Source organism: Alligator mississippiensis, chromosome 7 (genome assembly GCF_030867095.1).
Source record: "Alligator mississippiensis isolate rAllMis1 chromosome 7, rAllMis1, whole genome shotgun sequence".
NCBI lineage: Eukaryota > Metazoa > Chordata > Crocodylia > Alligatoridae > Alligator > Alligator mississippiensis.
Window position 1 is genome coordinate 13,922,691 of NC_081830.1, and position 71,777 is coordinate 13,994,467.

General features: G+C 46.5%; 2 protein-coding genes, 1 long non-coding RNA gene and 1 pseudogene across 3 annotated transcripts; 2 read left to right on the forward strand and 2 right to left on the reverse strand.

Annotated features, from left to right (window-relative positions):
* Window positions 1–24,339: 24,339 nt before the first annotated feature.
* On the reverse strand, window positions 24,340–29,795 carry LOC132251375 (uncharacterized). Its single transcript, XR_009463345.1, has 2 exons — window positions 27,246–29,795; window positions 24,340–27,111 (listed from the first exon to the last, which is right to left on the reverse strand). It is a non-coding gene; the product is annotated as an uncharacterized LOC132251375 (long non-coding RNA).
* Window positions 29,796–36,376: 6,581 nt separating this feature from the next.
* Window positions 36,377–39,463, reverse strand: LOC132251374 (olfactory receptor 226-like; annotated as a pseudogene).
* Window positions 39,464–50,042: 10,579 nt separating this feature from the next.
* LOC132251775 (olfactory receptor 6F1-like) lies at window positions 50,043–50,963 on the forward strand. Its single transcript, XM_059731703.1, has one exon. The coding sequence runs from the start codon at window positions 50,043–50,045 to the stop codon at window positions 50,961–50,963; it is 921 nt and encodes a 306-aa protein (XP_059587686.1).
* A 3,603-nt stretch (window positions 50,964–54,566) lies between these two features.
* LOC106738676 (olfactory receptor 6F1-like) lies at window positions 54,567–58,770 on the forward strand. Its single transcript, XM_059731704.1, has 3 exons — window positions 54,567–54,686; window positions 57,717–58,622; window positions 58,744–58,770. The coding sequence occupies exons 1-3, from the start codon at window positions 54,567–54,569 to the stop codon at window positions 58,768–58,770; spliced, it is 1,053 nt and encodes a 350-aa protein (XP_059587687.1).
* The last annotated feature ends 13,007 nt before the right edge of the window (window positions 58,771–71,777 follow it).

A 71,777-nucleotide genomic window follows, 5' to 3' on the forward strand; every position in this document is an offset into this window, starting at 1 on the left:
AAAGAGACTTGGGGGTCATCATTGACCACAAGATGAACATGAGCCTGCAGTGCGATGCTGCGGCTAGTAAAGTGACCAAAATGCTGGATTGCATCCATAGATGCTTCTCAAGCAAATCCCGGGACGTCATTCTCCCCTTGTACTCTGCCTTAGTAAGGCCGTAGCTGGAGTACTGAGTCCAGTTTTGGGCTCCACAATTCAAAAAGGATGTGGAGAAGCTTGAGAGAGTCCAGAGAAGAGCCACGCGCATGATCAGAGGTCAGGGAAGCAGACCCTACGATGACAGGCTGAGAGCCCTGGGGCTCTTTTGCCTGGGAAAGCGCAGGCTCAGGGGTGATCTGATGGCCACCTATAAGTTTATCAGGGGTGACCACCAGTATCTGGGGGAAGGTTTGTTCACCAGAGCGCCCCAAGGGATGACAAGATCAAATGGCCACAAACTACTACAAGACCGTTTCAGACTGGACATAAGGAAGAATTTCTTTCCTGTCCGAGCCCCCAAGGTCTGGAACAGCCTGCCACTGGAGGTGGTTCAAGTGCCTTCATTGAACACCTTCAAGATGAAACTGGATGCTTATCTTGCTGGGATCCTATGACCCCAGCTGACTTCCTGCCCTTTGAGCGGGGGGCTGGACTCGATGATCTTCCGAGGTCCCTTCCAGCCCTAATATCTATGAAATCTATGAAGTTAGAGAAAAGGCTGTGGGAATTGGGCTTATTTAGTGTGAAGAAGAGAAGACCAAGTAGGTGTTTAATAGCAGCCTTCAACTCCCTCAAGGGCGGTTACAAAGAGTATGGAGCCAAATTGTTCTCAGTGGGGGCAGATGATCAAACAAGGAGCAATGGTCTCAAGTTGCAGCAAGGGAAGTTTAGGCTCAATATTAGGAAAAACTCTCCCATGAGGAGAGTAATAAAGCACTGGAACAGATTACCCAGAGAGGTTTGGGAACACCCACCCATGGATGTTTTAAGACCTAGCCAGACAAAGCCTTGGGTGAGATGACCTAGTTGAGGATGGTCCTGCTTTGAGCAGAGGGCTGAACAAGATGATCTCTGGAGGTCCCTTCCAACCCTAATTTTCTATGATTCTATTAGTCATAGGTTTAGAGCAGAGTTAGCTACAGGTAAAACATCTCTCAGAGCTTTACAACACTACTTCGCTCATATAATAATAGAATTAGGGTTCAAACAGACCTCAAGAGGCTATCCACCCCAACTGGAGCATATCAACCGTGGCTTTTTCGATGCCAGTCTTAAAAACCTTTAAGGATGGAGATTTTACAACCTCACTCCCTTTCAGCTCTGTGCAGGAGTTCCCTTTGCTTCTTTGCTTCAAGCACCTTGCTAAAACTAGCTTCAAATCGCACAACAGGATGAGTTCCTGTCAGTCAAAACAATCCAATTCATTACTTTCAAAATTGCCCTTTTTGGATTTCAATTCTGGGCACTTTCCTAGACTGCCAGAAGTATTTTATGTGAGCTGAAATATTTCTTTTTCTTTTGGAAAATCTTGTTCTCTGGGGAATGATGGAAAATGTTGACTATTCTTCTTTATTTGAAATAACAACACAGTTCATATTTTGCAGGATCTCCCATGGGATAGCAGTCCCAATTTCCTTGCAGTTATAGAGTACTGGATTGTGGTCTCTGCTTAGAAAGGATGTAGAAGGAAACTCGGTAAAGCCACACTGTTGGCTGTATTGGAGTTCTTAGTATAGGCTGCTTGTTGGAAAGGTGAAAGGAGCCGCTACGTGTCATGGAAACACTGAGGGACTGGAAGCTTGAACATAATTTGGGATTACCATAGTTAAACCTGAGGATGTTGGAAGGTGAATTAACTATCTACAGCTTCCCTATAGTGAAATACAAAGACAACCAAAACCCAGCGTCACTACAGTCATGACGTGCACAGGAGCCCAAGTGTGTAGACGCTTACAAGAAATCATTTCCATCCCTTTGGCATTGTGTGGAGGAAAACCATTAGCTCCCTTGCAAAACCCATACAGGAAAGCATGACTGAATGTCCCAGTACGTGCGTAATCACTGACACCTACTAGCTAAAAGCCATTATCACTCTCCTTTCAAACCTACTCATACCCTCTTTCCAGATCCCAAATAATCAAACCTCAAGAAAACTTTTTAACCCAGAAGAGAGAAAGATCCAGTGATATTCTCCACCAGGGATTAAAGGGGATATAGGAGGTATGTAAAAAATGTTGCAATAGTGCAGTAACAAATGACACCATCAGCATCAAAGATAAAATTCAATAGATACAAAGACATTAGCTAGGGCAGAGCAGCATCTTAGAGACCAACTACTTCAGGGAGACACAAGATAAAAACTAGATACAGAGGCTATTTAAAACTAAAGAAAGACAATGGACGTTGGTTCAATTAATCCGTATTAATAACACAGTTGATTGATTCTATAAAAATGTTCGGTAAAACCAGTCACTGGAGAATAACTGATACCTTCTGAATAAACCACTTCCATCTCATCAGTTTCCACAGTGCTGCTTTGATGTCCTTGTTTCTCATGCTGTAGATGACCGGATTCATCATTGGTGGGATCATGGAATAGAGAACAGACAGCATGAGGTCCAGAGCTGATGGGGACCCAGATGTGGGCTTCATATGGGCAACCATCCCAGTGCTACCCAGCAAGGCAACAACAAAGAGGTGGGGAAGACAGGTGGAAACTGCTTTATGCCGGCCCTGCTCAGAGGGGATTCTCAGTGCAGTAGTGAATATCTGAATATAAGACACAAATATAAAACCAATGCAACCAGCACTTAAACATGCATTAGAGATAATAATCTGAATTCCACTAGTAAACACCTCTGAGAAAGAGATCCTAAGGAGCTGGGGGACTTCACAGAAGAACTGGTTGACGATGTTGGAGTGGCAGAAGGGCAGCCTAAAGGTGTTACCCGTGTGCAGGGCAGAGAACAGAAGAGCAGCGCTCCAGGCCGCGGCTGCCATTTGCAGACAAGCTCTCCTGTTCATCACTGTCGCATAGTGCAGTGGTTTGCAGATGGCGATGTATCGGTCGTAAGCCATGATGGTGAGGATGGCGAGGTCTGCTGAAATGAAATAGTGGAATAAAAAAATTTGGGTGACACACCCAGAATAGGAAATCAGCCTGGTGTTCAGCATGGCATTGGCCATGGATTTGGGAACAATGACAGAGATGGATCCGATGTCGAGGATGGACAGATTGAGGAGGAAGAAGTACATCGGGGTGTGGAGGTAGCAGTCAAAGGCTATGAGCGTGATAACAAGAAGATTGCCAATCAGGGCTGCCAGGTATATTATTAGAAAAGTGGCCAAGTGGAAGAGCTGCAATCCCAGGGCATCGGAGAACCCCAGGAGCAGGAACTCATTCACAGCGGTGCAATTGGACATCTTCATCCACATTGCATTTTGGGATGCCTGTGGAGGGAAAGGGAACGACTGTGTCAGGACAAGAGGAAGTAGGAGAAAAAACACAATTGTCCTGGCCACAATTCTCCATGACTTGATTGTTTTAGAGGTCCACCTGATTTTCAGTTGAAATGGAGTTTTCTGATAGAAAACAGGTTATCTAAAGTGACAATATTTTTCAAAATACATTTAAATTTTTTTTTTAGATAATTGTGGCATTTCATTGAAAAAGTGGAAAGGAAAGGTATTTTATCAGAGCTTTTGCCGACACCCTGTCACTGCCACTCACTAATGCTCATACATTTCCCACGTCTGTGAAAGCGGAGAAGTTGTCATTGCACGATCACACTGGCATAAACTGCTCCATCTCCTTTCTAGTCCAAGGGGCCATGTCAGTTCACATCCAGTGCAGGTCCATTGCAAGTCCATGTGATGTGGGGAAAGGGAATAATTATAACCCCAGATCCTATCATTCCATGAATGTTGGTGCCTGAATCTTACCCATAGGCAGCTGAGCATGATATTATGAAGTCATAAAGGTCATCCCATAGTATTTCCATTTTCCTAGGGACATAGAGTTTAAGATGCTGGCTGTGTCCAGGCTCTAAGTCACCTGGGAAGATTGCAATCAAATGGCTGGCAGGAGGTGCACAAGGCTGTGTGTTCAAACTGGCTTCAAGTCTCAGAAATATATATATGCATGGGCTTTCAACAGCCCTGCATGGTCCCTACATTTTGTAAGTCATGTATGTCAAAGATATTTGAACTTTTCTTTGTCTGTTCTGTCTGAAAATCTTCAGTGGCCAGCAAACTAGATGACTCTTGGTACTTCAGGGGTTACTGATAAAGGGGGAGACATGCTAGCAGGGCAGCTCCAAGCCCAGGGCAGGTTGCGATGCACAGGGCAGGTCTGCCTGCCATGCTGCCGACCTGTGGTCATGGCTATTTCCCCCCTCCACAAAGGCAGTACCTTGGGCTGCCTCCCTGCTTCCCCACTCACTTACATTAGTGTAGGAATGGTAAACATTTCAGGACAGAAATATGTCATTCTTCATTAAATACCTATATGTGTACTTTTTATGACAAGTGTAGATATTTTATTAAATGGAGAATAAAGTTCGGAAAGAACTTTAAATATAATTCATTATATTTTTTCTAAAAGATCCTCTCTATTAAAACCCAAACATTATGGAATTGAATATATTACTTACTTCACTCATTTTAATGGTTTTGTCTTCAGTTTCCTACATTTAATCCTTCAATGCCAGGGCAGCTTGATTGATGACTATCTACTCTTCCCTCCCGTCTCTTGTCCCCCCATCACTGTGCTATCTAGATGCCAGGGGTGCAGGTTTCTCAGGGTCGTGCACTCCTCGCTGTGCAGGAGAACTGAGAGGAGTTGACCCAAAACAATGAGTCCCTGAAGAAGAGCTGGGCGTTCAGCTATCTTGGAGCTTTACTGCAATGAAGGGACTGAAGTCGCAGTCAGTGAGTTGTCTATGTATATGTTGGGAGGTCTTGTGGGATTGTTTCCCTAGAGCCCTGCACAGCTCCGAAGCAGAGCCCATGGGCAAACACGCTAGATTCACAGATATTGAATCCAGAAGGACTGTCCATAGTCTCCCATTGGACCTACTGCTGACTACCTGTCAGAGGATCTCGCTGTGGCTTGTAACAGGCTGCATCTATCATGGGGCCGATGTTTCTAGGCTTTGCTAGTAGCAAAGTGGGGATGAGGGGAATTTTTTTTCCCTCTTGGTGCTAAGGGTGTGAGGGTCCCCATCTCCCTACAACCCTGCCTTCTTCAGCAGCCCTGGGTGTTGACTGCAGCCCAGGCTAAAGAGTTTTTCCTTTCAGCCAATGGACCTGCCATTCACCACATTTGGGGACAGGGAGGAAGTTTATTGCAGAATCCAATGGGTAGAGACTTGTGGGTGATGAGGGTCCTTTCTCTGTAATGGGATGAGAGTGCTGTCTTCTTGGTATATCCTGAATGTATTTAAAAGCACTTTCAGAAGCAGGAGGCTGACAGCCTTCATTTCCTTCTTTTACCTATGGCAAATTATGGTAGTTTTAGTGAAAGTGGGCAATATACCTTGTAGTGGTGTGACAGGGTGTCTGCATAATTTTAGAACCAGTTAAAACAAGGTTTCATATGGGATAGCTTGGATAGGTAAAATGCTGCCTTCAGCAGGGGCCTGAACCTCCCGAGCTGCTTCCAGTCCTACTTTTGTATTAGTCTGTGATTTATCACACTTCCCTTGTACATGGGACCATCTCCTGGTCAGTTCCCAATTTGGACTCTAAAATGAACACCATCTTGATCCCCAGGGAAGTCTTAGTCAGAGTCCTGACTGCTCTTTCTTCCTAAGTACTGCAATGGAGGACAGCACACATGGCCAGGAGGGTGCAGGAGTAGAAAGAGAGGGACCAGTGACATGGTAGCATGTGGTAGACGAGGAGATGAGGCTGATGCATACTGACCTTAGCTTGGGGGAAAAGTGGTATAATATCCATATACATTTTAAGATTGGAGATCTGAAGAAATGGGGGCAAGGGCCAGAGGGAAGAAGGACAAAGGGGAGTAGAGACAGGGAGAAGAGAGACAATCCAAAACCCCAGTAAAGTAGGTTCAGATTAGGTATCAGGAGCACATCTTCACTGATGGACCAGTGGGGCAGTGGACTAGACTGATTAAGGTGTTGTGCAATCTGCATCATTGGAGGTATTCACAGGGATGGAAAAGTATTGGTCAGGCATGATCTAGAAATAGCTACATCCATGTTCGTCTCTGGTTATTTCCAATTCCTCTGGTTTTTGCTGGTTGCTGCATGGGATCAAGAAGCATTTTGTTTCCCCCTCCTTTTCCTACATGAGTCATGGGGGGTTTACTACCTTTAGAAGCAGTGGTTGTTGGCTGAGATCAAGGTTGGGGGTTTTGAATGACATGCCGAAGCTCCTGCTCAAACTAAAGCCCCAAAATCATGAGCTAGAAAGTCTTGCCCCACCACTCTGGGTCAGACAAATCCCTATACCTGCAGTCATAGAAAGACTATGTCCAATTGGATCATGCCAACCATGGAGTTGTCTAGCCCACTCTTAAGAACTTACTAGGAAGGAGCGTCTACCACCTGTCTGCCTTCCAGTTCTACACAGCCTTCTTGCATCTGTTTCTTGTATTAAAAGCACATTGCCCAACCTAACTTCATATTGCCCAACGCTATGAGTCCCTATCAGTCAAGATAAACTAATTCATTACTTTCAAAATTCCGGTTTGGGTATCAATTCTGGACAGTTACCAAAACTCTCAGAAGTAATTAACTTGAGCTGATAATTTTCTTTTTTTTTTTTTTTTCTTTTGGAAACTGCTGTTCTCTGGGGAATTCTGGGAAATGTGTTTTACTTTCAAAAGAGAAAGCATAATCAACATTTCATACCTTGCTGGATCTTCCAAGGAATCAAAGTCCCAATTTCAATACGGATGTGCAGTAACAGACTGTGGTCTCTACTCAGTTTCCTTTTACGTCCAATCTAAACAAGGCCACACTATCTGCATTATTGGAGCTCTTGACATAGGCCACTTGTTGGAAAGGTGATAGTATCTGCTACCAGTCATGCAAGGATTTAGTGGATAGCAACATGTATGTCATTAGGGTTTGACGTAGTTTAATAAGCTGCCAAAATCCCCAGGTTTAATTCTCTACAGTTTCCCTATAACAGAATACAAGAACAACCAAAATCCAGCAACACTACACTCATGACATGCACAGGAGCTGTAGTGTGTACTCGCTTACAAGAAATCATTTCCATCTCTTCAGTGCTGTGTGGAGGAAAACCCTCAGCTCCATTGCAAAACATGGACAGGAAAGCATGGAAAGCAGGAAAGCCCCAGCACCCGAGTAATGACTGACACCCACTATCTAAATTCCATTATTACTCCCTTTTAAAGATTCTCATACCCACCTTCCAGATCTGAAATAATCAAACCTCAAGAAAACTTGTTAACCCAGAAGAGAGAAAGATCCAGTGATATTCTCGACTGGGGAATCTTACAAATATTTAAGGTATGTACAAGCTGTTGTAATAGTGCAGTAACAAATGGCAATGTCAGCATCAAAGATGAAATGCCACAGATACAAAAAGATTAGCTGGAGAGAGTGGTATCTTAGAGACAACTAGTTCGGTGACAAGTGGGTTTAGAATTAGATAGAAAGGTTATTTAAAAAGGTGTAAACATAAAGAAACACAACTGGCATTAGTTAACTAAATCTGTATGAATAACACAGTTGATTGTTTCTATAAAAAAGTCCCTAATTGACACTGGTGGAGTTAATAGGTACTAAAACAGATCAGTTTCTATAAAAAATGTTCACTGAAACCAGAGTCACTGGACAATAACTGACATCTTCGTCACAATAAACCACTTCCATCTCACCAGTTTCCACAGTGCTGCTTTGATGTCCTTGTTTCTCATGCTGTAGATGACCAGATTCATCACTGGTGGGATCATGGAATAGAGAACAGACAGCATGAGGTCCAGAGCTGATGGGGACCCAGATGTGGGCTTCATATGGGCAATCATCCCAGTGCTTCCCAGCAAGGCAACGACAAAGAGGTGGGGAAGACAGGTGGAAACTGCTTTATGCCGGCCCTGCTCAGAGGGGATTCTCAGTACAGTAGTGAATATCTGAATATAAGACACAAATATAAATCCAATGCAACCAGCACTTAAACATGCATTAGAGATAATAATCTGAATTCCACTAGTAAACACCTCTGAGAAAGAGATCCTAAGGAGCTGGGGGACTTCACAGAAGAACTAGTTGATGATGTTGGAGTGGCAGAAGGGCAGCCTAAAGGTGTTCCCCGTGTGCAGGGCAGAGAACAGAAGAGCAGCGCTCCAGGCCGCGGCTGCCATTTGCAGACAAGCTCTCCTGTTCATCACTGTCGCATAGTGCAGTGGTTTGCAGATGGCGATGTATCGGTCGTAAGCCATGATGGTGAGGATGGCGAGGTCTGCTGAAATGAAATAGTGGAATAAAAAAACTTGGGTGACACACCCAGAATAGGAAATCAGCCTGGTGTTCAGTATGGCATTGGCCATGGATTTGGGAACAATGACAGAGATGGATCCGATGTCGAGGATGGACAGATTGAGGAGGAAGAAGTACATCGGGGTGTGGAGGTAGCAGTCAAAGGCTATGAGCGTGATAACAAGGAGATTGCCAATCAGGGCTGCCAGGTATATTGTTAGAAAAGTGGCCAAGTGCAAGATGTGCAATCCCAGGGCATCGGAGAACCCCGGAAGCAGGAACTCATTCACAGCGGTGCAATTGGACATCCCGAGTGACAGGGAGTTTTGGTTCTGCTCAGGCTGCAGCATCTCTTACAGTCTGTAAATGTGGCCTTCTGTTTCCCCAGACTTTCCATGGAGGCCCTGGCATGTGCCATTTCAAAGAGCATTAGGAAAAGAGTGGCAGCGTCCCTCTGCAAAGAGAGAACTTGGCCACTCCTTGAAAGCCTGCAGACGAACCATGAAGGGATGTGCCAGCTGGCCAGGTATGAAAGGCAGGTTGCATTGCATCCGTGCTCTAGGCAGTGGGAAGAGCGGTGTGTCAACAGATAAAGTGATCCCCTCCAGATTATTGTACCAAAAATGGGTTAAGTGTCACAACCATCTGCGACTGGTGATGTGGTGGCAGAGTGTGTCCGCAATCTAACCCTCCATGTGAGCAGCGCGTGATCACCTGCGGCCTAGCCAACCAAAAACCACCTAACGGGCATGGCTGGCTGTCCAGCATGTCCATGTGTTCCAGAACTTACCATCAGGGGAGCTTTTGGATTGGCTAAACATTTTATATAGGGGACCACACACCTTGGTGCGGGGTCCCCGGGCTCCGACTCTCGAGACAGACCGATCACCTGTCTTGGGGCCTGGTCAGACCCCTAGGTCACCAGCAGAAGCTGCTCTGGTTGTTCCAAGCGCCATAGCTTACTGCCTCGCTTCACCCGCCACCTGTCGCTTGTCTTGCCGTTGTATATAGTTTATCATCTGTATTGTTCTCCAAGTTATATCACCTACCAAGTGTTCAACTGTTCTGTAAGTAAACTTCAAGTTCTATTTCACCCTCTCATTGCCTCCGGTATACATCTCTCTCTCGCACCTGGCATACCCGAGCGTGTCTGGGTTGGTGTCACCACCCGGTGCCCCACTCAGGACGCGACTGCAGCCGTTTTCCCACACATCTTGCGGAGAACGCGCCCCACATGGTGACGAGGATGGGATCCGGGGAAGACAGAATAGAGGGAATTAGTCAAATACTGCCCATGGCGCAGTGAGAGGCACCAAACCTCTGATTCAGATGAATTGCGGGCACATATTGCCTAACATCAGGCAGGAGGGAGGACTGAGAATTTGATTGCTGGCTACTTCTCACTCTGGGGAGAAGAGGGAGCTGGGAAGGAGTGGGCCGCCCAACTAAGCCCCAGCTCTTTTGGATATGTGGTGAGCAGGAGAAGGGTCGTGTACTGACCCGCAGGACAAGACAAAAACACTGTCCCTGGCCCGAGTAAAAGCAAAGGGCACAGACACTCTGCATCCCGCCCAGGAGTTTGCCCGATGCATTCAATATGTATGGGAAGGTGAGGAAAGAACACCCTCGGACCAGTTCCAGTTCAACTGTCCGACTCTGGTGCCCCAGTCGCACGGCCACGAGCTACTTGCTTGGCTCCGAGAAAACCTGGAGATGGAGGGCCGCACTGCGACCACATGTTTAGGACCAAGGTGGAACAAGGAAATGATGCAGGTCCACCTCCGTCCTACGGGGAGGGGGCATCGGGTGAAACGCTGTATCCACCTTATCCATCAGATACAGTAATGACTTCAGCAGCCGCTTGTCCACTTAAACATCAAAAGCCAAAGCATTTTCAGTTCAATTCACAAAGACAGCCACAGCTGTTGCCTCAAAGAACACCACAAGAGAAAAAGATGCTTGGATTTCTTTTACAGCGAACAACACTCACCAAGCAACAGTTGCGCGCTCTGGGGGACACAGGCCAACAACAACTGGTGCAAAAATTAGAATTCACATATATACAGAGACGAAAAGACGAATAGCCGCTGCCGATCGGGCCGACAGCGATGACCTCGGACCCGACCCCTAAATCTGCGCTTATGTACCCGGCTCGTCGTTTATAATCCCATTAATCTAGCAGTACAACATAAAGTCCCTTTCTGCAATATGGAAAAAAGTTTCTAAAAACCACAACAATCACCAAAAAGAAGACTATAAAGAATCAATCATCGAAAACCACTCAAGAATGAATATTATAAGTTCCACCCATCTATATGGCGAGACATGGCAAATCTTCTTCGACGTCTGAGAAGGTGAAAGTACAAAAAAGGTTTAGAGAGTGAGAAGAAAGAAGATGATGATGGCAGGGGGCAAGTAATAAAGACGTAAAGAGAAAGGTGATCAGATTCTATGGAACCTGTACGCGGAAGAAAGAGAAAAGGAAAGAGAGATAAAAATAGAAGGAAAAGAGGGGAACTTTGGACAGAGGGAGTGAAGTGAAGAAGAATAATGTCGTGAATGGACAGAAAGACAGTGTCGAGACGTCAAGAAAAAACCTGCGCCAAAGCAAAGTACCACCCGGCGGAACATCAAAAGAAAGATCAACTCCTCGCTCACTATAATTATAACCTGTTGAGCTATAACCCAGTTACTGCGCATTGTTGTTTGTGTTTTCTTTTAGGTTCATCTCACCATCAGCGTTCACCATCAGTATCCGAGACCCAGAGAGAGAGAGAGCACGCCACCGTCGACACCAAAGCCCGGCGCGTGACGTCGCTATGACTCCTACAGAAGCTCTTGTGACTGAACTTTTCCTAGTTACTCTGGTTATGTGTATTTGTGTCTGCATTATTTGTTGTTTACTTCGATCTATTAAGGACAACCTTGGTTCATTGTCAACCTTTGTATATACTCGTTTACAATTTGAACATCTTGAACGAGACGACGACGATGTGACCGACTTATAATGTTTCGTGCAATAATCTGGCAGAGGTCAAGGGGGCATGTCAACAGATAAAGTGACCCCGCCAGATTATTGTACCAAAAATGGGTTAAGTGACACAACCATCTGCGACTGGTGATGCGGTGGCAGAGTGTTTCCGCAATCTAGCCCTCCATGTGAGCGGCGCGTGATCACCTGCGGCCTAGCCAACCAAAAACCACCTAACGGGCATGGCTGGCTGTCCAGCATGTCCATGTGTTCCAGAATTTACCATCAGGGGAGCTTTCGGATTGGCTAAAAATTTTATATAGGGGACCGCACGCCTTGGTGCGGGGCCCCCAGGCTCCGACTCTCGAGACAGACCGATCACCTGTGTTGGGGCCTGGTCAGACCCCTAGGTCACCAGCAGAAGCTGCTCTGGTTGTTCCGAGCGCCATAGCTTACTGCCTCGCTTCACCCACCACCTGTCGCTTGTCTTGCCGTTGTATATAGTTTATCATCTGTATTGTTCTCCAAGTTATATCACCTACCAAATGTTCAACTGTTCTGTAAGTAAACTTCAAGTTTTATTTCACCCTCTCATTGCCTCCGGTATACATCTCTCTCTCACACCCGGCATCCCCGAGCGTGTCTGGGTCGGTGTCACCACCCGGTGCCCCACTCAGGACGCGACTGCGGCCGTTTTCCCACACATCTTTCGGAGAACGCACCCCACACGGTGGAGGGAGAACTTTCCATGCTGAAGCTGCAGGTTTGTGTGGGGCTCAAGACATGGAGCTTGTGCCCCAAGAGATGAGAGTTGCCGCCTCAGAGCAACCAAGTGTTGGCAGTGCCCAGCTGGTCACAGAACCAGTGGTTTTCTCTTGCAGAGGTCTCCTCTCATCAGGCACTGCAATGCCCAAGTTCACAGCCCAAGTCCTGAAATGGGTGAAGGCTGAGTCGCCAAACCTGAGGGTCCCAGGAACAGCCTTCCTCAGCCAGGTAAGGACCCATAGAGAATGAGCAGGTTGATGCAAAAGTGGCTGTTTGCTGTGCTTTCCCTGGGCAGTCCCCTGGTCCTCTTCCTATCAGGGAGGATCACTGGAGGCACTTGAGAGGTTTCTCTTCTGTCTTTGCCCACGCATCACCGCTTCTGCCACGTGAGAAGGAGAGGCACACAGGGATTTCCTTACTGAGCCTTCATTCTAGCCAGCAGCTCCGAGTTTTGTCCTAGCTAGTGCATCCCCCTATATGCACCCAGCATCCCAGGAAGACACAGCTCTAAGCCAAGCAGTGCCCCTATCTTCTTGCTTTGGCATCACCTCTCCCACTCACATTAAGCTCCTGTCTTGATGATTTTCCTGGTTCCAAGAAGATAATCATCCCCATGTCCAACAGGAGAGCACCACGTGCTGAGGCCCTTCCTCGTGGTGTTTTGTGGGATTCTGCTCTGGCACGGGGTACTTTTCTGCTGCAGGGCTGGGCTCTTGAGTATGACTGTGCTGGATGTCATGGACATGTTGATTTCTTTTAGCTTATGTGTGATCCATGCATTCAAGGCCAGGACCTGCTGAAGCCAGTCCTTCATCTACTGGCAGAACAAGACAGGGACCACAATTACGCCATTCAGCAGATGGCAGCCAGAGCCCTGGGGAACGTGGCACATGGTGGCCCTGTGCAGGTGAGGTCAAAATCCCTCTGCACACTCTGGAAAGGAGCTTGACCGTAGAGACCAAACAATGAGGCAGGGCTCAAAGGGTGCACAACCCCCCAAAATTTATCCAGTGTTGCTCTCTCGCCTGCTGTGGTGTCTCTAGAGACACTTGGGTGTGACAAGTGTAATTTTGGTGCAGAAGTGGGGACATTGCATCTCACAGGCATACGGGAATGTAGCCGTGAAGGCTTGCTTGGTCTGACGAAGTCCTACATGCTCTGTGAATAATGGGGAAGCCCAGAGGTGAGGAGCAGAGGTGCTGATCAGTGTGTCATGTCTTCTGTCTGTACAGCTGAAACAACACCGGATCCTCATCCTGGACACCCTGTTCTAGGCATCATTTGTGCCGTCTGTAAATGAGGTGATGCATGCGGGTATTAAATCGCTGCCCAAGGTCCTCAGCCACCTAGGCACAAGTGCAGGGCCCTTGATTTTGGCTGTCAGGACACACGTCAGGACCTTTTTTGACCACGTGAGTGAGCACCACTCACCATCCCCATTCAAAGCTCTTTGTTTGGGGCCATGTCAGAGGTGGGGGATGCACTTGCTGCCCTGTGATCCAGTCCAAACTGGAAGATTTTATTTTTTGTGGAAGAAATGAGTTCTCAGGAGGAAAAGCAAGTGAAGGGAACGGGATGACAGGTGAGCCCTTGGAGACAAGGAGGGACTCTGGGGAGACTGGGCCAGGCTGCAGCCAGGGTCATGGGGCTCTGTAGGGCTCTGGGGCTGTTCTCTGCCTAGTTGGTTCTCCTGAGCCAGAAGCAGAGCTGGGCAGAGACAAATGACCACAGGGGTGGGGGGATTTGGTTTTATTGGGATTCAGAATCAGAGCCCCTGGTGATGGCACGTTCAGAGAATGAGGCTTGCTGCTGTTCCTCACACTGAGCTGAGTGCCCCGGCTCCCATGCAGCCCATGTGGGGCAGGGGCAGTCAGAGCCCACTGCCCTGGCAGACGCCCTGGCAGGCTGGAAACCAAAGGCTCTTGTCCAGAGCTATCAGGCCCATCAGAGAAAGGTTTGGTTGTGACCACACTGTGGTTTCTTGTCCACAGAAGGATGATGCCCTGTGGACAGCATCATTTGTCCTGTTCGGCACCTTGGCAGGGTGCATAAAAACAAAATGACACAGGTGGTACAAAAGCCAGAGGCAGAGCTGGGCAGCACTGATGCTGCACCTGCAGGGCCCCAACAATGAGGCGGCCAAGGTAAAGACCAGTGACACTGATGTACTCAGACCCACCGGGTCTCCCCCAGCCCAGCCCCAGGGCAGCTCTGCCATTCCTACATCCTGTAGTGACCATCCCCTTCCCACTGGGGTAGCTTCATCCAGGCACCTCCTTGAGCTCAGGGATGCCTCCCAGGTCCAGGGCAGGGTGCACATCTGACCCCCTGTGCATGCAGGAAATCTCCCTGCATGACTTTACTGAGCAGGAGTTGGGGGTTAACTGCAGGTGCCACCTGAAAGGCAGGAGAAGTCCTCCCTTTGCCCACAGGCACTCCTCTGTACCTAGTGCCAGGCTTCTCCTGGCCAGGCCCTCCTGTGACTGGCCTGGGCTCAGTCCTGGGTCAAGATGCAAGCCTTTGCTTTGGCTCAGCAGTCAGCAAGGAGCACAAACCTGGTGTGACCATGTTTTTGAGGAGTGAAGAAGAGTTGTGGACCTCTATTACCCTTACCTGGGCCTCAGGAGGGTACAGGCAGTGCTGGCCTTTTATGTGCAGGGGTCAGGACAGCTGAAGAACGACTCACTGCTGCGAGATCTTTGCAGGCACTTGGTGAGTGAGTTTGTGAGTGGCAGGAGGTGAGGGAGGGCAGGGCTCTTTGTAGGGTGGAGAGAGGGAACGGGGCGCAGTGCCAATAACTGCAAGGCTCCAGGATCACGGGGCATGGCACAGGCCAAGATTGCTCCTTGGTGCTCTTGTTTCCTCCTGATCTCTACAAGCACGTGTTGTGAGAACACTTCTCCCCAGAGGGAGCTCACATGTCCTTGGTTCCCTCCAGGCTAAAGAAAAACCGGCACTCCTGGGAGGTCTCTGCTATAGTACCAGGTGGTATTATACAAGCACCTGGCAGAGATCTGGGCAGCAGCCATCAAATTTACTGGTGAGAGATGATGCCTGGTCCCTTTTTGTTTCCCCTCCCATGAGGATTGGTAAAGATGTGGCTGAGCAGGATCAGGCTGTAAATCAGCCTGTGCCTCAGGTTCCCCAGAAAGGATTTGGAAAGCACGATGCTCCCAGTGTTGCAAGCCTGGTGTGGACAGGGAGTCAACCAGACAGCATGAATGGGGGTGGTGGCAGAGAAGCCCTGGGCCGTGATTCAGTCGTCCCGAGTGATGAAGACATGTCTGGGACATGGTCGCCCAGCACGGCTCAGAATTGGTTAGCACCACTTCATGGCGGGGGCAGATGGGAAGGGGCACAGGCGTCCTGGGCCACAGAGTGCAGGGAGCGTGTTGGTCGTAACCACCTGTGACGGCAAACACGGCACAGGGGAACCAAAGACCTTCCTCTGGGCTGAGTTCTCCATGCGCCCTGACCGGGGGAAGCCGATCTGTTCTCCCTGTTGTGTGTTTAGGCATCATTCTGGAGTGCAGCAGCCCAGATAGTGCCCGATGGCTGAACACTGCCCACTTGCAGAGCTGTAAGTCAGAAATCCAGCCCCTGCCCTTCCCTTCTGGAGCCCAGATGAGAGGCTGCAGGGACTGAGCCCTCCTCCTGCTCTGCAGCCCAGTGCATGCGCTCTGCCCTCAGTATAGCCTAAGAGAGCCTTGCCACAAGCGGGCAGCTCCTTTCCCCTGGAGCAGCAGGGTGCAGAAGGGAAGAGCTGAATCCCTGCATCTCCTACCTGTCCTGCCCAGGCCTCCCCCCAGCCACAGCTGCCCAGGTTCTGCCTCCCTTGGCTTCCTGGGGTCCTCAGGTTGGGGGAAGTTGTAGCCACTGGGTGCCACTGCCAATCCCTCCCTGAGCAGCCTGTCAGGTCTCCTCCATCAGGTGCAAACCAAGACAAGCCAGGCCTGGTGGCAATGGCAGTTCTTGGAAAGGTTTTTGGTGAGGAAGGCAGGAGAATGTTGTCTGTAGAAGTTGTTGAGACTCTCAGCCTTCCACCTTGGGCAGCAAAGCTGCTCCGTGCCCAGCAGAATCAGCATTTCCCACAGCTGGGAATGCAGGAAACTCCAATGGAGAACCCCCAACCACGTCTGTGTGGGAGCGTTTCTGTAGTGTGGGACCCAGAGAGACCACAAGTTTGCAGGCATTGTGCACACCCCACCCCCACATCACACCTGAGCCCCATTCCCCAGGAATGACCTGCCTGTGGTGCTGCTCGCATGAGTGACCGGTGCTCCCCCAAGTTGGGAGTGTCTATTCATGAATGTCTCCCTCTCTCCTTCCAGCTCTGAGGTCTCTGGAGAAGGACTCCTCACTTGGAAGTCCAGGTCATGGCCACCCAAGCCCTTGAGGAGATTTCTAAAAGCCCTTGGGGAAGGGTACCCACTCAGAATGAAAATCATGGGCATACCTTACCCCATATAATTTCTACCTTTTGCTTTGGGTGCCTGGCGCCCCACTCAAATTGAGAGCGAGCTGCTATGAGTGCATGTGTGCACATGCACATTGTCTGTAAATTATGTTCTTTGTTCTTCTGGCTGTTGTGGCTTCTGTCCTGAACGCGGCAGAGAGAGAGGAGGGTGAAGCCTTGTAGCTTGGAAATTGTTTGTCTGCTTAGTTTGGGCATCTTGCCTTTTGGTGGGGTTGTGTGGGCAGTGAGGTGGACACTGCTGCTGAATTCAGAGCATAGGTGTTACCACATATTAACCAGGAGGTGGGGCTTTCCCAGGCAAAAGGCTAAGTACAGAAGTTTGGGGAGGCTAGATTGGGTTAAAAACTCAGCCCAGCTGGCCTAAGTCCAGCGTGACCATGGTGCAGGGGAAAGGAACTCAGTGCAGCTGGGCTGAGTTCCCAACCCCAGCCCCACCATCAGGCTGGAGACACACAGCCTAGCTGGGCTGAGTTCCTTTCCCCAGCACAATGGTTGGACGAAATGTCCAAACAGCGTCAAAACAACCTTACTGTTTTGACGAAGCGAAACAGTGAGGCTGTTCCAACTCAGAATTAAATTAGATACAAAACACTGTTCTGTCCAGACCTCGAAACTGAAGTTGGAATGGAACAGTGCCATTCTGCACAGCCCTAGCAGACATCACCATCGCCACTGACATCCCTGCATGCAATCTGACTCCTTTATCACCTGGATACATCCCAGGGGGACCTTAATTCTCCTAAAGCCTAAGCAGCTGTGGAGTGACCCTGGCACAACATGAGGCAGCTATTATGGATGTCAATGGGATGCAGGCCTATTAACTCAAGGATACCTTGGGAGACTCCCCTCTCATTTGCCCTCCTGAAGGAAACCTTCCTCCCTGTTTCTTTGGCCCATGCCCACCTTTCTCAGAAAAGAGAGCTCTGCCTGCTCGTACTGGCTACTCACATAGACCATCTCCATTAACCAACTCTCAGTGGGATCTTCTTCATGGGCTCGCCCAAGGCCTGCATAGACAACTTGTGCAAGGACTGCAAGCAGGAGATATAAAAGGGAAGCTCAGGGCCAGCTGGAGTGTGTTCACAAAACCCAGAACCATTCTAGGGGGGGCAGGGGTGACTGCCAGGACCCAGGGCAGGCTGGGGAGCAGGTCCCAGCAGGTGATGCCAGAAGACAGCTGTTTAGGTGTATCTGTATTTGCAATGAGTCCTGAGCTGTCTGCCCTCCTGTCTCACGTACTGCACAGCTGGAAGAGGTACCAGGCACCTGAGGCAGTTATCCAGCACGTTCCGGTTTGCATCCAGATTCAGTGAGGGCTTCACCTTGCTGGCAGAACAAAGAGAGGAAGAAAAGCCCTGGGTCACACTGACTGCCAGCCCCAAGGGAAAGTGGGTCTAGTGCTAAGATATGATGTGAACCTAGAACACAAAATCCAGACACCCCTGGGCAGGGCAGCTGAGAAGCTCCTTGCACTCCCTACCACTCCTAGTTGTCCCACAACCACCACCTCCAGGTCTTTCAATCCAAATCCTCAAGTGAATCAAACACATTCAAACCCTTCTGACCCCAGCTGCAGGGAGAGCAGCCTGTGACCTGAGCCCTGCATGTGTCTCTCAGCTCCACATCTGACAGGAAGAGCAATAGAGAGTTAAGGAAGGAGCTCATCTCTGAGCAGGGCTTCCCAGCACCAAGAGCCAGGGCAGGAATCACCAACCCCAGGTGCTTAATGGCAAGCATGGCCCTGAGGTGAACAGAAGAGACCTGGGAATCCATTGGTTCCTCTTTTATGAAGTCCTAAAAGGCAGAAACAGAGCTGCGATTTAGGCGAAAATGGGTGTGGAAAGAAGCCTGCCCCCACAAACCCACCAGGCTGACCTGCTAGGTAGGCCATAAGCAGAGCCAGGGCTGTGCTGGGCACTTGCCCAGGAATCCGGCTCAGGACAATGGCATCAGTGCAGGGGCACAGAGCTGTATCCCAGTCACTCACCATGCACGAGCAGCCCCCCCCGCAGAGCAGCACACAAGGCAGCCGTGCCTAGAAAGCTTTGAGGGGTGCCATCTTTCTGGGCCCTAATCAGACCTCTCATAACACTCCAATAATCCCATCCCAGCCAAGAGAGAGAACAGCCACTCCCAGGAAAACCAGTGCCACTAGGTTCCCACCAGCAACTTTGCAGTTTGGGCCCCAGTGCTCCTCCCCACTCACCAGCATGTACCCCAGGAGCTCCTCTTTGTACGTGAACTGGAAGCTCTGGGAGTTGTCAGTGTCCTGGGTGGCACGGCTGATCTCAGTGACTGACCGGATCAGGCCTGGATGGGGCCTGGGCTCAAACTGCTATGAGTGCTGAGGTGGTGGCTCTGCTGGACTGGGCCAGGCCTAGAGGAGAACCTGAGGCCCCATTTTCCAGCAAACATGTAGGTACCTTTGGACTCTCCAGCACCTGCCCAGGGAGCTGGGGGTGCATGTAGATTACGCACTTGGAGCTGGCAGTTTCAGGCTGGGCAATAGGGCTCATGTCTCCTCTCCCGCAGCTAACTGAAAGATGTGAAAAATATACAAGCTTGTTCTCTGGGTGAACAACAGATGTAGTTGCCTCAGTACCCAAAAGGGGCTGTTTGACTGCTGACGCATTAACATGAGACATGAAAAATGTGAATAGTAAAAACTGTGCTCCCCTCTGTCTCACCAGATCGCTGATGTGGAGCATGTCCCCTGGGAGAGGGTGTTACCAGAGAGAGTAGCCACTGCCAAGCTATTTTTCTCAAGGGTTTATAGGGGGAGGAAGCCTGAGAAACCCTCCAGTTCCATTACCTGCGGGAGGCTGACAATCGCAGACACCTGCACTTTACTCATGGCAGCACCAAAGTCCTCCAGTGTGCTCAGGATGAGGTCCAAGTGGCCCTTGGCTGAGAAAGCCAGGTCGTTCATGACTTGCTGGTGTCAACAGATAAAGTGACCCCCGCCAGATTATTGTACCAAAAAGGGTTAAGTGACACAACCATCCGTAACTGGCGATGCGGTGGCGGAGTGTGTCCGCAGTCTGACCCACCATGCGAGCGACGCGTGATCACAATGTTAAGTAGGGCGTGATCACCTGTGGTCTAGCCAACCAAAGACCACCTAACGGACATGGCTGGCTGGCCAGCATATCCATGTGTTCCAGGACTTACCATCAGGGGAGCTTTCTGATTGGCTAAAAAGTTTATATAGGGGGCCGCACGCCTTGGTGCAGGGTCCCTGGGCTCCGACTCTCGAGACAGACTGATCACCTGTGTTGGGGCCTGGTCAGACCCCTAGGTCACCAGCAGAAGCTGCTCTGGTTGCTCCGAGCGCTGTAACTTATTGCCTTGCAAATCCGGAACGCCCTGTACCTTGTCCTAGCCAGACATTGTACTTGTATCGTACTTAGACTGCGGTCTTTACCCGTCACCCATCGCTTATCTGTCATCTGTCATCCCTTGCTGCTGTATATAGTTTATCATCTGTATCGTTCTCCAAGTTATATCACCCACCAAGTTGTTTCGATCTACCGTTCGACTATTCTGTAAGTAAACTTCAAGCTTTATTTCACCCCTCATTGCCTGTGGTGTTTATCTCCCTCTCGCACTTGGCATCCCCAAGCGTGTGTGGGTCAGTGTCACCACCTGGTGCCCCACTCAGGACGTGACTGCGGCCGTTTTCCCACACACCTTACGGAGAACGCGTCCACAGCTGGAACCCAAGAAATGCATTGGTGAGTGAATCTGACCTGGCCCGAGCATCCTCCCCATCTGCCCTGATACTACAACTGCCCATCCGACCTGGAGCAAGTGAGGGGGCTGTCCGAGGGGAAGGACAAGGGAAAGCCATGCAGCAAACCAGCAAGAGACATGAATACACAGGGAGGAGTCTGGGAAGACCTGGCCATGTCTGGAGAGAACAAGGTCCTCACCTCTCTCAGAAGTGTCCAAACAAAGACAGAGTGCAGCCTGTCTCACCCAGGAGAGACAACATCCACAGGCAGTGGGGTGGTAGCCAAAAACCATTGTGCGATTGGGTCTGTTACTGAATGAAGAAAGGAGTGGAACTACTTGTGAACCAGGTTCCCCAACTCAGTGGGTCCATACGTGGATGACAGAAAATGAGATGGGGAAGGAGTGTTGCCCAGGGTCTAGACAGAAACTCAGCACCCTTGGCTTTATTCCCAGGTCTTTTCCTGACTCACTGTGGGATAGTGGGCAAGTCACTTCACCTCCTGGGCCCCAACGCTGAGACTTTCCAGGCTCACGAGGGTGCTGGGAAACTATATTTCACGTCAGCTCAGTGCTGTGTGATACTTGGAGAAAGACACTAAAGAGGCTCACGGCATTATATGCAAGCTGACGGCTTTTTTGAACATGGCTTATACCACATCTACCATCCACTGGGAAGGGGGAGATGATGCCCATTTGAGCGTGCCGCTATATCATAGTGACATTACAATAGAACAAGGGCATGTTATATTCTGACCTTTTCTTGGGAGAGAGGGAATGGAAAAGACACAGTAGATGGGCAAGGACCAGTTTTAGTTGGCCCCCCTGCACAGCCTTGGAAGGAAACACTTAGAGCAGCCGCGGGCTACAGAGCCACGGCCCTACCTCCTCCCATTGGAGTCTCTCCAGCAGAAGGCTCACAGTAATGGCCAGCTCCACGTCCGATGCCTGGCCGGACCCTCTCCCTGCAGAGGCATCACCGGTGGAAAAACCTGAACTGGAGGGAAAGGACTCTGCTGATCTCCATGTGAGATGTCACATTGGTCTCTTTCTTCACCACCCGCTAGCAGCTCTGCTGGAGCCGAACCCTGTGGCCTGGCTCCAAAGGAAAGGTTTCCTAGCACAGCAACCACACGAGAGCTCTCCAGCTGCCCTCCTGGGCTAAGGCAGCTGCTCCTGCCCAAGAGGCACTTTCCTTAGTGCAACTTAGTTCTGCCAGAAAGCCTTTGTCAGTAGGATGGAGATAATGCTCTGGTGTTGGCCATCAGTGGAAGGTAAAAATTTATAATCATCAATCCCATGTGCACCGGCCACAGCTGTATGGGCCCGAGGGGCTAGAATGGACCTGGTCAGGGAGAGGAAAATGTGGAGGGGGTGGGGGTTAATGCACATGCTGGTGAGGCAATGCTGGAGCATTTTCATTAGAGTGCAGGGAAGACTTGATTAATTAGCCTTGCTCCAATGGGTTCTAATGAGAACCTCAGGGATGGAAGGAGGGTTTTCCAGTGCAGGGCTGGCTCAGATCATTGCATACCTGGGCCAGGACTTGCTCTCCTTCCTATGCTGAGCTCCACCTGACAGCAGCCAGCAGGTGGAAGATGCTCTTGCAGTGAGGGTGTTGTTTTGGGGTTCAGGACCTGGGGGCCCAAGTCCCAGCCATTCTGCAATGTCCCCGCACCCTGGGAAGCAAGTCTTCTATGGCTGTGTGCTTTAGGCTTCCCTCTGTAAAGTGAAGGTGATTCTCCCTCTCCACACTCTCATTTCTGAGCAGAAGTCTTTCATGACTGAGAGTGCCCAAGGATGATTACTGCAGCACTGGAATAGATGGATACGCATTTCGCTATCAAGGGCCACCTCTGCATCCTCCTGTTTCTATCTATTTTTATGAGTCCATGTTATAGAAATTGAGAGCAGCTGGAAATAGAGGGACTGAGACTGGTATACCTCAGTCAGATATGTGTGTGAAGACCCCTGGGATCTTTCAGGGCAAAGCCCCCAGATTTGGGAAGAGTCACATCAGAGTGAGACATTCACCACAGCTGCGCACAATTGCAGCAACAGCCGCCTGGAGTTTTTCAGGTCTGAATCCCTGTCTCCTTAGAGCATGGTCAGCATGGAGCCAGACATATCTGGACTTGTATTAGTGTCCTGGTACAATGGACATACAGGGCTATGCACATAGGATGTGCATTGAGGCAGCTCAGGGTTTTTGTTTCCCTTCACAATGTAGGCTTCTACCTCATCGTGTTTGATCTGGACAGTGGCTAACACTGTGCCTGAGGTGAGAAAACAGCCCCTTGAATGTCTCACACGTAGACTGAGAATCAGATAGCTACATCACTCCCCTTAACATTTATCTCTAAAACTGCAGACACTAAAGATTTCCCAGAAGCCCTGTCTCAGGGTGGGGAAGAGGGAAGAAGAGTGGGAGCAAATAGGGAGGATGTCCACCACGCACCTTGCTCTGGAAGACTCTTATCCATATTAAGTTCATAGCCGCCCAATAAGGCTGATTTCCTTTAAGCTTCAGCTTCTGGACCCACTGGAGTAGGTGAGATAGTCAGGTGTCCTGAAGGAAGACAGCAGTGATGCCTTGGGATTGCAGAGATAGGCTTATCAATGTGAGCTTTTCAGGTCAAAACCCTCATTATTTGTAATGTTGCACCAATTTGAGGGTCTGGTTTATGGTGTTTAAGCATCTGGGGAGGCAGGAATAATGGCTTCTTTGACACAGGGGACCCAGGCCCTCCTCTCCCTAACCACTAAGGTACAAGGCAGGGGGTTTCCTCCTACTTCATGGCTATGTAACCAGCACTTCAGCATATAAAGATGAAATAGCATTTGGCACCTGTGAAAATCTGTCAAAACCTGCATTTGGTTTTTCTTCTTGATAAAAGAGATGAACCGTCTATAAAAAAAACTTGATCATTTTCTGCATGATTAGTGGCCTTCGTGATAGACCCTACGGGGGGAGGTTGAGAGAGCTGAATCTCTTCAGCCTTCACAAGAGATGGCTGAAGGGAGATCTTGTGGCCACCTATAAATTTATTAGGGGAGGTCAACGGGGAATAGGGGAAGCACTGTTTACTAAGGCGTCCCAGGGAGCGACTAGGAATAACGGGTGTAAACTAGTTGAGAGTGGATTTAGGTTAGATATTAGGAAGAAATTTTTCACAGTAAGGGTGGCCAGGATCTGGAATGGGCTTCCAAGACAGGTGGTGCTATCACCTAGCTTGGAGGTCTTCAAGACGAGACTAGATAGTCACCTGGCTGGGGTCATCTGACCTCGGTCCTCTTTCCTGCGAGGGGCAGGGGGTCGGACACGATGATCCATTGTGGTCCCTTCCGACTCTACAATCTATGAATCTATGAAAACCCAGTGCCCCTTCCCACCCCAGGATACCCCACTATTCACATCCCGCCAGGTCGAGTATGACCCATCCACCACCACTCTCTGGGTGCGCCCCAACAGCCAATTTTTGACCCATCCAACTGTGTAGGCATCAATGCCACAGTCGCTCAGTGTATTAATGAGAATGGGGTGACAAACAGCGTCAAAGGCCTTCTTAAAGTCCAGAAAGACAATGTCCATGGTGACACCATCATCCAGGGATTTAGTTACCTGGCCATAAAAGGCCATCAGGTTGGTCTGGCAGGACCTGCCTTTGATGAACCCATGTTGATTTCCCCTGGGCATGATCTCCCCTGCTGGCCCCTCACAGATGTGCTCCTGGATAATTTTTTCAAGGATTTTCCCCAAGACCAATGTGAGGCTTATGGGCCTATAGTTTCCTGGGTCCTCCTTCCTCCCTTTCTTATAGATGGGGACCACATTAGCTAGTTTCCAGTCTCTGGGCACCTGGCCTGTGGACCACGATCGCTCATCCTTAATCCTGGTCACTAGCCTGTTGTAGAAACACACGCAGCATACTTTTGGGTCAGGTCAGCAGAAGCTTTTATTCAAATGAAACTACAGCTGTAGGGGGGACCCCAAAATGACATGGCTTTTCCAAGCACTTGGAAGGGGTTCCCCCCCAAAAGCAAAATCAGGAGGCTTATATACTTTTTAACAGTCGCTACAACTCACGTGATCATATAGTGGAGTTTGCTAGAAAAAGCAGCTACAAACACTAGCTCATTACTGCTTTGCTGTTATCAGGATGGGAATTATGGGGGAGACAAGGTTAGTCTCTGACTCCTAGCCCCTGGTGCAGCCTATGGTTTGACTCCTGCCCTCCTGTAGTTGTAGCTTAACCACTGCAAGGTCCCCTACAACCCAGTCCCTTACACTCTCTAAAAGAGAAAGTTGAAGAACAACATAACAAATTGTTAGCTCTTCAGATTCAGCAATTTCAGGGCCCTCCACAAGGGCGGAGATGCAGTGGAGGACGGAGAGGCAAAAGCAGAGGAATGGGCATGAATCAGGTAGACTGACAGAACTGTCATTATTGTAAGCAACCAGGACATTGGAAAAATGAATGTCCCAATCACCTAACACCTGCCCAGTTTCCAACACAATGACGGGCCATTGGGGAACGGGACCAGGCAGAAGACCGTTCTCTCCTTGTACCCCTTGTCCCCCTAACAAAAAAGGGAGAAATCTCTCTTTTGGTCGATGGCAAAGTGGCCCCCTTTTTGGTTGATACCGGGGCCTCTGTATCGGCAATACAATCTAAATGCCTCCTTGACCGGACAGGTAGTTCAAGCGGTAGGAATCTCTAATGAGCCCGTTCCCCATCCAGTAACTGAGCCATTAACTGTGTCCATAGGGCCCTTATCAGCAGAACAAGCTTTTTTACTTAGTTCCACTTCCCCTGTAAATCTTTTGGGAAAGGACTTACTTTGTAAACTTGGTTGCTCTATTTTTTGCACTCCCAAGGGTGTCTATTTGGAACTCCTGGAAACAAACGGGCCGTCTCCTCAGGCTGTACAGGAATTACTGGACATACGTTTAGCAGAATACACGCCCATCCTTGCAAGCCTCACAATGGAAGAAGAAACCCTGCTCGATCAAGTTAATCCTTCTTTATGGTCTGCCTCACCCACTGAGGTAGGGCACTTAAATACAGAACTGGTTAAACTTATTATTGATCCTATTAAACTTCTTCCGAGAGTGCCACAATATCCTTTGAGTCCAGAGGCTGAACAAGGTATAGCCTCGATCATTCAATTTTATTGCAACAGGGAGTCATCTCACCGTGTACTAGTCCTTGTAACACCCCAATTCTCCCAGTAAGGAAAGCAGATGGGAAAACCTGCAGGTTTGTCCAGGACCTGCGAGCAGTTAACTCTATTGTCATCCCAAAGTTTCCTGTTGTACCTAATCCAGCTACCATCTTAGCTTGTATACCCCCTACGGCCACCTATTTTACTGTAGTTGATTAGCGCAGTGCCTTTTTCAGCGTACCACTGCACCCTGATAGTTGATATCTTTTTGCTTTTATATATAAAAGGCAACAGTATACTTGGAAGGCTCTTCCACAGGGCTTTTGTGAAAGCCCATCTTACTTCTCCCAAGCTTTGCAGAGAGACATTTCGGACATCACTTTCCCCAATGGGTCAGTTCTAGTTCAATATGCGGATGATCTTTTGCTGTGTTCCCTTACCAAACCAGCTTGTCAAACTGACTCTGATTTTACTGAATGCGCTGGTGGATAAAGGCCACAAAGCCTCAAAGGCTAAATTGCAATTCTGTCAACCTCAGGTCCAGTATTTGGGTCATGGGTGGATAAAGGAAATGCTCAAGTACCTTATAATAGGAGTATTCATACTCCTTGTCGGATTTGTCTGTGTTCAAATGATTATATGTTGTTGTAAACTATGTAAAACCACTGCAAGTAGACAAGCACACACCACTGGAATCCAGTTGATGATAATGAAGATTGAAAAGAAACAAGAAAGAGAAGAAGAGATAAAAAAATCTTATGGGTATTAAAATGTATTGTTGATTTTGGGTTGGCCTGAGCGTAGCTTGGCCAAAAGGAGGGATTGTGGAAGCCAGTCACCTAAGATGGCTCTGGAGACCATTAACTCTGAGTGAACTTGTTACGTAGGCACAGAAGTGAGCGGGAAGTATAAGAAAAATGGAAAAGTACTGTGATGTGCCAGCATAAAGAATCCATTTCCTGATTAACCATGTATATATGGTACCATTGTTTGTGCGCACAGGTTGTTTACATTGTTGTAGAAAAGTTGGAGCCTGGACACAACCAGGCAGAGTTGCTTGAGCTTCTCTCACTGCTAGCAGTTAATAATAATTCAGGGTCCTGGGGATTCAAATAGCCTCAGTCAACCTCCCAGCCCCTCAGGCTGGGGGGCTTCTGTGGAGCTATTTCTTGTGGTGTCCCCACACACACTGGTGTACGTACAGTCTAACTATCTACAAAGTTTATTATTTACAAAACAGTCAGCGTATGAATGAGGTTAATAGCAGGACAGGATAGCAATAATCTAATTGCAAAGGCAGGTATCAATGAACTAGAACAGTCTGTACCAATTGAATCAAAGACACCCTCAGTACAACTCCTCAGCTTTAACTTTGAGACTCAAGTGATTTCAGCAGCAGCACACAGGCTTAACACACACATCAGCTCTCCTTCACGCTGGCAACACAATAACCATGGCTGGTGCTGCTGCTGGGAAAGTCCTGCTCTCTGCCAGAGCCTGCATGGGGAAGAGCAGCTCTCCTCTGCTCCTGCTGTCTGTGGGCTCTGCAAAGAAAGACACAGCAGAAGACACTGCCTTTTCTGCAAAAGCCCCTTTCTCCAGTTCCCAGACACAGCCCCTTGTGCTGATAACTGAAACAACCCTGTTTCTCACCCACCCAGCCCCAGGATGTTCTCACTTCACTCCCCCAGAGCCTTCCCAGACCAACACCCTGCCCTCCTTGGCAAGTCCCTCTTACCACCCTTTTTTCCCCTCCCCTCTCCTGCCTCACCAGCCAATCACAAACATGCATATGCTCTTGCAAGCAACAACTTTCTGCAAGTTTCTGCAAACTTTCCCTCCCTGCCTTTGCAGGTGTTACAGTTCTCTCCCTTGGCTGGGATTATGGGTCCCCAGTAACCACTAAGTGGGAGCAATCATTTACTGTCTCCAGGGCTGCAGGATAGAGGTTTCTGAGGAATATATATATATTTGAGATATAACATTTGAGATACAGATATATATGTCTGTATGTGTGTATATATATATATATATATATATATATATACACACACACACACACACACAAGCAAATTGCCCATCAAGAATGACATTAGCCATTTTTAAGAGCGCACATGTGTACATGCACACCTGCACTGCTCTGTAAATTAAGCTAATAAACATTAACACGTCTTGTGTCTTGTGCCCATTGTATAATAAATTACAATGTTCATGCCATTATAATTTGGCACTATATTAGTACAATTATGATTTTATAAACCTTTTATATCATCCTCATAGATAGTCCTCTTTTTTCATATCAGAAAAGATTGTTTCCCTTTCTCAGTTAACTTCTATTTCCATTCAGTTCTTACTACAGGGCTTTGTTTTTATATTTCAATATGTTCTGCCATCTAGTGATTCTTTAAAGAAAAAAAAAATTATTTGCTATTGTCTGTATTGTGCATCCTTTCAATTTGCTGCTCCAGGAGGAGCAGCTTTCAAAGACTTGCCATTTACCCTACTGATTTCCTAAATACAAGAGTGTCATTACCTGGGATGCTGGTTTTGTCTGATAAAAAAATTCCCAATTTTTGGATTAAAAAAGTAACCCCAAATCCACATTTTTCCATGATTAAAATGAAACACCACAGATAGATAGATAGATAGATAGATAGATAGATAGATAGATAGATAGATAGATAGAGCCATTTCATTTTAATCAACAAAAATGTGGATTTGGGGTAGTTTTTTTAATCCAAAAAAAAATTGGGATTTTTTTAATCAGAGAAAACCAGTATCTCAGGTCATTACTTACACCAGCACAATAAGGATTTGGCTTGAATCTTCATTTTATAGTTGCCCACACACAGCTTCCTGCTCTGTTCAGCTAATGCCATCCACAGACCTGAATCCTGAAGGCCCTGACATTTCACCAGAATTTAGCCTTTCATGTTGTTGCACAAACGGCTAGTTTCGTACCCCTGGAGGCTTTTCCAATACACCTCAAGGAGAGAGTCATACACACTCAGGCCGGGTCCAACTCGAGTTTATTGTTTGCAAACAGGTCGACAAGGGAACTCAATGTTCAAAGCCGAGTTGACTTCAAACTGTGTCTGAAGCTTCTTTTTAGCCAACGTAAACAATAGATTTCAACGTGTCGTGCAATTATTGGCAGACTTAGCATTACGTCTTGCATTGTATGTCTTAGCAGTTACATGTTTTATGACGGTTTACATACATGTCTCATTTACATCTTAAATCCTCTCCCAGGGGCAGTTCTTAAGCCCCTCTGGTCATCCTTCAGTCAGGGTAAAATGTCTTTGTATCAACATTTTTCCCTGTCCCTCTTCGCTTATCTCTTGTAAGGAGTTATTTATTGCATCCGTTCCTGGCTCCGTCTGCAGAATTTTAGTTCTATTCATAAATCAATTGTTAGTTTACTTGTCTTAGTGATAAGTGTGGAAGCGAGAGTGAGAACATGCAGAGTGCACAAGCAATTACAAAAGCAGGGTGTATAGATTATGCTGTATTTTTACCACAATGTCACTGCGCATAAGACTTGGGCCAACATTTGAGATACAGTATACAACATCTTCCTGGTCACCTAAATGCTTCCGCTTACTGTGCTGAGTACTCTACCTTGAACCAAACTTACACAGGAAATGAGGGAAATTTCATTACCCTGAGTTAAAAGAGACAGAAACAGACCCTGATCATGTCTGTACATCAACCTGACCTTCAGGTTTCCCAGTATTCATACAGGGCTTATCTGGAAGCCCCGTAAGTGTGAACGGATTCTATTGTCATGCTACTTCGGGGCAATGGGGGAAATGCTTTGCTATCTATTTTCCACATAAGAAACTAAGGCACAAGTTGAATTAAGTGACGTTTGCAGCAACACAGGAGCATGCAACTCCAATTAAGCTATGCCAATTTTCACCAGGCTAGGGATTCAGCCCAATACAGCCCAGTGAAGCAATGACAGATACATACCAATTGAGAAATAGGTACATGGGCTGCAAAGAAGCTGATGTCACTCAGCTAATAATTGACCTCAGCAGAGCCATAGCCAATTCACACCAGCTGAGAGCATTTTACCCCAATATAATCCAGGTGGGAAACTACTTCTCAATTTGGATCCCAGCAACCACAGTGTAGGTAGTGGCAATGCATAGGGGCTGCATGTGCACTCCCTGAGAGCACTGGTGCACCCTATGTCAAGCCATGCACCCTATTTAGCTGGTGGGCAGTGGGGCAGGCAGGAGCACTGGTGCCCCCTTGCAAACACTGCCTAAGGAGTGGGGCCACCAGCAAAAGTAGCTGTGCACTTCTGGAAGTGGTTGTGGGACTTCTGGAAGCAGTGCAGCCACTTTTTGGTGAGTGAGATTGGCCTTGGGGGACCCCTGCGCTGTCAGTGTGATTGACTCAGCAACTGGGGGAATTGGGGGCAAGAGGCACCAGTTACCCATGAATGTAAGGCTTCACTAACTGCTTTAAGGGACATGGTTTGGACCAGATACATCCTATGAAGATTCAGAACTGTAATAAAAGGAGCATTTGTGTGATAGTTTTCCCTACTGTGTGTATACCGGTGTGTGGGGGGAGGACTGTTCTCTGCTGTCCTTTGCATAAATGCACATTGCATGTATATGTGTGAGAGTGATTGCTCCCCTGTTGCTCACTGCTAGAGGGGAGGAGTTCTGTTTTGCATGCATATGTGTCCCAGTGTTGTCCGGTGAAGGAGGAATTGGGCTCCCTTCAATGTGTGCATGTGTGCGTATATCTCCTGCCTCTTGGTGGAAGAACAGGGACTTGCTGTTGTGTTCGTGATAGTCTCTGCTGCCCCAGTAGAGGAGATTAACTGTGTGTGTGTGTGTGTGTGTGTGTGTGTGTGTGTGTGTGTGTGAACGCACACATGGTGTGATGCAGAGTCAGTATTTGAATAGTACAGGAACAGAACAGAAATGAGCTATTGAGGTTGTGCCTTTGGTACAGCTCACTACTGACAGATTACCTTCCAGCAGGCTTGCTAACCCCCACTTCCCCCACCCCCAGCTATTTTTATTGACAATCTGCAAGCATTATTATTGTTGTTGTTATTATTGCTTTGTTCAGGTGTTTTTACTGTTCATAAATAAAAATAAAGTCTTGGGTTAGTAACCCTGCTTGATAGCAGCAAAAGTCTTACATCCTGTTGCCCCCACAGCCTGACACCCAACTACACCCCAGGCCAGACTGCTCATCACAACACAGAGCCCCACACACCACCTGTCCCAGCCCCACAGTTCTGTCCCAGAAGCACTACTTCCCTCCTGCTTGACCCAGAATTTTTTTACAGACTTCATTGACAGGCATTTTTAGGCTGTTTTTTTTATGGATTATAAATTTACAGACTGTTGGAAACCCCAGCTTCCATCTCATGTCTATCATATAGTGACACAGGTGTAGGACACACAGAGTTGGGTGCTATATGTCAAGTGACAGGGGTATAGGTTGTAGCTGTATTGGTCTTAGGACATAGACAAGGTTTTGGGGTTAAATCTGATATCTTTTATTATACCAACTCAAATAGTTTGAAAAATCCTTCTCTGCAAGCTTTCGGGTATAAATACCCTTCTGCCTATATGGGACGTATGTCCAATATGTCAAGTGAGGTGCGTCAGGCAAGCTGTGAAGGCAGCCAGGCTTCAATGACAAAGCTTGCAAAATGGCTTTCATAGGCATCAACAGAGTTGGTTTTGTGCAGACCCTAGAGCCTGGATAGAAGGGAGAAGATGGCCAGAAGTGAAGGGTACCTATGAAGTTGTTGAGGGAAGAAGCTAAGGGATAAAACAACTGAGGGTTTCATATTCAAAGTGTGAGGAAATGACAGAGCTAGGGTGCGGGGAATTCAAGGACTGGAATAATAGTTAAGACTACAAGACAGAATTGAGATGCATGCATACAGCTTTGCTGGTGTATGTTTTCTTTCTGCTAAGGGTCATAGTTGGGGCCATGGATATGGCTGGTGTGTGTGTTTAACCCCAGGGCTGAGAAAGTGAGGCATCAGGAAGGGCTGCAGGTCAGAACTGACTTCCATCAGCATAGCTGTGTGTGCATGAGTCCAGACAAAAAATAGCAGGGCATGGGGGTGGAGGGAAAGGAAGGGACATATTCAAGGATTGGGGGCAGGCAGAGGTGGGTGTCCTAGGCAAGCTAGGGATGCTTGCCACAATCAAGGAACATTGGTTCATCTCCCTTACTGAGGCCTAGGAGCCAGGCAGTGCCTTTGTATCAGGCTATCAGAGCTTGGCTGCCTGTGCCAGCCTCCTGGGAACTCAAACTGGTTTTACATCAACTTCCTTGCCTCCTTCTCCCTTACATTCCCTCCTGCAGTAAAATTCATGAATGAAGGGATTGCTTTCCTTTGGGGCTGGGGATTACTGCTTGACCCTTCACATTTTACACATCAGAAGCTACTTGACATGAAAGCTGGCAGCTTCTCCCCTTACAGCTTTAATCAATCATTCTGGCCTTTTTTAATCACCCTGTTGGGTTGCCACTCCAGCCTGCAGTTTCTTCCAGCTCTGAAGCATCTATGAGGAATTTTTGTGGGACTCATCAACATAACAAGTCATTTGTTTCTGTTGCTATCCTTAACTTCCTTGAGAGATTTATCAGGCCTCCCTACAGCTTCTTGGTTTCATCAGTTGGGTGCAATATTCCTAGGAGCCTCATTAAAGCACCTAGTGTTAGAATGAGCTGTGGGACCTCCTGCAATGCTCTGCGGTCTCAGGTGCTGCCCCACTAATTAGAGTTTTCTTTTTCATTAGTCAGGTTGCTAAGAGGAGTGATTTTAATAAGCACATAATGAAAGAGATTTCTTTTGTGAATAGTATTCTTTTCTCATGTAAGAAGCAAAAACAAAGGTTTCAAAGTGGTTATGTCACTTGAAATGGACTTGTTTTCACTTCTTTCTTCTTTATTTTTTACTGTCTGGGATCTGTCCCCTTAGGCCTTGTTTCACACATAATCAGCTGTGCCCTTGAAGCAATCCTGCTCGCCCAGGACTGTGATATCTCTGATTAAAGTGTATCCCCTTATCACTCCTATCCATAACAGAGCGCCACAATCATAGTCTAAACTCTTTGTCCAACCCCCAGATATTCTGCCTGTACAACGGGCTGCTCACAGAAACAGGAGAAATACTCTTTTTAGTTACCAAAAATGATGCTTGTATTTTTAATTGCATTCCCCTAATTATGAAATATACTTAACTCAGTGCTTCTGCCCACAGATATACAGAGATAGGCTTATCAGTGATAGACAAACAGAAAGCTAGGTATTGGAGAAGAAGAGGATATTGTAAAGACAATTAGTACAAACAATGGAAAGGTGATTAGACATGTGAACAGACAGGGAGGCAAACAAATTAGGTCCATAATGTCTCTCTGCCACTGTCAGATGCACATCCCTAGACTTGCCCTGTCCACTTGCTCTCACTTGCACGTGCTAAATATAGAAAAGCACCAAAACCACACCATGGGTGTCCCCCCCTACACTTGAGACTTTGATCTTCAGTAAGTTTGAGAACAGCTGTTAGGTACATCTCAGAGAGCACATCTACATGAGATATTTACTGTGGAGTAGACTAATTAGCTTCGCAGTAAACATCTTATGTCTACATCTGTGACCATATTAGATAGCGGGAAACTAATTAACTTGGCAGCAGGGCAGTACTTGTAAATACAGCAGCGTATGTGGACATTGATGTGGCTGCCTGTCTGCCAGCTAATGCTGCACTGCAGCACCCTTGTGCCCCAGCCAGCCCCTCTGCAGCATGGTGAGCCGTGTTGGACCAGCTCCAGGCTGGCAAGCTTACCTCCCCAGGCCTCCTCCTGCCAGCCAGGGCTGCTCTGACCCAGCTCTATGTTCTGTGGTCCTGGGTAAATGTGTAAATATGGTGCCCAGAAGCAATAAACGGTGTCAGAGTTTATTGCTTCATCTTAATAGCACATGTAAGCATGGCCAGAGATACTCTACCACTGCACTGCCAAGTTTGGCATGTGCAAGTGGAAGCTGAGGCCTATGGGATGTGTGCTTTCCCCCATACGGAGCAGCAGCAGGGATGCAGTGTAGTCACACCCATAGTCATAAATTTAGGTGGGCAATTGGGCAGATGGACATATAAATAATATGGTAGAGAAATAAATGAAGGGGGGAAAAGGGACAGGAGGTGGCAGGGAGGAAGTGGGTAGAGCTCGGACAGCTAGATACCAAGACAGGCAATTAGGAAGCTGACTATCCAGGTAGGCTGTTGGATGTATGGGCAGTGAGATGGTTAGCTATTAGACAGATGAAGCAGCGTGAATACAGGATTATACACATCAGTACATCTCATCAGGTGAACTGCTATAAAAATAACCCTGGCAGAACCTCTAATTGCAGGCCCACAGTTGTATAGGGGCAGCAAATAATGTTTATCCTTTACACAGCAGATAATGTTTATGCTTTACATACCTAAATGGCATATGCATAGCTGCATAACTGTGGTTTTGGGGCCCTAATACACAGAATTTCCTGAGCCTGTGCTGCAGCCAGGCAGCTGTCCAAGGGAAATAGTATCACACATGTATAAAACTGGGAAAGTCTGAAAATTTGAGCTAGAGGGGAACCCCCCCCCCCCAACCACCCAGCTATTGGGTGCTAAATAGAAGAGGAGGGCCTTCCCAGCTTTTATTTCAATAGCTCCTGCTGATTAAGGTGCTTGTCTAGGGAACTGGAGACCCAGTTCCCCCAAACCACCCAAGATGGGGTTGAATACGCAGGCACTACTGCCATGGAAAATGATCTAATCACTGGCCTGTATGTTCAAACCCCTCCGGGGTGAAGGGCAGGGATGAAATAAGGAAGCTCTGAATTACAGACAAGTCCTAGTTGAGGCAGCAGCTGTTTTTGCACACCCCTGCACATGGCTGTTGGTCTTGAGGAATTAGGACCTGACCTGGGTCTCCAGTTCCTTAGACAGGGGTCTGCTACGTTGTCATAACCAGATCAGGCTGTTTCCCAAAGAAGATTACAGGCTGAATCTTGTTCCATTTCACATACCTAAGTGGTAGGTACGTAGTCATGCAATCAATGTTTTTGGCATTTGCATGCAAACAGAGGAGGAAGGTGACCCTTCCAGGTTTTAGCCCACTAGCCTCAAGGTTAAGGCACTTGCCCAGGGAGCAGGAGACATAGGCTTTAGTCCCCCAAATGCACAGGGGTTATAAACAGCTTCCTAGCAAAACACTTTAACTGCCAGTCCATAGGCTAGGCCTTGCCCAAAGTACCATCTGGTTGAAAATGGGGCACTGCACCTTGCATTTAATTCTGTATAAAAGCAGTGGGGCAGTTTCCACATGAATGGGAGCAGGGGGAGAGGATAAAACCCCTGGACTCTGCTTTTGGGGTAGCAGCTATCTCACAGAACCACACACCCTCTGCCATGAGCTCTTTCTTTGGGGCACACACAGCTCCCTCTTTTAGATGCCCAGTGTGTCAGCTGCAAGAGGAGGGCATTACCCTGAGCACTGTCCAGCCTACCATGCCATTATTCTGACTTTTTAGTTTAGGATGCACCCATCACATAACCAGAGTGACAGACCAGGTGCCTTTGTCTGGCCAGTCAGTCTCTTCAGTGCTTCTTACCCCTCAATTTAGTCCACTGGTTGGTTTGCTCTTCAGTTTAGTCCACCAGCTATGCCAGGGGCCCACCAGCCACCCCCCCGGGACACAAAAATGCTTCCCTTTTTCTTCTCACACACTTCTTCTCTCAGTAATACGGCTAAGAGTCCCTGTTACATGCGCCCCCCCCCCCCTTGTTTTATCCCCAGGGTTCACATATGGTGTCAGACTGTCTTCTTCCTCATATTTCTTAGAGAAAAAAATCTGCATTTGAGTGTTTTGGGGTGTCAAAACCTCTCTGGGACTTGCAGTCTAGAATTACAGCTGCAGGACTCCTGCATTCCCCATTCTCTGGTGCCCCCCACTGACCATCATACAGCTCTAGCCCAGGGCTTGGCTCCTAGTGTGGCAGGAACTATCCCAATGTTGTTTACCTAATGAATAGATGCAAGTTGAAGTGGGCATGCTTCCAGAAGAGTCTGTCCTGGTTCACGCCTAGCCATGGCTTAGTGGCTGCAGTCTGGTGCCAGGGAGCATAAGATATGGATGCAGACCCTCTCAAAGCTCTCTAATCATCCTCCTGATAGTCACAACTTTTGCCCATCTAAAATATTACTACCTGCCTGGCATTATTCAGGTGCCCGGTTGATTCTGTTCCCAGCTCCCCACCTCCACCAGAGCAGCTTCATGGTCATAGTGCACCTTATTGACCATTCCCTGGGTGAGAGAATGGGTGAAAGTAACTTCCTGGATCCAAAACTGTGCATAAGTGCCCCAAACTGTAGTTATGTGACTACATAACTGCATAACAGTTACGTGACTACACCTGTCACTTTGGCATGTGAAGGGTAAATATCTGGATTTGGCTCTTTAGGCACTTATGTGCAATTTTGTTCCACGCTGCTGGAGGAGCTGAAAGACTCTTAATGTAAGAAGTGGGTGAGTTGCCCTCCTTCTCGCTCCTTTTCTGTGACTTAATCTAAAGGTTAAAATGGAAAGGGGGTTATGAAAGTTGACCTGTTAGTCCAGTTTTGCAGAGACTTGCAGAAACATCATGGAGTAGGAACGCGCCTGAGCACCTAAGAACCACTTTTATGCTTAAGGGGTGAAATAGATCTTAGGCCAAAGACTTATTTTTTTCTCTTCTTTTTTTTTCCAGTAGAATTAAGGGAAAAAACATTGTGTTTGTTATGTTTTATTTGACCTGATAAGTTTTATTTGACCTGAATTCAGATTTTTTTGACTGATTTAGCTCTTTTGGTTAACATTTTTCCTTTTAATAAGTCAGAGTATGAATGCGGTTTTGAAACAGAAAGTTACAGGTTTAAGTCTGAAAATATAAAAATTCATGCTTTACCAAAAAACCCAGATTGATCATAGCGGGCATTCTGAAACAAAATATTTCAGTATTCTTTAAACCTATTTTTCCCTTTTTTTACCCAGATGAAACTATTGGCCACATTTCACCCCAATAATCTCTATCCAACAAAGCTACATTTTTGGGCAAATTTACTTTTTAGGCAGGGGCAGGGGAGACCTGTTCCAATACAGTGAATTTTTCTAATCTAATTCCCTGACTTTCTTTGAAAAATCCCAGTCTTCAATATTTAAAAGGTACAATTACTTTCTCTGACTGCATGGGAGGTGAATTTGCCCCATTGTGAGGGATGTAGTATCGTGTAAAATTTTATGAGCCTCCTTCAAACTTTAATACAAAAGATTGAGGAGGTAGCTTTGTTATTTAATGCTCTTCTCAGGGTCTCCCTTACTTCCTTGTTCCTCAAACTGTAGATAATGGGATTTAGCAATGGAGACACTACTGTGTAGACTACGGACACCAGTTTGTTGAGGTCAAAGGTGCCAATGGCCCTGGGCCAGACATACATGAATATGGTGGTGGCGTAGAACATGGAGACAGCCATTAAGTGGGAAGCACAGGTAGAAAATGCTTTCTGCTTCCCAGCAGCAGATGGGATCTTGGCCACTGTGGTGAAGACACAGATATAGGAGCTTCCAGTCACCAGCAGGGATGGCATAAGGACAGACAGAGCTGCCATGAAGTCTAATATCTCAACGATGGAGGTGTCTGTGCATGACAGCTTCAAAATTGGTGAAATGTCACAGAAGAAATGTCCTATGGTGTTAGAACCACAGAAATTCAGCTTGGAAATCATTACAACAGATGGGAATGAAGCCAGGAAGCCACTAAGCCAGGAAGCCAGAATAAGAACCACACAGACTCTGGGATTCATAAGGCTTGAATATTGTAGAGGGTGGCAGATGGCTAAATAGCGGTCGTAGGCCATGGCAGCCAGGAGAAAGCACTCAGAAGAACCAAGAGACAAGAAAAAAAAAATAGCTGAAGCATGCAGCCCCAGAGAGAAATGGCCTTGTCCCCCAGCAAGAGATTGGAGAGCAACTTGGGAATTGTCACTGACACATAGAGGATTTCTAAGAGGGAGAGGCTGCCCAGGAAGAAGTACATTGGGGTGTGTAAATGGTAGTTCAACCTGATGGTCGTTATCAAGAGCACATTCTCCATCAGAATAACCAAATATATGAACAGGAACAGCACAAAGAGCAGCACCTGGTGCTCCAGGGGTCCTGGGAAGCCCATGATGATGAATTCTGTGTGGTAGTGAGAGGAGTGGTTCCTCTTTCCCATATCTGCAGTCTGCTTTTCCTTCTGCCAAGACAACCAATAGGAAAATTGTGTGAAAAAGCCATGGGTGAGATGTGGCAGGAAACAACAATTCAAACTCCCTAAAGAAAAACCATGCTTAATTCTATTTCTTGCTATTCCTTGCTCTCACGTACTTAAAAACCTGCTGCTTTTTCAGCTACATCTGGAGGCTTTTCTGCTCTTGCTTAGTATTATACTCCAGTTTCACTTGATGGCATCTCCTTACCTACTAGAGAGTTTTCCATCCCTTGCTCCCCCTGCTCTCAGTCCATTTTGGTTCAGTGGGCATGTCTACACATGCATAATCAGGCTACACAGTAAGTTGATTGAAAATGGTACTTTGAACATCCATTAAGTAGATCATCCATTCTATTATTTCAGCTCTGTATTTAGTTGTGAGCACATGATATTTTTACTCAAGTTTTCATCCCAGAGTTAAAGGAGTCACTCACAAGTAGCTACTTGAAATCCCTCAACACATTTCTGTTGCCTGCATAAATCAGATGGACCATTTTTTAAATGAATGGAGATATGTAGGTGTAAACAAAGAACAATTTCAAGATACAAGAGCATAAGTCAGGAAGAATTTATTGTATTGACTTGGATCCATGAGAGAGAGGAACCCAACCCAGAGGAATATTAGTAAATGCAATGGAAATATCAGTCTCATACTTATTATAGTAGGTTTTCTCTAGTGACTTTAGGGAATTAAGTGACCAACTCACTTTGGCTTTCAGTGGACATCGAATACTTCATGCCATTTATTCCTTTGAAAAATCCAATTCCCTTTTATATATCTTTTGAAACACTAACCTATATGAAATTCCCAGGACAACTACCAAACTAGTAAGTCTGCTTGTTAAAATGATGTACTAGGTAGCCTCTCTATTGACAATGGCAAAAATTATAGTAGAATCTAACCCAAATGTACCCACCTTCCATCAAAAATTACCCTTCAAACATATAGTCCCCAGCTTATTTAAATTACTACTCAAAAAATGTGCTAAGGAAAATTCTATGCAAATACAAATGAGTAAGGCTTCATGGAAATCAAGGGGGATATGTAGAAATTCACATTAGCTGAGGATCTAGGCTATCATGCTATTATTATATTACTTAATTTACCTGAGTATTCAAGGTCCAAAGTTGAAGGATCCTTTATTCATTCATAGGAATATAAGATTGGAAGCAGCCTTCTCAACTACTGGATCCATACACCTGTATTTAAAGGCACTTTTCCAAAGAGGTCCATAAGAAAGTTCATTCTGGCTTTAGGAAAGAGAAAGAGAGACAATGGTACCAACCAGTGCCTTGACCATCTCATCACTAGAAGTGAATTCTTTTTCCAAATGCCAACCACTGAAAGGGAGACAGTGATCCTCAGTATAGATCTGATGGAGAACAAATTGCCTGTCTGATCATTTTCCTCAGCAGTATGGAGCACAAAGCTTTGTGTTTTTCCAAGAACATGATGCCTCGGTTGCAATTCTGGCACTCTTTGATTCTGGCTGGTGGACAAAAGTATATATGTTACTCTAGAAAAACCTTCAGGGACCAAATTCCCAACTCCTCAACTCTTCTCCCAAGTGTTATTATCTCATGGCTTATTTACTGGAGATTGCACAAGCAGTTCTACATTCATTAACCATACAGGGAGTTAGTTATCTACCATCACCCTGGTCCTCAGTGACCATTCTATCTTACTGTGAGTGAAGGGCTATGAAGTCTCTCTCTCTTGAGTCTGTGTGAGTTTGTCATGATTTCTCAGGTCACATATTTAGGTGTACATAGACTCATTGTTAACAAAATCATGGCCTTTTTGCTATCAGTACATTTCTATGATCAGCTATAAAGGCAGGTTGCAAGAATGTACTACTCTCCATCTTCTATACTAGACCATATTGTAGTCACTAAAGAAATCTCTCTCATACATATGCATTCATGACCATATATACACATTTTGATATCCTATATATCAATCAATCCATGTATCCATTCATATGTGCACCTGTCAGGCTCTCTTGCTTTCCATCCCTAAATATGTGTTAAAAAAAAAGATGTCTTTCTACCTCGTATAACTAGGGACATACTCAAATCACTATTTTGTGGATTTCACAGAAATCATAACATCATAGTTTCATAGTTGATAGGGTTGGAAGGGACCTGAGCAGATCATCAAGTCCAACTCCCTGCCATGGGCAGGAAAGAATGCTGGGGTCAAACGACCCCGCCTAGGTGATTATCTCGCCTCCTTTTGAAGACCCCCAGGGTAGGAGTGAGCACCACTTCCCTTGGAAGTTGGTTCCAGATCCCAGCTGCTCTGACTGTGAAGTAGTGCCTCCTGATGTCCAGCCCGAACCTACTCTCAGTCAACTTATGGTCGTTATTCCTAGTTACTCCAGGTAGTGCTCAGGGGAACAGGCTCTCTACCATTCCCCGCTGGTCCCCCTTGGTAAGTTTATAGACGGCCACCAGATCCCCTCTCAGCCTTCTCTTGTGGAGGCTGAACAAGTTCAGGTCCCATAGCCTCTCCTCATAGGGCCTGTCCTGCTGCCCTCTGATCATGTGAATGGCCCTCCTCTGGACCCTCTCCATGTTGTCCACATCCCTCCTGAAATGCAGCGCCCAGAACTGGATGCAGTACTCCAACTGCAGCTTGACCAATGTCGCATAGAGGGGGAGGATCACCTCCTTGGACCTGCTCATGATGCATCTGTGGATGCATGACAAGGTGCGGTTAGCCTTACTGACTGCATCCTCATATTGGCAGCCCATGTTCATCTTAGAATCAATAATGACTCCAAGATCCTTCTCTGCCTCTGTGCTGATGAGAAGGGAGTTCCCCAGCCTGTAGGTATGCTGCTGGTTCTTTCTCCTTAGGTGCAGCACCCTGCACTTGTCAGTATTGAATCCCATGCTGTTCTCATCTGCCCACCCTTGTAACCTGTCCAGATCTAGTTGTAACCTGTCCCTCCCTTCTAACATGCCCACTTCTCCCCACATCTTAGTGTCATCCGTGAACTTGAACAAAGTGCTTTTCATCCCCTTGTCCAAGTTGTCGTTGATGAAGATGTTGAACAGTGAGTGCCAGAAGACCGAGCCCTGCAGAAGCCCACTGTCCACACCCCTCCAGGTCAAAAATGATCCATCCACCACCACTCTCTGGGTGCGGCCCTCTAGCCAATTTGCCACCCATCTGACTGTAGGCATCGACACTACAGTCACTTAATTTTTTAATGAGAATGGGGTGAAAGACGGTGTCAAAGGCCTTCCAAAAGTCCAGAAAGACTACGTCCACTGTGACACTTGCATCCAAGGATTTTGTGACCTGTTATAGAAGGCCACCAGGTTGGTCTGACAGGACCTGCCTCTAATGAACCCATGTTGGTTGCCCCTAAGCATAATCTCCCCTGCTGGTCCCTCGCAGATGTGTTCTTGGATAATTTTATCAAAGAGCTTCCCCAGGACTGAGGTAAGACTAATGGGCCTATAGTTTCCCTTCCTCACTTTTTTGAAAATGGGGACCACATTGGCCCTTTTCCAATCCTCCGACACCTTGCCAGAGCACCACGAGCGCTTGTAGAGCTGTGTCAGGGGTCCCACAGTGGCCTCTGCCAATTCCCTCAGCACCCTTGGGTGGAGATCATCTGGACCTGCTGATTTGAACACATCCGATCTCTGTGAAAATCTGGCGATCTCTGTAAAATCTTCAGGGGGGAAGAATCTTACTAAAAATAAAATACTGCCTTCCCAGTGGGATCCATCAGTCCTCCCATCTGCATAACCCAGCATGAAGGGAACTGCTGGCACAAAGGCGAGCAGGCAAGATGGCTGCCACCCCCACCCCTCACTGATGATTGGTTGAGAGAATAGTTTGTAGTGTGGTCCCACTCCTCTCTGACAATCAGTGGCAAGGGATGGAGCCACATAACATACTGCCCTTTCAGTCAATCAGCAGTGAAGTGCAGGACCATATCATGCACAGCCCTCCTCACCAATCAGGAGCAGGGAGCAGAGCCACCAGGGCCCCTCAGCCTATCGGAGCAGGGCTACCACATTAAGGCCACAAAAATGGCAGATGGCCCAATGATCTGCCTGAAAAATTGGCTTGCCACCACCTTGAGTTGGGTAGATCCCTACATATAACTATTATAGTTCCTAAGTATTGAACTCTCCATGTTCTTGTAAAGTTTAAAAAACATTTCATAGCAAAATTATTTTTATGTAAACTCATTCATCTGAATAAAGAACGTGTCCATCTATCCATCTAAACAAACTTTTAAGGAGCCTAACAGAATTTGGGGCCCTGCTCTGCCACTACTGAGCATAGTGTAATTGGGGCCCCATGCTTCTCCCAGTTGGTTCTACATGCCAGAATTTGGGCTCCAGACCACTTCTGCCCAGTCTGTGTGCCAGCTCCAGAGCCATGGCTCCCCAAACCACCCCTGCCCAGTCCCACATGCTAGATTTGGAGTCCCGGGGCCTCACACTGCCTTCACCCTGTCCTGCATGTTGGGATTGGGTCTTGGTGCCCCACTCTGCCCCTGTCCACTCTGTGTTCTAGGATCAGGCCCTCGGGGCCAATGCAATCTCCACATCATCCTGCACACCCAATGTAGAGTGGAGAGCCAGATCTGGCCTAGGGGCCAAAAGTGGAACATCCCTGCTGTAACCTATATGGACACCTTTTGGGCACCTGATTTCCTCCAAAAGTCTGTCCCTAAGGTTTCTAAATCATGAAAGTGATTTTGCAAAGGTGCCTAAATGAGAGCCAGATCCTAACTGGATACCTACATTAGCAGTCAGGTCATTTAAAACTAGCAACCTGAGGGGATTCACACTCACATCTCCCACTTCTCTATCCAGTGGGCTATAGAATAGTCTGAGTGGGAGAGCCTTCCACACATCTTATCTCATGAACTCTCATAGGGTGCACAGGGCCTGTAACCTGCATCTCCCACTTCTCAGAAAGGTGCTCTAATAGCCAGTCCTTTATGGAAAAGGTCACAACTGCTGGTGTTTATGGAGATATGCTCAATATTGTTGGCACAAGATAGTGTCATACTGGGTCATGGGTGGCCAGGTCTGTTGGTCACCCAGAGTTAGAAGAAACAAACAAGATCTGAGGGGAGTGGGAAGAGTCCAAGCATAGGAAATTCAGGAAGTCCGAAGCTAGATGTCTAATTGAGGGATCAGGCAGATCATGGGGTCAGGAAGCCAGCTAGGTCAGGTATCCAGAAGATGAAACCATAGTTGCATTAGGGAGCCAAAGGGTCAGACCAAACTCAGGGCCCTTAGGTAAGACAGATCAGGTAAGATGAGAATCTACCAGAGACCCAGTAGAGGCACAAGCCAAGGGTAAGGCAGCCTGGATACAAGACTGAGCCTTGTTACCCTGGGGTTTTCATAGGAAGAGGTAAAGGGTCAGATCACCCTGGCTGGCCACTCCAGTTTCAGGGACTCAGTATATGGTTGGCCCAGATATTGGTTTATGATCACCTGTGTCCACCCCAGTGCTCAGCTAAGGAAGTAACAGCCTGGGAAGAACAGTGGTGCCAGGCAGATTGAGGCCCCCAGGTTCAAAGCCATGGCTTGACAGATAGTCAGGATATGAGTACACCTAATGGGTCAGATCCTCCCTGGACATAGGCATCTCTTAGCACAAATGTACATTGCAATTGAGCTTAGACAATAGTTAGGTCCCTCGGTGATCTAACGGGATTACTTCCTGATTGCTCAGAAGCCCGATTGTAGGTGCCTAGTGAGTACTGAATGCTAAAATGGGAGGGGTTTCCTGAATCTAGGTGTTCTTTAAGTTTTCTGTTGTGTGGAACAATGTCAAGAAGAGCCTTCCTCAAACATAGGTGCATAAATACTTTCTCAGTCCCATTTAGAGGCCTATTAGATCAAACTGGATGAGGCACTTAGATAACTCTGAAAATTTTGGCACTGATGCCTAATGAATGGTCCATGAAATAAAACTGTGTTTCTGAGACTCTCTTGTATTGTGAGTATGTCTATGATCGAACTTTATGATGTGGTTGAGGAAAAGGCAAACGTAAGCCTACAGAAGGTGTTTCACGGAAGGAAATATTAAATGGTGGTGAAGTAGCAATGGCGCTATAGTAGCACTTGTAGACGTGCCCATGGTGACCAAACTGGATTAGTACCCTATTGCTTAGAAGCCTAACTGTAGGTACCTAAAGAATATTGCAGCCCAAAATGCAGGGGTTTCCTGGATCGAGGTGTTCTTTGAGCTTTCTGTTTTGTGGAAAGGTGCCAAGAAGAGCCTCCCTCAAACATAGGTGTCTAAATACTTTCTTGGTCCCATTTAGAGGCCTATCGGATCGAAGTAGATGAGGCACTTAGAAACTTCTGAAAACTTTGGCTCTGGTGTCTAATGAATGGTCCATGAATGAAAAATGTTTCTCTGACAATCTCTTTTATTGTGAGTATGCCTGTAAGTCAACTGCATGATATAGCTGGCGCAAAGGCAAATGTAGTTCTAGCTTGATATATTTCCCAGAAGGGAGAGTGAGGACTTACAGCCACTGTGCAAGGCACTGGTACTATACATTTGGTTACCCCTGTATGAGATATATCAATCCATCTTGGAAGACAGACAAAGAAAGGCTACTAGGAGGGATGAGGGAATGGACAGCCTTGCCCATTGGAGGACACTGGAAGAACTTGGCTTTTTTGGTCAAGGAGAATGGTCACAGAAAATAATGCTTGTGAGGAGATACAATGACTCTCTCTAATTATTTCAAGGATGAAACTATGGAGGGCTGGTAGGAATTTCACACGGTTATCTAGTACAGCCCCCTACTCAAGGTAAAATAATCTCTAACTGGCTTAGCCAAGTGTCTGTCCTACTTGATCTTGAAAACTCCAAGGTTGGAGAGGCCATAATTTCTCTGTGCAGCCTGCTCCAATACTTGACCACCCTCATAGTCAAAAGTCCCTCCTAATTTCCAACTAAATTTCCTCTGCTGCAACTTGTCCACTGCTCCTAGTCCTCTTCCCTATGACCACAGAGAAAGCCCATCTTCACCATCTTTGTAACCTCCCTTCAGGTATTTGAAGACTATTACCAAATCATCTCTCAGTCTTCTCTTCTCCAGACTAGTTCTTTCATTCTTTCCTCATAATCCTTGCTTCCCAGGCCCTGAATCACGTTTTTCAATTGACTTTGAATCAGGCCCTATGAGGACAATATTTTTAGCAATTTACATGTTGTCCATGATCCTGCAGGGCTTTTCCAGCAGTCTTATTTATGCACTAACACTTTATTGCTTTCAGTTTTTCATGTCTTTTAAAAGGGATGGTGCCCAACAGGACATCATCTGCATTTGCATGAACAGCTGTAGGGCCTCCTGAGATATGGGACAAAGTTCTAAGTTCAGTCCCAAAGTCTGTATCTGTTTTGAAATGGTAGGGTTTCCACAGCAGTGCTATTGGTCTTCATACATGTAAACAGTGAATAGATTTGGTACTACTAGATGGGGGTCAATACTATTATTATAGGACCAGTAATGTTCACTACCCTGCGATTCAAATGTTTGTCTTTCTGAAGAATTTTCTTGTTCCCAGTGAGTTGGTGGAAGGGTCAAGTTGTAGATGGGGAAACCAAGGCACAGAGAAAGGCTGAAGTAAACCATTGAAACCCCCACACTGTAGGAAGTATTTAGCAAAGGCAGGAGGAAATCCTAACTGTATGACTGTCCTGCATGTTTCAGAGAAGCCTGTGAAATTCTCTCGAGCTTAAAATCTCAAAGGCTCTGCAAAGAGAAGACCAATACAAAACAACCTCCCTCTTACAACCAATTTGAGTTCCATTTCATTAACGAGGTAAGTACAGGTAAACAGGCTGGATGGCGATGGAAAGTCTAACTTGTTGATGGAAGAAGGATGTAATTTGCTACTGTATTTTGTCTTGGAATTGTTAGGTTTTCTTTTATATTAATACCATTCCTACCAACATCAAGATGTTTCACTATGGAGGAAGGCCAGCATGTGTCCAGGTCTTTTTTAATATCTAGAATGATGTAATTTAGCTTTAATATACTTGAGGACTAGGCATCTATAATCAGTTCATGTTGATGGGAACCAAGCTTTATGATGCATCATTTATTAACAACCAATGTCAATGTGCTTTGGAGAGAAAATAAAATGATGGCAAGTAGGGAAAGTGTGTACAGATAAGGTCCTGTAACAAAGATAGTAGGTGTAAACCACTACCTAGATTCAGCTTCCAATGGAACTAGAGTTTAGTGTATTAATAAATAGGCATATGCGCTTTTGGTGACATTAACTCAAAATCCTTTTACCACTCTAAAACGTTGCCCTATCTCAGATTACCCAACAGATTCTGACAGAATAACTATATTGCTTCTCTTTAATACAGCATAAAATAAATTAGAAAGGAAGTACAGGTCTTTGTGAACAGTGTAGATCACATTTGAACTACTTTTCTAATCATTTTGGGACCAAATGAAAACATTTCCCTTTGTTTTAAATTTAAAAATTGGTGGAAGGAGGGAGTTACCATAAAATCAAAAACTTAAGATTTTTTCATTTAAGCACATGTTCAGCATTCTAGACTCAGAATTGGAGTCTGAGATCCTGTTTTCTATCCTTATCATATTGCTTTGGCCACAGCTATTCCTCAACCCACCTTATTTCTCTCACCTGTAAAATGGGAAAAACAATGCTTACCAAGAGCTCATCCACATTTGACTGAAGTCATTCATTTACACCCACATGTCTCAAAGCAGCCTTCTGGTGTATAGACGCACAGGAGAATAACAGTCATTCTGTACATAATACTATTTGGCTTGAAGAGCAATGCAAATGCAAGGGAAAAAAACAAATAAAGGATAAATGTTACAGATAAGCGATTTTCAAGGAGATATAAAGGAGCCAATCATCCAATCTCCAATTAATTTTATAAGGTTGGACCCCTGACTCCTTTAGACCCCTATGAAAATTCCAGCTCACTGTAAAGATCAATGATTTTCTCTCTGTCTGCAAAAAACCCCCCTGATTTCTCTTCATTCCTTACAACAGTACCCTTTATACACCAAGACAATAATAATAATAATAATAGTACAAATAGTATTACAAATAATACAAATAGCAAGAGGGTAAGCTGCAAGTCTTAAGAATTTGACTTGGTTGGTGTTGGTATTTGATTCCTAAGCTATTGTTTAAGTGCAAACTAGGTTACCAATGTATGAGTGGAAACTTACTGGAGTAAGGTGCAGAAGATGGGACCTTTTATGTGAAAGGCAAACTAAGAAGAATTTGTTCTCACTTTGGGAAGCTGTGTCTTTGTGGATAGTGGGGTGGGGGGGACTTTAGGCAGCAGTGAGCATCTTTTATGCTACTTCTGTATAGTAATAAGATTTTTATCCTATGTGGTAGATTAGCCTATTACCAGAAGACAAACTTCTGAAATTTGGAGTTGGATTTTCAAGCCCTGATAAATGTCAGTGATGTTGAAGTAATATTGGCTTCTGTAGGACTTGCACTTCCAAATGAAGTGGCTTGGAAATCTTCTGACAAACCAGGTTTTTCTGGGAACCGCAGACTCGTTAAAGAAAACTATTTGAGTTTGTTTCAAAAAACACCTTAGGAATGTAAGAGCTTTGCTTGGTTTATTTCAAGTCTACCTAATGGGCTCTTGGAGATCCTGGGATTGTAGGATCCATTACTTGAGTGTGCAAACACCAGGCAAGCTAATGACCCCAAACAACCTAGGATCTTTGGTTCTGTGATAGGGCTGCTACATACGATAGACCAGAAATGAGGACATTTGGGCTACTAAAGTCCCTCCTGCAGAGACAGGAACCAAGACACATTGAGAGCCCTAGTTCTCCCAGAACCTTGTCTCTCTGCTCTTCTTCATGGAGCCTGGAAAATCTGAGGAAACACAGACTCAAACTGTAGCTCTCAGGGCTGCCTGACCATCCTCTGCGGAGCCAAGATCTTGGAGGCACTGAAGATAAGAGCTTCAAAACCATGTGGTCCGTACCCGAGCCAGGATACTTATAGCTGGCATCCCTATTTCAATGTCATTTGCCAAATTAAACCTTTTAAAAAATCTTGTTATATAATTTTTGAATGATATTATTTCTTCCCCTTGAAATTTTCAAAATGCTACAATCCAAATGTATACTTTTTTCTCCCATAATTTTAGAATTTAACAAAGAATTTAAATTCTAGCTTTAACCTGCTCTGCTTCTAAGTACTTATAAAAAATCCCACTCTTCATCCTGAGCAGGAAATTGTTAGGGTAACACTATGTGGATTTTTGGGGAACATTAAAGCCTTGTTCCTGTTGCAGGTTTAATCTGTGTCTCAGCAAAGCTGCTGACCACAAGGCAGAATGATATATATTAAAAGTAACTTTGTGAATGCTTAGGCAAGTAGTTTTAACCATATAATAGTATTGTTGTGAGAGATATAGCTTTTATATAGAAGATTTTGCTTATGTTAAGTAACCATCTTAATTGTGTTAACCATTTTTCTGGAAAGAGCAGCAAATAAGTCTGTGTGCTGTGAACCAGCTACCGTGAGGAATGAGATAAGATACAGGGACCCAAAAAGGGTGGAAATGGTACAATCTGGGACAGAAAAACAGATTGGAATGTGGAAGATAACGCATAACTGAGAAGAACATATGTGAAAGGGTGAATGGAGATTGGTAAAGAAACATCCAGAGGCCTCCCATTGACCAAAAGAAGGGAGTTCATGGCCTTAGACATGCACTCATAGCAAAAAGCCATGTACATGAATGGAATGCATAGGCAGTTCCATGCTAATGAAGCAAATAGTAAACAGAGGAGGAGCTTAAGGTGGGAGGAGAAATGGGTGGAACAGGAGGAGAGATGAACGTGGAGTGAATGTTAATTAACCTAAACCAAAATGTATAAATGTGGGGAAAAAACTATTGTTCAGTAAAGATACCCTGGTTCATGGGCTGTCTGTCTGTAAGGGACCCTTGTCCAAAGCTGTCTCCATTCTGAATAAAGCTGTTGTGAGCAATGTGTGCTGGTGTTTGCTCCCTGCTTGCTCTGACTAATGAGTAACAGGACCCATGAAGAATTGGATCATCTTCTCCCTAGTAGTTGGGCATCTCATGGAGTCAGGGTCTAACAGAAGCAAATCCCAGGACATCATTCTCCCATTATACTTGGCCTTGGTGAGGCCACAACTGGAGTACTGCATCCAGTTTTGGGCTCCACAATTCAAAAAGGATGTGGAGAAGCTTGAGAGAGCCCAGAGAAGAGCCATGTGCATGATCAGAGGTCAGGAAAAGAGACCTTATGATGATAGGCTGAGATCCATGGGACTCTTCAGCCTAGAAAAGCGCAGGCTCAGGGGTGATCTGGTGGCCACCTATAAGTTTATCAGGTGTTCACCAGGATCTGGGGGAACATCTGTTTACCAGAGCGCCCCAAGGGATGACAAGGTTGAACGGTTACAAACTCCTCCATGACCATTTTGGGCTGAATATAAGGAAAAACTTCTTTACTGTCCGAGCCCCCAAGGTTTGGAATAGACTGCCGCCGGAGGTGGTTCAAGCACCTACTTTGAACACCTTCAGCAGACATTTGGATGTTTATCTTGCTGAGATCCTATGATCCCTGCTGACTTCCTGCCCCTGGGGCAGGGGGCTGGACTTGATCTTCCGAGGTCCCTTCCAGCCCTAGTGTCTATGACTCTATGAAACAGAAATGATGGAAACTTCAAGGTTGGGTGGGAAGACAACGGACTATATATTGTTCCAACTATTGGGTATATTAGGAGACTTAGGCTATTCAGAGCAATTCCATTATACTCAGTTCAAGTCCCTGAAATTCCATGAATGCATTTCAAAATACATTTGTAATAATCTGTCATCTGAGGTGTTATACAGTCACAAGAAAATCAGCACAGAGGAAGAACTATAACCCTTGCCATATTATTCCCTTGTGTGCAGTTGGCTGATGTTTTTACTCTGCTTCAGTAACACAAACTTGATTTGGTAATCATACTTGGACTGAACTTTTACATTAATGTTTGAGGAGGAAACAGTATTCAGAAGTCTGTTCCAGATGTTTAAATGCCTCATGATTTCTCATGTTTTCACAGGTGGATCCTGTGGCTAGGGTAGGCATGGGGAACCACACCAGTGTGCAAGAGTTCATCCTCCTGGGATTCCCTGGCACGTGGTACTTCCGCTTCTCCCTCAGTGTGGTGTTTTCTCTGATGTATGGCCTGACGGTCATAGGGAATGTGTCCATCATAGTCTTGGTGTGGACCACCGCACATCTCCACACTCCCATGTACTATTTCCTCTGCAATCTATCCTTCCTGGAGATCTGGTACACCACAGCCTGTGTCCCTAAAGCTGTGGGTGTCCTGCTAGGGAACAGCCAAGCCATCTCTTTCACTGTTTGCATCTTGCAATTGTTCTTTCTTCTCTCCTTAGGCTCTACAGAGTGTTTTCTGCTGGCTGTTATGGCCTATGATCGTTACCAGGCTATCTGCCACCCTCTGCGCTATAGCTCCTTCATGAGCAACACCTTCTGCACTCAGCTGTCCTTTGGCTCATGGCTGGGTGGTTTTCTGGCTATCTCTGTGCTGGCATTCCTGGTATCCAGGCTGTCTTTCTGTGGCCCTAACATCATCAATCACTTTCTTTGTGACATAGATTCCTTGATAGCTCTGTCCTGCACTGACACTAGTCTTGTCGAGTTGGCAACATTCTTTGTGTCAATTATTGTTGTCGTGGCCTCATGTGCTGTAACCTTGATCTCCTACATCTACATAATCTCCACCATATTGAAAATCCGGTCAGCCCAAGGTCAGCAAAAAGCCTTTTCCACTTGCTCTGCCCATCTCACCGTGGTGACTATATGGTTTGGCTCCACCATTTTTCTGTATGTCAAGCCTTCTGCACCAAATTCATTGGACATGAACAAGCTCGTCAACAGTTTTAATACTGTAATAACTCCACTGCTAAACCCTTTCATTTATACTTTAAGGAACAGAGAAGTGAAGCGAGCCTTGGGGAAGGCATTCAGTAGACTATGAAGTGGCTTTGAAATAGCATGGGCAAAACATAAATATAGTCAAAAGGACTTTAAGTTACATCAAACTTCCTTGGAGGTCATTTCTACTAGAGATGGGAAATTAAAGGGAAAGAATAGTTTAAAGGGTAAGCAATTCCTTTTTACTTACAATGGAATTGGCCCCTAAATCCTATCTTAAACCTTAATGTAATATACTGTTTTAGTCTATAATAGGCTGCTGTTTGCTTATGACTCAGGGAAGACAGAATCCTAAATATGATTAGCACTACTAGTGTGGGAGAAAGCCAGCCTGGAAGAGAAGGGCCTAGACCAGCCCAGACCCTGAGCCCCAGTTGAGGGTTCCCAGGAATTACATGGGGATTTCTGGGTCTGGGCACAGGCACAGGGAGCAGAACAGCAAGGGCTGGCACAGCTCAGAGTCTCAAAGCAGTGAGTGGGACAGCTGCAGCAGGACCCATGTCCTGGTGCTAGGATGGAGTTGCTGCTGGGATGCAGTTAGTGGGGGCAGGCAGGGGCTGCGGGTCAGGAGTGATGAAACTGGGTGGGAAGGGACTGTAGGTTGAGAGTGAGGGGCATGGGAAGGGACAGGTCACTGATATATAAGTGCTGCCCAGTGCTCTACATCCTGGTGAGGGAAGGGGGTAGAGGCCACTCTGATTTTTCTACATTAAAAAAAAAAGCAATAACAAATGCCAAAGTCTATAGAAATGTAGAGTTTTTATTATGATGACTAGCCATTGCCCATCAAGAAAGACATATTTCAAAGTAGTGTTTACATGGCTGGCACCAAAGGGTGAGCGGGCGGCGGGGGGGGGGGGGGGGGAGCAGCCATGTAAACACTTCCTGCATGACTGTTGCCTCCTCCTCCAGCCTCTGGCATAGGGGATCCCTCCCACTGCCCTCCTCCTCCTCCGCCTCCTCCCCTGAGCAGCGGGGCTTCTCCCAACCTCTGTCCCTCCCCTCCACTCCCCTCTCCCTCCTTCCTTCCCTGCTGCCTCCCCCTTCCATGCTGGTTTTTGGTGTTGTAATACAAGTTGTGGGGTGCATGCGCGCGTTGGATACCCGCTGGGAATTGGGGGGGGGGGGGGCATCAGGACCAGCCAGCGGGGGGTGGGCACAGCCACCATAACCCCACTATTAGCCTCCCCCCACCCCACACATGCCCACACAGCCTATCGCTGCCCTCTCGGCAGTGCAGGTGTGGTTGACACAGAGCGTTACAGACAGACAGGAACACAGACAGACTTACAGACAGACAGACTAAGCCTCTTATATCTATATATATAGATAGATATAGATATAATAGTGGCACTGGTAGGGTTCCAAATTGCTTTAAAATTGTAAATATATCAATAAAAGATTGCCCAACTGATCGATCAATCGCCATATATATAGTGGCATTTGCTTTAATCATGGACGGTCACAGATTGTTGGGTATTTTAAAGAGTGAATTTGGGATTTTTTTATCAGAGAATTGGGTATTTTTAAACAGGGAACACCAGGATTCTTACTAGTGAGGCAAGTGGTGCGACACAGGAAGAAGAGCCTGCCCAGTACTGGCACCGGGCACCCAGCTGGAGGGCAAAAACGGTGGCTGACCTCCTGACCATTTGGGGCCAGGAAGACACGCTTTGACAGTTCAAAGCAGGCTACCACATTAAGCACATCTTCCAGGTGATAGCTGCCCAAATGGCAGGGTGGGAGCACACATGACAACAGTGCCATGCAAAGGACAACCATGCAGCAACAGCCCAATGGCAGCTGGCCCAGAGGTGCAGGAGGCTATGCTACGGTGCCCCTGGACTATGCCTAAAGGTCAACTGTCAGGATATGAGCACGTCTAATGGATTAGAACCTCCCTGGATTTAGGCATCTCCTAGCAAAAATATACATTGCAATTGAGCTTAGACAAAAGTTAGGTGCCACAGTAATCAAATGGAATTACTTCCTGATTGCTCAGAATCCCAATTGCACATGCCTAGTGAATACTGAAGGCTAAAATGGAGGCGTTTCCTGGATATAGGTGTTTTTAAGTGTTTTGTTTTATGGAACAGTGCCAAGAAGAGCCTCCCTCAATCATAGGTGCCTAAATAATTTCTCAGTCCCATTTAGAGAACTATTGGATCAAACTTGATGCAGCACATAGGTACCTCTGAAATTTTTTTGTGTAATTTGAATGATGATCATGAAAAAAAACCATGTTTCTGAGAATCTGGTTGTATTGTGAGTATTTCTGTGGGTCAACTGTATAATGTGGTTGAGGAAAAGGCAAATGTAAACCTAGGGTGTATCACGTGAGGCATTTCACAGAAGGAAGTCGGGCTACTGTACCAGGCCCTGGAACTACACAATTGGTTACCGTTGTTCAAGGTATATCAATTAATTCTGGAAGAGAGACAAAGAAAGGCTACTCGGAGGGACAGGGGAATAGAAACCCTCACTCTTTGGAGGACACTGGAAGAGCTTGGCTTGTAAGAAAATGGTCAAGGAAAATAATGGTTAAGAGGGGATATGATGATTCTCTCTCTCTATATCAAGGATGACACCATGGAAGGCTGGAAAGGAAAATCATCCCTGACTAAACCAGCTTAGCCAAGTGTCTGTCCAACCTGGTCTTGAAAATTGCCAATAATGGGGTGTCTCCAATTTATCTAGAAAGTTTGTTCCTATACTTCACCATCCTCATTGTCAAAAAGTTCCTCCTAATATCCAACACAATTTCCTCTGCTGCAACTTGAGTCCAATGCTCCTAGACCTGTTCCCAATGAACACAGAGAAAAGTCCATGTCCACCCTCTGTGTAGTATCCCCTAAGGTATTTGGAGACTATTATCAAATCATATTTCAGTCTTCTTTTCTCCAGACTAGTTATTTCATTATTTCTTTGTAATTATTACTTCCCAGGCCCCAAATAATTTGGTTGCTCTGCACTGCAATCTTTCCACACTGTGCACATCCTTCTTGAATTGTGGGGCCCAAAACTAGACCCATACTCCAAGTGATGCCTCATCAGTGCTAAACAGAGTCCATCTGCAAATTCCAAGAGGTTTATATTTTCTCCATAAATGTATTTACAATCTGGCCTTAAGACATTAGTTGCAAGTCTGATCTGTAGGTAGTAAAATCTGTGGCCTCCCTTCCTTTGACTTTGGATCAGGCCCTACAAAGACAATATTTTTAGCAATTTACATTTTTTCCGTGATCCTTCAGGGCTTTTCCAGTATTCTTTTTTATGCACTCAGAGTGTACTGCTCTCAGTTTTTCATGTGTCTTCAAAGAGAGGATGCCCAACAGGATGGCATCTGCATTTAGACGAGCATCTGCTGGGCTTCCTGGGACATGGGACAAAGTTCTGAGTTCAGTCCCAAAGCTTACATCTCTTTTGAAATGGTAGCGCTTCCACAGCAGTGCTATTTGTATTGTCTTCATACAGGTAAATATGTCTTTCTGCAGCATATAAATGAGTTTGAATGAGTTTGAATGGTCAAGTTGTGCCTGGGGAAACCAAAGACTAGAGAAAGACTGAACTGAAACATTGAGACCCCCACAGTGTAGGAAGTGTTTAGCAAAGACAGGAGTAAATCCTCACTCTGTGACCATACTCCATGTTCCAAGGAATCTCTGAAATTCTCTTGAGCCTCAAATCTCAAGGGCTCTTCAACAAGAAGGCAAATATAAAACAACCTCCCTCCTGCAACTGCTTGGAGCTCCGTTTCATCAACAAGGTATGTACAGATAGACAGGTTGGATGGTAATAGAAAGTGGTGATTGCTGATGGAAGAAGGGTGGAATTGGCTACTGTATTTTGACATGGAAGTGTTAGGTTCTCTTTTCTACTATGGAGAAAAATGACATCCCTCCAGCATGTTTCCAGGCCTTTTTTAGCATTTGAGAATGGTGTAAAGTTGCTGTAATACACTTGAGAACTAGGTGTGCTTGTATTGTTGCATGCTGGTGGGAACAAAGCCTGACGATGCACCATTTATTAACAAACAAAAGCATTGTGTCTCCTTTGGAGAGAAAAGTAATGATGGCAAGTACAGGAAATGTGTACTGACACGGTCCATTGATGAAACAGGTAGTGTGGTCCACTACCTATATTCAGCTTACAATTGATTTAAAGTTTAGTGTATTAATAAATAGTCGTCCTTCATGTGATACTCAAAATCCTTCCATCATTCTAAAACTTTGCCCTACCTCAGACTATTTAATGTACGCTCACAGAATCGCTATATTGCTTCCCTTTAATATAACGAAGTCAAAACGAAATGCAGGGGGTTTTTTGTGAACGGTGTAAGTAACAGATCCCATTTGGACTTTTTATTTGGTAATTATTTTTGGATTAACTGAAAATATTTCCCTTTGTGTTAAAATTTTAAAATTGGTGGACAGAGGGAGTTCTCAAAAAATCAAACCCTTACAAGGTTTTCAATTTAGCACATGTTCAGCATTTCTGGAGTCACAATTGCAAGCTGAGATCTTGCATTCTGTCCATATGTCATATTGCTTTGGTCAAAGCTATTCATGGGTCCACCTTAGTTCCCTCACCTGTAAAATGGGGAAAATAATGCTTACTTAATAATTCTTAATAATATGGTGGCTTGGCATATTACCAGAAGACAAATTACTAGAATTTGGTCTCCAATACTTGGAAAACTTCTTAGCAAGGTTTTGGGCACAAACACCCTTTGTCAGGCTAAGGAAGCATCTGCAGATTGTCTGTGCTCTTCCTGGATGGAGTGGTGAAGCTGCCAGAGACCAGTACATATGCAAAAAATCCAGTCAGTAAAAATGTATATGGAGCTGGTCAGTAAGTGAGAGACAGGTTGGGGGCTGTAAATGGGCACCTGTCTCTCACCTACTGCCCACCTCAAAGACACTTCCGGAGCCTGATAAATTATTTTTTTTCCCCAAAATCTTGCTAAGAAGAATATTTTCAACTATTTGAGTTGGTCTAATAAAAGATATCGTATTTACCCAAAGAACCTTGTCTGTCTATGTCCTTAGACCAACACAGCTACAACCTGCACCCTAGAATTTGGGCTTTGATTTTCAAATGCTATTAAATGCCAGTGACTTTGAAGTAATGTTGGAGTAATGTTGGCTCTCAATGCCTCCCGCCACCAGGCTGCACTCCGTGGGGCTGGTGGAGCTGATCTAAGAGCAGCACTAGCTCTGCCTGCTTCACGCCACCTGACTGTACTCGGATCGGCTCCACCAGCTCCATGGAGTTCAGCCTGGTGGCAGGAGGTGGGCAGAGCTGATTCTGCGCTCTGCTTCCCACCACCAGACTGAGTTTCATGGGACTGCAAGACACTGGGAGCTGAGCTCAGTGGTGTGGGGCAGACATACAGCAGTAGCCGAATCTCCGAATCAGTCAGGCCAGGCGCATCCCCCGCCTCTCTCTCAGCGGGCAATGGCTGTCCTGCCCACTTCAGCTCCCAGCATTTGGGGGAAAAAAAGCCCCAGCTCAGCAGGTGCTGCTGGGTGGGGGGGCAATCCCTGCTAACCCCCACTACCCTATGCTGCATGGGGAGCTCTGCATGACCCCCAACTCCCCCACTGCCCCGCACCATGTGGGGGGCTCTGCATGAGCCCCCAAAACCCTAAGGTGGCATCCGGGGTGGTGAGTCTGAGGGCTTTTCTCACCTTTATTTTTCTTAAAGGGCCAGAGCCCTGGCAGGCAGGGCAGCTGTGGGGGGGGGGGGGAGGGAGCAGAGGGGGTTGAGGGGGCTCGTGCAGAGACCCCCATGGAGCATGGGGTAGTGGGGATCGCCCCCCTGCCCGGCAGCACCCAGTGATCACCAGGGCTTTTTTTTAAAGTACCAGGAGCTGGGGCAGGCAGGCACTGTCATGTAGGGGCTGGGGGAACAGGAGCGGTCCCCCCCTATGGCCCCCTCCCCCACCATAGTACTTACCAGCTTGGAGTGGCTGCAGCTCCCTGCTGCAGCCACCAGGGCCTGTCCAAATCATCAAAGCTCTCCTAATCTTTGCCAAAGATTTGGAGAGCTTTGAATCAATTCATACCTTTAATTTGGTCCCCCGATTCAGTTCAGATTTGGAGATTCGGCCACTGAATCAGGCCGAATCGAATTACCACCCAAAGCTTCACACAGCCCAAATTCAGGCTCAACATTAGGAAAAACTTGTTCATAGTCAAGGTGCCAAGACTGAAGAATAAGCTCCCTCCAGAGGTGGTACAGTTACCTACCCTGAAAATCTTCAAGACGTGACTAGACAGTCACCTTGTTCGGGTCACCTGACCCCCAGTTATCTTTCCTGCTTGGTGCAGGGGGCTGGACCCAATGATCTTCGAAGGTCCCTTCTGGCCGTACAGTCTATGACTTTTCTCCCGGTCAGTCAACTACATGTGCCATACAGTGCAGTAAGCTATTGCAAGTAAATTTGTTACTTGTATTGACAGGTAGCAAATTTACTCATGATTGGAGCAAATCACAGTGCAGTAAACATCTGCATGTGTAGACACTGACACATACATGCAGTAATTTGCTCTAATGTCTAGTAAAGGGTCTCATGTAGACAAGCCCACTGAGTCACAAGAAAAGCAGCAAGGAGGAGGAGGTGGGACCCTCATCATATGACACCTTAGCGTGCTGTTGACCGTTGACTTTCCCCTGCTTCAATAACAGAAGATTGAAGGGGTGACCATACTTGGACAGAAGTTACATGTGAAACACCACACAGAAATCTGTTCTAGATGTTTAAATGTCTTGTGATGGCTCATGTTTTTACAGGTGGATTGTGTGGCTGGGGTCATCATGGGGAACCACAGCAGTGTGCAAGAGTTCATCCTCCTGGGATTCCCTGGCACGTGGTACTTCCGCTTCTCCCTCAGTGTGGTGTTTTCAGTGATGTATGCCCTGACGGTCACAGGGAATGCGTCCATCATAGCCTTGGTGTGGACCACCGCATGTCTCCACACCCCCATGTACTACTTCCTCTGCAATCTATCCTTCCTGGAGATCTGGTACACCACAACCTGTGTCCCCAAAGCCGTGGGCGTCCTCTTGGGAAACAGCCAAACCATCTCTTTCACTGTTTGCATCTTGCAATTGTTCCTTATTTTCTCCCTGGGCTCCACAGAGTGTTTTCTACTGGCTGTTATGGCCTATGACCGCTACCTGGCTATCTGCCACCCCCTGCGCTATAGCTCCCTCATGAGCAACACCTTCTGTACTCAGCTGGCCTTTGCCGCATGGCTGAGTGGTTTTCTGGGTATCTCTTTGATGGTATTCCTAATATCCAGGCTGTCTTTCTGTGGCCCTAACATCATCAATCACTTTTTTTGTGACATGGATTCCTTGATAGCTCTGTCCTGCACTGACACTACTCTTGTTGAGTTGGCAGAATTCTTTGTGTCAATTATTGTTGTCGTGGCCTCATGTGCTGTAACCTTGATCTCCTACATGTACATAATCTCAACCATATTGAAAATACGGTCAACCCAAGGCTGGCGAAAGGCCTTTTCCACTTGCTCTGCCCATCTCACTGTTGTGACTATTTGGTTTGGTTCCACCACTTTTCTGTATGTCAAGCCTTCTGCACCAAATTCACTGGACATGAACAAACTCATCAACAGTTTTAATACTATAATAACTCCACTGCTAAACCCTTTCATTTACACTCTAAGGAACAAAGAAGTGAAGCGAGCCTTGAGCAAGATGTTCAGAAGAATGTTAAGTTGTTTTTCATATAGCATGGGCATAATGGGCATGTCCAGACAAGCGCGCATGTGCCTCTTGTGGCATCTCAATTCTACAGATTGACATTGGCATCCAGGGAGGATGACTGGAATCCCTCTGGGTTAAAATACATGGGGAACATGGCACAGGGGACACCATAGTAGGAATCTACTACAGACCTCCTAACCAGAACTACTGTTCACTAGGGCACCCTTGGGGAAAACTTGTAATGGTCACAAACGCCTGAAAGATCATTTCACAATCATTTCAGGCTCAACATTCTGAAAAATTACTTCACAACCAGAGTGTGCAGACTGTGACCATTACTCCTAGTTTTCCCCAAGGGTGCCCTGGTACACAGTTATTCACTGAGCCCTAGATGTACACCCCAGAACCCAGAAGCCCTACACCTATCTCCTTGACAGTTTGTAGGGTTCATGGCCTCAGCAGGGGCTAGCAGGCCTGCAGCTTTCATCCTGCTGCGCCTTAACACGCACAGTATCACCCCGTCATGAGTTTTGCTTGTCCGCAGCTTGACGTGCAGTTTCCCCCAAAACCCTGCACCTATCTCCTTGAAATGTGGCAGGCTTTGTGACCTCCACAAGGGCTAGCATGGCTGCAGTTTTGACCCTGCTGTGGCTTAACATTTATATGTGACATGAGTTTTGCTTTCAAGATTTTGGGGTACAGTTTCCCCAAACTCCCTGCACCTATCTCTCATAAACTTAGCAGGCTTTAGCAGCCACGGTGAGGGCGTATTTATACCCAGCCTTGGTGTTGATTTAATAAAGGATCACCTTGAGAGGCTGGACACCCTTAAGTCAGCTGGTCCTGACAGATTACACCCTAGAGTACTCAAGGAGCTGGCAGGTGTCATAGCCCAACCATTGGCAAAAATATTGGAAAACTCATGGTGAAATACATGAAGACTGGAAGAAGGCCAATGTGGTACCCATCTTCAAGGAAGAGTGGAAAGTAAGTCCTGAGAATTACAGGCCAATCAGCTTGACCTCAGTCCCCGGTAAGATTCTGGAGAAAATTATCAACGAGACCCTTCTTGATAAGCTGGCTGATGGCAACATCCTGAGGGACAGCCAGCATGGGTTTGTCACGGGTAGGTCTTGCCTGACCAATCTCATCTCCTTCTATGGCTAGGTGACCTATCAGCTGTCAAGGGAGAAGAGATTGACAACATATATCTGGACTTTAAAAAAGCCTTCAAGCTGGTGTCCTATATTCTCCTCATAGAAATATTGGCCAGCTGTGGCCTTGGCTACACCACACTGTGATGGCTGGGAAACTGGCTCTGAGGTTGGACCCAGAGAGTAGTGGTCGATAGTAGCGAATCATTATGGCACTTCATGACCAGTGGCATCCCCCAAGGCTTTGTCCTTGGACCGGTTCTCTTTAACATCTTTATCAATAATGCGGACATTGGTGTTAGAAGTGCACTGGCCAAGTTTGCCAATGACATTAAACTTTGGGTCATAGTGTCCACACCTGAGGACAGGCTAGTGATCCAGGCGAACTTGGATAAGTTTAGTAAGTGGGCAGATACAAACCTGATGACAGTCAATGCTGATAAATGCAAGGCACTCCACCTCGTGGGGAAAAGTCCTGCAGCAAGCTTATAGGCTCAGCGCTGCTACGCTTGCTAGCACCATGGCTGAAAGAGACTTGCGGTCATGATTGACCACAAGATGAAAATGAGCCACCAATGCAATGTCGCAGCTGGTAAAGCAAACAAAACTCTGGCTTGCATCTATAGATGCTTCTCAAGTCCATGTCAGGGTGTCATCCTCCCGCTGTACTCGGACTTGGTGGGGCCACAGCTGAAGTATTGCATCCAAGTCTGGGCTCCAGAATTCAAGAAGGATGTCGAGAAGCTTGAAAGAGTCCAGAGAAGAGCCACACACATGATCAGAGGGCAGCAGAAAAGGCCTCATGAAGATAGGCTGAGAGCCATGGGACTCTTCAGCCTAGAAAAGCGCAGGCTCAGGGAGGACCTGGTGGCTGCCTAGCCATAAGCGATGTGCATCAGGATTTGGGGGAACATCTGTTCACCAGAGCCCCAAAAGGGATAACAAGGACTAATGGTCATTAACTCCTCCAAGACTGTTTTAGGCTGGACGTAAGGAAAAATTTCTTTACTGTCCGAGCCCCCAAGGCCTGGAACAGATTCCCTCCAGAAGTGGTGCAGGCACCTATTCCGGACTCGTTCAAGAAACATTTGGATGCTTATCTTACAGGGATCCTTTGGCCATAGCTGGCTTCCTGCTTCCGGGCAGGGGGCTGGACTTGATGATCTTCAACTTCCCTTCCAGCCCTAACATCTATGAAATCTATGATGGGAGAATGAAGACTTACAGCCACTGTACAAGGTCCTGTTACTACAAATTTGGTTACCCTTGTTCAAGGTAGATCAGTTCATTCTGGAAGAGAGACAAAGGAGGGACAGGGGAATAGACACCTTCACTCATTGAAGGACACTGGAAGAGCTTGGCTGATATGATAGGCCTGTGCGAATAGGGAACTATTCAATTCAGATTCAGATTTGGCCAATTCGTATGCCAGCAATTTGATTCAGAGATTCGGATCACGTTTCTGATTCGATTTGGCCAAATCGGCTTCAGAAGGTTTGGAGCTGACTGGGAGAGATTTGGAGATTCAGTCATAGAGTATAATGGGGAATCAATGAAATATCTATAACTTTGTCATGTTTTGTCTGATTCAGATTACACTTGCAGAGATGGTAGCTCCTGAAGAGTGCATGAAGCCTGCCAGGGTTCAAGGCGATAGGTGCAGGGGGTTCTGGGAAACTGCACCTCAAACTGCTGACAAGCAAAACTCAGGACATAGATGACACCGTGCGTGTTAAGGCACGGGGTTGGGGGTGAAAACTACAGGCCTGCTAGGCCCTGTTGTGGCCACACAGCCTGCCAGCTTTCAAGGAGATAGATGCAGGGGGACTCTGGGTTCTGGGGCCCTGCACCTGTGGCTGCAAGCAGGCAAAACTCATGACATGGGTGGGTGACACAGTGTGTGTGTTCACGTGTGCCGTTCCTGGCACTGGGGCCTCTGCACAACATGGCAGTGTGCCCCAGTAAGGTCTCCTCCTCCCCTATAGCCTCAGTCCAGTCCACCACTGTAAACGGCAGCAGGTAAAAATGACTTGGGTAACTCAGCAATCAGCACCAGTAGCACCAGCAGCATCTCTGGTAGCCTAGCCAAACTGTCACAGAGCCTTTCTTGTTATAAAGGAATTGAAAGCAAGAAGTAAAGATGTTGCATTGGATAATGGAATAGTCAAAGAAATATCTCTTAGGAAGCTTTTGGGTTGAAAAACCCTTTGTCAGGATGAGGAAGTACCTGCAGCTGGTGTGTCTCCTGGTCCTGGATGGAAGGAAGAGTAAAGAAGCCAGAGACTGGCCTGACATGCAATGCAGGCAAGAAAGCCAGTTAGTGAAAATGGAAATGGAGGCATTGGGGCGAGGGAAAGGCTGGGTGGGGAGAGGAGGGAAAGGGGGTGTAACAGTGCAGGTAAAAGTGCAGAGGTGCCTGGGGAGGCAGATGTCTGGCCGGTCGCAGCGTGCCAGAACTCCACTGTGTATATTGAGTCCGTGAGTTTCTGCACCTACTACCTAGGAGGCTGGTGAAGTGCAGTTCATAGGCCCAGCTCTGAAAAGTGGTTTGTACATTAAACAAGCACCTAACCTCATCACCAGCACTGAAGCCAACTTCCTACGGCTCAAAACAGAAAACCTGCCAACTATCTCCAGTGCCCCCACACACTGCACAGCAGGATCTATCAAACGCAACAATACCCAACTACCTGCGGGGCACATTTCTCACCAAAAAACCACTGTGCCCCGCAGTCTCTCAGGCCCAGTCCTGAGAGGGAAAAATTACAAACCACTTTTCACAGCCGGGCCTATGAACTTCACTTCATCAGTCTCCTAGGTAGTAGGTGCAGAAACTCATGGACTCCATATACACACTGGAATTCGGACACATTGCGACCTGCCAGACATCTGACTGCCCAGATACGTCTGAACTTTTACCTGTGCTGCTACATCCCCCTTCCCCCCCACCCCCCACTCCCACCCCAGCCTGTCCCTTTCCCCCTGATGCTTCCATTTCCATTTTCACTGCCTGGCTTTCTTTCACACACATCCTGATTTGAAACACTGAAACCCCCACAGTGTAGGAACTACTTAGTCAAGGCAGGAGTAAATCGTAACTGTGTGACCATCTTGCATGTTCCAGAGAAGTCTATGATATTCTCTTGAGCTTAAAATCTCAAGGGCTCTTTAACAAGAAGACAAATATAAAACAACCTCCCTCCTGCAACCAATTTGAGCTCCGTTTCATTAATGAGGTGCGTACAGATAAACAGGTTGGATGGGGATGAAGGGTGTTGCCTGCTGATGGAAGAAGGGTATTATTTGCTACTGTATTTTGACTTAGAAATGTGAGGTTCTCTTTTATACTATGGAGGAAAATGACATGTTCCCAGGCCTTTTTTGACATCCTAGAAGGGTATAACTTTAATATGCTTGCGAACCAGGCAGGCTTGTATTGAGGCATGCTGCTGGGAACAAAGCTTTATGATGCATCAGTTATTAACAACCAAAAGCATTGTGTCTGCTTTGGAGAGACAAGTAGTGATGACAAGTACAGGAACTGTGCACTGACACAGTCCATTGACAAAGATGGTAGTGTGATCCACTACCTATTTTCAGCTTACTATTGGTTTAGAGTTTATTATATTAATAAATAGGCATCCTACAGGTGATACTAACTCAAAGTCTTTCCATGATGCTAAAACTTTGCCCTATCTTAGACTACTTAATGTATGCTTACAGAATAGCTATATTGCTTCCCTTTATTATAGCCTGAAGTCAAAAGGAAATACTGTTTTTTGTGATCTGTGTAAGTAGCAGATCCCATTTGGACTTCTTTGATAATATTTTTTTCATCAACTAGAAATATCTCTAAAATTGGTGGAGGGAGGGAATTATGAAAATCAAAACCTTAAAAGGTTTTCCATTCAGCACATGTTCAGCATTTCTAGATGCACAATTGCAAGCTGAGAATTTGTATTCTGTCCATATATATTGTTGTATGATCTCTGGGAGGGGTAGTACATGCCTATAGGTGCCATTCCATTTTGACTCCTAAATTCAGTTTAGCTGAAATGTTTCAAGATAACCAATCTTGTACTCAGAAAAAAGATCTGCGAGTTGCGGGGGGGAGGCGGGGGTCCACAATTCACTCCTCATGCGCAGTTCAAAGACTGAAACCCTGCTCCAAATACAAGGCTCAACTCCAAAATAATTATATTGTCATGTATGACACCTCTACAATGGATTAGTGACTGGAGAAACAGCAATCATCAAGGGATGTTTTAATTTCCTCAGAACCAATCATGACATACTTGAGAAAACAAGTATTAGCATTAGAGACCAACTAAAATATTTCAGTTGGTTACACACAAAAATAACCAGTTAGGCAGCCCAGAAACCTTGGGTTGGCCCCACAGTGGTACCATACACAATGTAGACCTCCTGTTAAGTTTGAATCCTTTTATCTTGCATCAGTCATTTTAGCAGGCCTTTAATGGTGTTAAGTTAGTTTGAGTTAGCATAAGGAAGACTAACTGAGCTAGCCGTTCCCAAAATGTTCTCTTACCTGTGACTCACAGTTTTCCATACTACTTCCCTGAGTGATACTATTTTAAGGCATCAGATGGGAAAAAGAAATAGCAATGTTTGGAAAAAGTTTAACTTGTATCCAGTGACCTGGGTTGAAGGTGTCAGAACATGTTAGATCAATCTAAAGTGGCTATGTACTGGTCCTATTCAATTTTCTCTAACCTCCTTCTAAGGGCTATTGGTAAGTACCTTAGGAGGAAAAGCTCAAGAGAACAGTTCATCACATCCTAGGGATGCTTTACATTTAAAACACATGCCATCTGGACACCCGTAGGCAGCCATTATGTTCCAGCACCTTACGGATCAAGTATTTGTGCCCCAGTCATGTGGTAGTGTATATAGATGTGTGGCAAAGTGCGAGTGCCTAGCTAGCCACAGGGCTATTCTCCCACCTGCCTCTGGGCATGCTGCCCACCTGTCTCACTCGCCATGCCTTGCTGCTAATTAATTAAATCCTTAATTAAGGTGGGAGGATGCCCATTGTACACCCTGATATTGTGGGGGGTGGCCTTTCCACAGCTCCGTTCTGCCACTAGACCGTAGCCCTGGCCTCGCAGATGGCATCTCAGGCAGTTGGCTCAACTGTCCCCTTTGCCCAAATCATGGGACCTTTGGCTTCCGTAAGCCCTGGCCCAGGTTCAGGCCAGTCAGGACCCCGAGCTTCTTCGCTCTTTCTGCATGTCCCTTGCGGTAGGCCCCTGGCCCCTTTGACCCTTCCAGTCCTGGCCCCAGCATTGACCAGTTGAGTGCCTTGGCTGGGTTTTCGCCTCCTGCCTGCACTTAGGGAGCAAGGTCCCCCATTCCCAGCTCAGGTGTTCCTGGAAGTGTGCCTGGCCCTGCAGGGTCACTCCCCCAGCAGGCTCAGGCACCTCCAGAAGCTTACCTGGCCTACGCTACTCTGATGCTATATGGCCCACCCGAAGGTGAAGGCTGGGGCTAAGGCACGCCTACTCACCTCCCCAATGAAAGGCAACTAGCCTGGTATCTCCTGGGGGCTCCCACACCACTCAGAGCCCCACCAGTCCACCCACTCCCAGCAGAGTGCAGTTTAAGATCACCCCCAAGGCCAGGAGCCTCCAAACCATCCCCTACAGCTCCTCCCTTATCTCCAAGATGCTTCAAGCAGCCTTGCAGCCAGGCAATGTTACTACCTTGCCTGCTGGCAGCAAACTGCCCTGTTTATATAGGCAGCCAAGGATCTAAAATGGCTGCTGCAATTAAGCACCTGCTGGCTGCTTGGCTCGGCCCTTAAAGTGGCAGACACCCAGTGTCCTACCACAAGATGATGTCACAGAATCATGGAGTCCTAGAAAGCTAGAGTTGGCAGGGACCTCAGGAGGTCACTTCTGTCCAAACCCCTGCTCAAAACAGCACCAGCCCCAACTAGATCATCGCAGGCAAAACTTTGTCTAGCCAGGTTATGAAATCCTCCAAAGATAGAGCTTCCACCACCTCTGGGTAACCTGTTTGTTTTTTTTTTTTTACTACTCTTCTAGTGAGAAAATGCTTCCCAATATCTAACCTAAACTTCCCTCGCTGCAACTTGAGATGGTTGCTCCTTGTTCTGTCATGTGCCACTATTTTGAGAACTGTCTGGCTCCATCCTCTTTCAAACCTCGCCTCAGGTAGTCAAAGGCTGCTAATAAATCCTTTTTTATTGTTTTCTTCTCTAGACTAAATAAGCCCAGTTCCACCAGTTTTTCCTCATAAGTCATGTCCCTCAGCCCCCTCACCAGTTTTGTCACCTTCCGCTGGACTCTCTCCAATTTGTCCATATCCTTTCTGTAGTGGGGGGCCCACAATTGGGCACAGGACTCCAGATGTGACCTCCCCAGTGCTGAATAGAGAACAATCACTTCCCTTGACTTGCTGGCAACACACCTACCCATGCAGCCCATTATGCTGTTAGCTTCTGTACAACAAGGACACACTGCGGGCTCATATTCAGCTTATTGTCCACTGTCACCCCCAGGTCCTTTTCTGCAGAGCTGCTGCCCAGCCAGGCAGCCCCAGCCTGCTCCGTCCAAAGGAGTTTGCACTTGTCCTTGTTGAACCTCATGAGATTTCTTTTGGTCCAATCCTCCAATTTCTCTAGTTCACTCTGAACACTAGCACTACACTGCAGCATATCTACTACTTCCCACAGCACAGTGTCCTCTGCAAACTTGCTGCGGGTGCATTTTATGCCATCTTCCCACTTGTCAATCATGACATTGAACAAAACTGGTTCTAGGCCCAACATCTGGGGAACTCCACTTGATACTGGCTGCCAGCTACATTGAGCAATTGATTATTACGCCTTCACCTGAACCTTACAGCCAGTTTTCTATCCACGTCACAGTCCAATCATCCAGGCCCTACTTTTTAACCCAGAACAGAGAAAGAAACAGTCATATTCTCCACTAGGGACAAAAGGAGATATAGGAGGTATGTAAAAGATGTTGCAACAGTGCAGTAACAAATGACAGCATCAAAGGTAAAATTCAACAGATATAAATACATTAGCTAGGGCAGAGCAGCATCTTAGAGACCAACTACTTCAGGGAGACACAAGCTTAAAATTAGATACAGAGGCTATTTAAAACTAAAGGAACACAACTGACATTGGTTCAATTAATCCGTATTAATAACACAGTTGATGGATTCTATAAAAATGTTCAGTGGAAGTACAGTCACTAGAGAATAACTGACATCTTTGTTGGAACAAACCACTTCCATCTCACCAGTTTCCACAGTGCTGCTTTGATGCATTGGTCATGGATTTGGGGACAATGACAGAGATGGATCCAATGTCGAGGATGGACAGATTGAAGAGGAAGAAGTACATCGGGGTGTGGAGGTGGCTGTCAATGGCTATGAGCGTGATAACAAGAAAATTGCCAATCAGGGCTGCCAGGTATATTATAAGAAAAGTGGCCAAGTGCAAGATCTGCAATCCCAGGGCATCGGAGAACCCCAGGAGCAGGAACTCAGTCTGTATTAACACAGTTGATGGATTCTATAAAGATGTTCAGTGGAACCACAGTCACTGGAGAATAACTGACACCTTTGTCACAATAAACCACTTCCATCTCACCAGTTTCCACAGAGCTGCTTTGATGTCCTTGTTTCTCATGCTGTAGATGACAGGATTCATCATTGGTGGGATCATGGAATAGAGAACAGACACCACGAGGTCCAGAGCTGATGGGAACCCAGATGTGGGCTTCAAATGGGCAATCATCCCAGTGCTAACCAGCAAGGTGACAACAATGAGGTGGGGAAGACAGGTGGAAACTGCTTTATGAGGTCCCTGCTCAGAGGGCATTCTCAGTACAGTAGTGAATATCTGAATATAAGACACAAATATAAACAAAATGCAACCAAGACCTAAACATGCACCAAAGATAATAATCTGAATTTCACTAGTAAACACTTCTGAGAAAGAAATCCTAAGGAGCTGGGGGATTTCACAGAAGAACTGGTTGATGATGTTGGAGTGGCAGAAGGGCAGCCTAAAGGTGTTCCCCGTGTGCAGGGCAGAGAACAGAAGACCAGCGCTCCAGGCCGCGGCTGCCATTAGCAGACAAGCTCTCCTGTTCATCACTGTCGCATACTGAAGTGGTTGGCAGATGGCGATGTATCGGTCATAAGCCATGACGTTGAGGATGTAGAGGTCTGCTGTAATGAAGAAGAGGAAGAAAAAAACTTGGGTGACACATCCAGAGTAGGAAATCAGCCTGGTGTTTAGTATGGCATTAGCCATTGATTTGGGGACAATGACAGAGATGGATCCGATGTCGAGCATGGACAGATTGAGGAGAAAGAAGTACATCGGGGTGTGGAGGTGGCTGTCCAAGGCTATAAGCGTGATAACAAGGAGATTGCCAATCAGGGCTGCCAGGTATATTATTAGAAAAGTGGCCAAGTGCAAGATGTGCAATCCCAGGGCATTGGAGAACCCCAGGAGCAGGAACTCAGTCACCGCGGTGCAATTGGACATCCTCATCCAGAGTGCTTTTTGGGATGCCTGTGGAGGGAAAGGGAACGACTGTGTGAGGAGAAGAGGAAGCAAGAGAAAAAACACCATTTTCCTGGCCACAATTCTCCTTGACTTGATTGTTTTAGAGGTCCACCTGATTTTCAGTTGAAATGGAGTTTTCTGATAGAAAACAGGTTTCCTTAAGTGACATTATTGTTCAAGATACATTTAATTTTTTTTTTCGATAATTGTGGCATTTCATTGAAAAAGTGGACAGGAAAGATATGTTATCAGAGCTTTGGCAGACATCTTGTCACTGCCACTCACTTGTGCTCATACTTTTCCCACGTCTGTGAAAGTGGAGAAGATGTCAGTGCGCTGTCACACTGGCATAAACTGGCTTAGCTCCTTTCTAGTCCAAGGGGCCCTGCCCGTTCATATGCAGTGCAGGTACATTGCAAGTCCATGTGAATTGGGAAAAGGGAATAATTACAGCCTCAGATCCTATCATTTCATGAATGTTGGTGCCTAAATCTTACCCATGGGCAGCTGAGCATGATATTATGAAGTCAAAAAGGTCATCCCATAGTATTTCCATTTTCCTAGGACACAGAGCTTAAGACGCTGGCTGTGTCCAGGTTCTAAAGTCAGCTGGGATGATTGCCATCAAATGTCTGGCAGGATGTGCACAAGGCTGTGTGTTCAAACTGGCTTCAAATCTCAGAAATATATATAAGCTTTGGCTGTCAACATCCCTGCATGGTCTCTGTATTTTGTAACTCATATACTTCAAAGATATTTGACCTTTTCTTTATGTGTTTAGTCTGAAAATCTTCAGTGGCCAGCAAACTAGATGACTCTTGGTACTACAGGGGTTACTGATAAAGGTGGAGACATGCTAGCAGGGCAGCTCCAAGCCCAGGGCAGGCTGTGATGCACAGGGCAGCTCTGCCTGCCATGCTGCCGACCTGTGGTCACGGCTATTTCCTCCTCCACAAAGGCAGTGCGCTTTGGGCTGCTGTCCTGGTTCCCCTCTCACTTAAATTACTGTAGAAATGGTAAACATTTCAGGACAGAAATCTGCTATTCTTCATGAGAATACTTCTATGCTTACTTTTTCTAACAACTGTAGGAATATTATTAAATGGATAATAAAGTTCTGAAATAATTTTAAATATAATTAATTTATTTTTTCTAAAAGATCCTCTCTATTAAAACCCAAACATTATGGAATTGAATATTTTACTTACTGCACTTGTTTTAATGGTTTTGTCTTCAGTTTCCTATGTTAAATCCTTGAATGCCAGGGCAGTTTCATTGATGACCATCTACTCTTCCCTCCCGTCTCTTGTGCCCCCATCACTGTGCTATCTAGATGCCAGGGGTGCAGGTTTCTCGGGGGCGTGCACTCCTCACTCTGCAACAGAACTGAGAGGAGTTGATCCAAAATGATGAGTCCCTGAAGAAGAGCTGGATGTGTAATTACTTCGAGCTTTACTGCAATGAAAGGACTGAGGTCGCAGTCCATGAGTTGTCTATGTATATGTTGGGAGGTCTTGTGGGACTGTTTCCTTAGAGCCCTGTGCAGCTCAGAAGCAGAGCCCATGGGCAAACACGCAGGATTCACAGATATTGAAGCCAGAAGGACTGTCCATAGTCTCCCATTGGACCTACTGCTGACCACACGTCAGAGGATCTCTCTGTGGCTTGTAACAGGCTGCGTCTATCATGGGGCTGATGTTTCTAGGCTTTGCTAGTCACAACGTGGGGACGGGGAGAATTTTTTCCCCTCCTGTTGCTAAGGGTGTGAGGGTCCCCATCTCCCTACAGCCCTGCCTTCTTCAGCAGCCCTGGGTGTTGACTGCAGCCCAGGCAAAAGAGTTTTCCTTTCCACCCATGGACCTGCCAATCACCACATTTGGGAGCAGGAAGGAAGTTTACCACAGAGTCCAATGGGTCGAGACTTGTGGGTGACAAGGGTCCTTTCTCTGTAATGGGGTGGGAGTGCTGTCTTCTTGGTATATCCTGAATGTATTTAAAAGCACTTGCACGAGTGCTGACAGCCTTCATCTCCTCCTTTCACCTATGGCAAATTATGGCAGTTTTAGTGACTGTGAGCAATATACCTTGTAGTGGTGTGACAGGGTATCTGCATAATTTTAGAAACAGTTTAAAGAAGGTTTCATAAGGGACAGATTGTGTAGCTTGTGAAAGATGATTCAGCAGGGGCCTGGACCACCAGAGCTGCTTCCAATCCTACTTTTGTATTAGTCTGTGATTTATCACTCTTGCCTTGTACATGGGCCCATCCCCTGGTCAGCTCCCTGGTTTGGACTCTAAGACTCCCCAGGAAGTGAGACGGTGTTCATTTTTAGAGTCCTGTCTGCTCTTTCTTCCTAAGTACTGCAATGGAGGAGAGCACACTAGCCCAGGTGGATGCATGGGTAGAAAGAGAGGGTACAATGACATGGTAGCAAGTGGTAGACAAGCAGATGAGGCTGACACATACTGACCTTAGCTTGGGGAGAAAAGTGGAAAGATGTCCACATACATGTTAGCATTGGAGCTCTGAAGCAATGGGGGCAAGGGCTGGAGGGAAGCATGACAAAGGGAAGTAAAGACGGGGAGAAGAGAGAAAATCCAAAACCCCAATAAAGTAGGTTCCTATTAGGTGTCAGGAGCACTTCTTCACTAGTGGACCAATGGGGCAGTGGAGTAGACTAATTAAGGTGTTGTGCAATTTCCATCATTGAAGTTGCTCAAGGGGATGGATAAGTATTGGTCAGGCATGATCTAGGAATCGCTACATCCATGTTCTTCTCTGGTTATTTCCAATTCCTCTGGTCTTTGCTGTTTGCTGCATGGGATCAGGAAGGATTTTCTTTCCCCTTCCTTTTGCTACATGGGTCACAGGGGTTGTTTTTTTTTTACCACCTTTAGAAGCATTGGGTGTTGGCTGAAATGAAAGTTGGGGATTTTGACTCCATAGGAAGTGGGGTTGCCTGTTTGCTTTTATTAACCTGGTAAGCATGGCTTTTAATGTGGATAGCTATGATCCTGCGTCTGGCACAGGGTTGAAAGAGTATCATAGTTTCATGGTTTCTAGGGTTGGAAGGGACCTGAACACATCATCAAGTCTGACCCCCCCACCCTGGGCAGGAACGAGTGCTGGGATCATAATACCCCAGCCAGATATCTATCCAATCTCCTCTTGAAGACCCCCAAGCTAGGGGAGAGCCCCACCTCCCTTGGGAGCCTGTTCCAGAGCCTGGCAGCTTGAACCATAAAATAATGCCTCCCGATTTCAAGCCTGAACCTGTTTTCAATCAAGTTGTGGCCATTACTTTTTGTTATCTCAGGTGGTGCCCAGGGGAACAGAGCCTCACCTATTTTCTGCTGGCCCACCCGATGAGTTTATAGATGGCCACCCGATGCCCT

Coding starts and splice junctions, on each gene's coding strand:
- LOC132251775 (XM_059731703.1), top strand. CDS start 50,043: ATGGGGAACCACACCAGTGTGCAAGAGTTCATCCTCCTGGGATTCCCT.
- LOC106738676 (XM_059731704.1), top strand. CDS start 54,567: ATGTTCCAAGGAATCTCTGAAATTCTCTTGAGCCTCAAATCTCAAGGG. Junction 54,687..57,716: donor AGCTCCGTTTCATCAACAAG/GTATGTACAGAT, acceptor ATGTTTTTACAG/GTGGATTGTGTGGCTGGGGT. Junction 58,623..58,743: donor ACACTCTAAGGAACAAAGAA/GTGAAGCGAGCC, acceptor TCAATTCTACAG/ATTGACATTGGCATCCAGGG.